This window comes from Erpetoichthys calabaricus, chromosome 5 (genome assembly GCF_900747795.2).
Source record: "Erpetoichthys calabaricus chromosome 5, fErpCal1.3, whole genome shotgun sequence".
Taxonomy (NCBI): Eukaryota; Metazoa; Chordata; class Cladistia; order Polypteriformes; family Polypteridae; genus Erpetoichthys; species Erpetoichthys calabaricus.
The window spans coordinates 54856570-54928658 of NC_041398.2; the positions used below are offsets into that span (position 1 = coordinate 54856570).

At 37.9% G+C, this 72089-nt stretch overlaps 16 non-coding genes across 16 annotated transcripts; all 16 read right to left on the bottom strand.

Annotated features, from left to right (window-relative positions):
- Positions 1–19919: 19919 nt before the first annotated feature.
- On the bottom strand, positions 19920–20001 carry trnas-aga (transfer RNA serine (anticodon AGA)). Its single transcript has one exon. It is a non-coding gene; the product is annotated as a tRNA-Ser (tRNA).
- A 964-nt stretch (positions 20002–20965) lies between these two features.
- Positions 20966–21047, bottom strand: trnas-uga (transfer RNA serine (anticodon UGA)). The gene has a single exon. It is a non-coding gene; the product is annotated as a tRNA-Ser (tRNA).
- Positions 21048–22344: 1297 nt separating this feature from the next.
- Positions 22345–22418, bottom strand: trnat-ugu (transfer RNA threonine (anticodon UGU)). The gene has a single exon. It is a non-coding gene; the product is annotated as a tRNA-Thr (tRNA).
- Positions 22419–22690: 272 nt separating this feature from the next.
- On the bottom strand, positions 22691–22772 carry trnas-gcu (transfer RNA serine (anticodon GCU)). The gene has a single exon. It is a non-coding gene; the product is annotated as a tRNA-Ser (tRNA).
- A 369-nt stretch (positions 22773–23141) lies between these two features.
- trnat-agu (transfer RNA threonine (anticodon AGU)) lies at positions 23142–23215 on the bottom strand. The gene has a single exon. It is a non-coding gene; the product is annotated as a tRNA-Thr (tRNA).
- A 661-nt stretch (positions 23216–23876) lies between these two features.
- Positions 23877–23958, bottom strand: trnas-gcu (transfer RNA serine (anticodon GCU)). Its single transcript has one exon. It is a non-coding gene; the product is annotated as a tRNA-Ser (tRNA).
- A 371-nt stretch (positions 23959–24329) lies between these two features.
- On the bottom strand, positions 24330–24403 carry trnat-agu (transfer RNA threonine (anticodon AGU)). The gene has a single exon. It is a non-coding gene; the product is annotated as a tRNA-Thr (tRNA).
- Positions 24404–36924: 12521 nt separating this feature from the next.
- Positions 36925–36998, bottom strand: trnai-aau (transfer RNA isoleucine (anticodon AAU)). Its single transcript has one exon. It is a non-coding gene; the product is annotated as a tRNA-Ile (tRNA).
- A 1527-nt stretch (positions 36999–38525) lies between these two features.
- trnak-cuu (transfer RNA lysine (anticodon CUU)) lies at positions 38526–38598 on the bottom strand. Its single transcript has one exon. It is a non-coding gene; the product is annotated as a tRNA-Lys (tRNA).
- Positions 38599–39505: 907 nt separating this feature from the next.
- Positions 39506–39579, bottom strand: trnai-aau (transfer RNA isoleucine (anticodon AAU)). The gene has a single exon. It is a non-coding gene; the product is annotated as a tRNA-Ile (tRNA).
- Positions 39580–41149: 1570 nt separating this feature from the next.
- Positions 41150–41222, bottom strand: trnak-cuu (transfer RNA lysine (anticodon CUU)). The gene has a single exon. It is a non-coding gene; the product is annotated as a tRNA-Lys (tRNA).
- Positions 41223–42117: 895 nt separating this feature from the next.
- Positions 42118–42191, bottom strand: trnai-aau (transfer RNA isoleucine (anticodon AAU)). Its single transcript has one exon. It is a non-coding gene; the product is annotated as a tRNA-Ile (tRNA).
- A 688-nt stretch (positions 42192–42879) lies between these two features.
- On the bottom strand, positions 42880–42952 carry trnak-cuu (transfer RNA lysine (anticodon CUU)). The gene has a single exon. It is a non-coding gene; the product is annotated as a tRNA-Lys (tRNA).
- Positions 42953–53949: 10997 nt separating this feature from the next.
- On the bottom strand, positions 53950–54023 carry trnat-ugu (transfer RNA threonine (anticodon UGU)). Its single transcript has one exon. It is a non-coding gene; the product is annotated as a tRNA-Thr (tRNA).
- Positions 54024–56449: 2426 nt separating this feature from the next.
- Positions 56450–56531, bottom strand: trnas-gcu (transfer RNA serine (anticodon GCU)). The gene has a single exon. It is a non-coding gene; the product is annotated as a tRNA-Ser (tRNA).
- Positions 56532–56902: 371 nt separating this feature from the next.
- On the bottom strand, positions 56903–56976 carry trnat-agu (transfer RNA threonine (anticodon AGU)). The gene has a single exon. It is a non-coding gene; the product is annotated as a tRNA-Thr (tRNA).
- Between the last annotated feature and the right edge of the window lie 15113 nt (positions 56977–72089).

A 72089-nucleotide genomic window follows, 5' to 3' on the forward strand; every position in this document is an offset into this window, starting at 1 on the left:
TTTTGATTTTCTTTGCCGTGTGTTAAACAAAACACTTTTGGACGTAATATGATTATTAAGTCATTTTCATTTGATCATTTTTAAATTCTCAATTTGATCCATGCTATTCATTTCAGATAGCATTCTGGTGACATTAGAGTCATGACAGAGCCATTATTAATTACTATTATTTATATATATCTATATGAAAAATAATTCTTTGTTTCTACTATTTTTTGTTTCTTTCCCAGTTAGCTATTACCACAATATCAAACACAATTTTTAATTATTAATGGCAATTTGGTTACTAAGATACTCTATGCAGTAGTTGCATTCTGAGCACATTCATAATGTTCTTCTTCCTCTTTCGGCTTCTCCCGTTAGGGGTTGCCACAGCAGAGCATCTCCTTCCATAACTCTGAGCACATTCATAATGTCATGCCTATATTCTGTCTGCTTACCATTCCAACCAAATATCTTTGCATATCTTAAATTAAACAGTCTCTTACTTAAAATCTGTTAAGCATGACAGACATCTCTTAAAATTTCTTAAGTATGTAGCCCATCATGCACTTCATCAGCTTTACATGTGCCCCTGCTAGCAAAAGGTGATCAGGTCAGAACAGACATCGGCTTGGCACACAACTCAGGACAGGCCATGCAGTGCCTTTAAAATAGGAACTCCCAGTGATATTACTGTCATCCATACTGACATCTGATCACCCTCAGTTTCGCAGTTTAGACAATCTACAATTGCCCTGTTCATATGCCGACCAAATACATTAGTGCCCCTCTTTTTTAAAATTGTACAAGCCCCAAACATGCCCCCATCCTTTACCAAGATCTGAGCCACAATTTAATCTTTCTAAACATTTTGAAATACCTGCCCTAGGTGTGTGCTTTAGCAATGTATATTACAGCAAATTTTAGGAATGTTGTTTGTATAGAAGTGGTCAATCACAATTAGATCCACCTCAGCTCTGTATATACAGATTTATTCGCATACCCAGGAAAGTACATACAATATATGAGAATAAATAGCAATGTCTGACATGTCATAACTCCACAAGCATAAAATCAATCTATATAATTTGTCCAGGGATGCCTGATGGGATGATGTTGAAAAAGAATTTGTATTACATTTTTATGAAAATTCTGAACATGTATTGAAAAAGTTAATACATGTACAAGTTACACTTTCTCTTTGAAAATTGGAGGTGGATGTGGTGGTAGAGGCCTAAAAGAAGTGCAGGAAAAGTAAATATTTTCTATAAAAGTCTTAAAAAACAGCTTCTGCTACCACAGAACTAACTTACATGATTTTGTTTAAGTTTGAAAATGTCATTGTCCAGTTGCATTCATTCCCACGTGTCGGTCATGAGATAGAACATAGGGATTTTTCACATGGTCAGAACATTTCACAAATTTTGGTCCACTTGTGACACTTAAGAGAGCAAACAATATTTATGAAGGTATATTGGAAAGTTTCATAGCATTTTTTCCCTTCCAAACTATTTGTCTAATTGCATTAAATCTTACTGTATGCACTTAAGATATCTGGAGTGTTGCTCACGCAGATACTTATGCTCTATACCAGTAGAACCAATTCTTGGCATCAATGGAAACTAATCCAGGTCTCAATACGCACCCCTGAAATCCTGCTGCTCCCTGGTAGTTTGAAGTATACAAGCTCTACTGCAATGAAACTTCTCCAGCTGTACTGCCTGTACTGTATATATTTAAAAGTGTGATAGTCAATTGAGCAGCCATAACTAACTTCAACTTCCTTTTCACTTAGCATCTCCTTTGATTTCTGCCAAATTGTGATCTGTATAAAATTTCTCCTGGTCCAAATAGAGTTGTCTTTCAAACTAGTGATTCACTGAAAAATCTGTTGACTCCTCTTAATTCCCATACTTTGCTTTTATTAAAATGTCTTGCTTAAAATGTTTATATTTTATTATAATTGACTGGAGATTTATGTTACTGCATCTGCACATGAAGAAATGTGATGTTTTCACTGACTCACCTGTCATAAAACAAAGGCAAAATAAAAAAAATAAATAAAAAACAGCAAGAATTCAATCAAAAACCACCACCAACATATAATTAGGAGGCAGAAATGTGCTGCTGATTCACCTAGACTATTAGCATGACATGAAAATAAAAACAGACTGCATGTGGTGTAATTCTATAGCAGTTCCTTCTACTGGACTGATTACAATTTGGGGGTCCTAATTCCAGAGCCCAAGGAGAAGCTGATGAGCTCATCTAATCACAACATGTATATTTTACTTTTGACAGAGACTGCAGTAATGTGTAGATCGTCAGTCAGGCAAAAACAGAAACAGCGAAGAAAACAAATGACAAAAACGCTCACATAAAACTAGCATGAAACAATTAAAAGTGCTTCGAATGAGCTCAGGGTGTCTATGGATGTACTTTTTAAAAAAAAAAATTTTTTATTGATTTTATTGAAATCACACAACATTCCATACAAATAGATCAATTTTACAAGAATAGGATTGAAAACACATCAGTCCCCACCCCTGAGAAAGGGAGCATGGGCAGCAGAATAAAACTTAAACCTAGTAAAAAATAAGCAAATAAATAAATGAATAAGTGAATATAGATAAATGGAGAAGAAAAAGAATAAAATAAGAGAATAGGGAGAGAATCTGCTTCCTCAGTGCTATAAAAGCTTATTCTAAAATGTTATTGATTAGATCCTGCCAGGTTTGAAAAAATTTCTGCACAAGTCATCTAAGTGAGAATTTTATTTTTTCCAATTTCAAATCATATATAACATCAGTTACCCATTGACTTAAAAGGGGAGAGTTAAGATTCTTCCAGTTGAGCAAGATAAGCCTATGTGCCAATAGTGTAGTAAAGGCAATTACAGTTTGCTTGTCCTTCTCCACTTTAAGCCCATCTGGGAGTCCACCAAACACAGCTGTTAGTGGATTAGGAGGGATTGTGACATCAAGGCTGTCTGAAAAGCATTTAAAAATCTTGGTCCAGAATGATGTTAATTTGGTGCAGGCCCAAAACATGTGACCCATTGAGGCTGGATCTTGATTGCAGCGTTTGCAGGTTGGATCTTGACCTGAAAACATTTTGGACAATTTTAAATGAGACAGATGTGCTTGATATACAATTTTTAGTTGAATAATTGTATACTTTGCACATATGGAGCTCGAGTGAATTCTCTGCACTCTTTTTAATCCCTGGGAAGAACGTCATTCATCCTTTTTAGTTGAACAGAATGACTACTTTGCTTGCTCATTTAACAATATCATCATGTTTGCGGGCATTCATATTTCAAGCAATAGGGCAGGTACCAACATACACAACACTGATCAAACTATGCCACAGTTTTCTGGAGTTCAGAATAAAAACAAGGGTTATGACCATTGACTCCCAAGGTTCCTACAGTTGGTAATTTTCAACTTTAAGAATTCTGTCTGGGCCAGTGGTTCTTGTGAATCCACACTGTCAAAACATGTCAGCCTTCAGTGTCTGCAGATAAAATGTGTCTTTCTGTATTACAGTACTGACTGTAGGACTCAGCGTAACTGACTATGCCAGTTTATTGCATGGGCGTTAGAATTACTGTATGTTGGTCAGGTATTGCAAAAACCTGGTCCATGTTCTGTTTATTTTATTTTTTCTGTGTGTATATTTCTGCTGATAATGGCCTACTAGTTATAAAGTTTTAATTTACTGTAATTATTCACACATCTTTATGTGTGTATTTTTGTGTTAATTTTCTTTTTTATATGTGCAGAATCTATTTTTGAATGTTTTTTTTTACATTTCAAATCATTGATGTGCGGTGAGGTTCATGGCTGGTGAGGCACTGACTCCTTCAGACTCAGATTTACAAAAATATTAACCCAAAAGAGTAGCTTATTCACTATTCACTAATTGGCAGCATGCATATTAACTACTGGTTATGTTTCAAATCTCATCAGCACTCTTTACACACACATAGGTAAGGTACGTATTTGGCTAAGAAAGAACATTACAATTATAGCAGTGATAGAGAGCAGAGAGAGCGCATTTCCTCTGCACCCTCCATGTGTTCTAAATTTGCCATTGCAATTCTATAATTCATACTCATTCAATACAAATGAAAGTATAAAGTAGTGTACAAAAAAAAAGGATTTCAATTTTGACCTTGATTGAAATATTTAGTTGTTTTTAAGTTCTGATGCTTTAATCAATTTTAATAGACTGTTCAACAAAATGATAATAAGAAAAACAAAAGAATATTTTATTTAAGGTCAAAATTTAGTTTGATCCCATTTTTTATAAAACTGAAAACCTTTTATGGTCTTGGCTGTATTTGTAAATGAAGTCCATGTGCCTATCCTTCTCCACGAAAATCTCTGTCAATTTCTTGTAAAAGTCGTACTTATTTTCCTTTAGTTTTAAAAATCTTAATCTTCCATTTTGGCAGTCAGTCAATAAACGGGCCACTGTAGTGCACTTGACTTTCTGATATCACCAACTTATTGGCGCCCAGAGCCACAGTGTAGAAGAACAGCAGCAACAAGTACCTGTTTTGCTCACATCCGCCCCCTTCAGTGCGGCATGGCACTGTCTGCCTCACCTTATGCCTTTTTACTGCAGTTTCATGTTCCGATCAGCAAAACTAAATATGTCACACACATTCATTAAAGATATTAGCCAGACTGTGAAAAGTTAGAGTGTATAATAAACGTGTCTGCAAACATTATGTTGGTGACATACAGAGAGACAGCAACAGGCACGCGCCAATCGCATGCATCAACCCAATATGTGACGGAGGGCGCAGTCCGAGGTGAGGCTCATCTCGTCTCTGCTGCACCTCACATTTCTCCCCTGTATTTTAACAGGAAATGCGCCAGTTCAGCGATTTTGACTATAAGAATTATCAAAGTTATTGGAATTATACAGAAAACAAATTTATAGCACAGACCAGTGGACACATTTATTTTTTGTTATCATTATTAGTTTTTTTCCTTTTCATGATGACAGGTGAGGCTCTGCCTCCCCTGACCGCACATCCCTGTTTCAAATAGAAGTTGATATACATTACCCTCTTGATTTTTTAGTTTTAATCTCATGATTGTCACTCTCACACCTTTGACGTCACATTGCATAATATATATGCAGTATAGGACACTTATTGCAATCTAAAGTTACCCCTCAGTGGATGCAATCCTTTGCTTCTTTAGTGTCAGTTAACTCCATTTCTAAATAGGCCCCAAAGTCAAGTTTTGATTTCCTGGTTTAGAACTTTATTCCATTTTGACTAAGACTCTACTTTTGCCCTCTTGTTTTGGTTGCTTATTCTCATTAGATCTCTTACCTTTTGACCCATTCTTTTCCCTTCTGACCATATCTTTTATATTTTAACTTGATGTATATGTCAGAAATTAACTGTGCAAATAAAACCTAACGATATAAGAAATATGACAAAGGGAAGGAGACCATCAGTTCATCAACCTCTTTTGTTTAACTAATAGCTAAGCTGTCCCAATTTCTCATTCACATACTTCTTAAAGGTTGTCAAGGTTTTTGATTTAACTACGTGTTTTGGAAGTTTATTCTAGTTTCTCACAGCTCTTTGTGTAACAAAGTGCTTTGTGGCTTCAGGGCTAAATCAGTTTCCCCTTATTTTCCACTGGTGCCCTTGAGCACGTGATTCACCATTTGATTGAAAGAATTCTGTTGGATCTACCTAATCAATGACGTTAAGAATTATCATATGACCTGGACATTTATTGAAAACCATAGTTAACAACAAAGTACATGCATAAAGATAAATTAATATTACACCTACTAACTTTAAACATTTTGTTTGTATGTCTTGTAGATGCTTCATAGTTTTCTTAATTAAAGAGTCTGCTGCAATATTTTTTATAAAGAAATAAAGAGAAATCCTATTGTTTATATTATTATTTTTCTTTTTTTTTGTGTTGAAGTGCACAGTTGTAATGTCTTAAAGCATCAAAGTTTGTATGTTTGAATGCTGTGACAAACATGCATTATTAGGAGAAATGATCCAGATGTTTCTATGCATGTGTATGACACCAATGAGGCACAGTCATGAGGTTTTAGCAGCTATCTTATTAAAGGGCAAGCTGCACTGTCTGCCATTTATGAAAATAAATTAACGCAAAAATACAAACTAAGCAAAACAACACCACTGTAACCTTTGTGGTCATACCTATTACAAGCATTGTCTCCCTGCCTACTAGGCAGAGTGGTTCGCGTATGTGCCCACTTGTCAAATGCCACAGAAGAATTCTAAGACTTAGTCAGCGTTGGGTCCTGCTTTTGCGTATGAGCTGGAGAAGTGAAGAATGCTCCTTGCATCTTTATGTATATATTTTTGTGTTCAAGTCCAGGGTGTGATGAATATGGAGATCACAACCGAGCGCATGAAATCTTGACATTCTGCAGTGGGTGAAGAAGAGGGTAAGTTTATCAAAACTTGTTTAGGGTATAAAAGTCTGTATAAAATCTGGTTGCGTATGGAAAAATAAAGGTAAAAATTTATAAACATTTTCATTTTTTTGTTTTATATGGCTTTTAAATATGTCATTAACAAAGCTATTTATGTAAAAAATATTTGAGGTCCCACTAATGAAGCCCCCAGTTTCTGGGTATTAAATGATAACAAAAAAATGTAAACATGCTGTTTCACTTTTATACTACTTTTAAAACTGTTCAAGTACAATTTAGAAAAATGAAATGGGAAAAAATATATTAATTATGTGTGCTAGTTTAAAAACAGAATCTTTAGAAATTAGTAATAACATAAGACATTTTTCTACACAATAAGAGACCATTGAGTTTACCAAGTACATAATACAGTTTTTTAAGAGCTTTACTGTGAGATTCTCTGCATGCCTCACTGGTTTGTGCCTGACTCCAATCATCTTCTTTGGTGAGGAAGCACTTCCATAATTTATTCCATGAATGGACTTTCATTTAATTTCCACAGATGTCCTTGGGTATGTAGCACTTTGCACTTGTGTACAGTATATTAAACTGCATTCAACCAAAAATATAATTTATTGAAAGCATCTTTGCTTTTCTCATACTGTTATTTACACTATGTATTTATAGTTTGACTGCTTTGGCACATTATATATATTTAGGAAAATCCTTTTTTTATTGGGATCAAATAATATTGCATAATAACACAAGGATGATTTCTGTCGTCTGTCTTTATGCAGTGCAAATGAACCACAAAGGAATGCATCTCGGAGAGAAAGGCAACATGATGAACCTGGAAGAGGGCCTCAGATATTTAGTGGTGAAGTTCTGAAACAGAAATTGACCACTACCTTCTCTGCAGCAACAACAGAACAATGACAGCCAAACTATACAGCACAGAATGTAGCAGACTAAAGAAAATGCTTGGTTTGTACACAAAGGCACTAGACATGCTGGTACATCTCTGAATCAGACAGTGTCAATTAATATAACAACAACATTTATTTATATAGCACATTTTCATACAAAAAGTAGCTCAAAGTGCTTTACATAATGAAGAGAAGAAAAATAAAAGACAAAATAAGAAATTAAAATAAGACAACATTAATTAACATAGAAAGGAGTAAGGTCCGATGGCCAGGGTGGACAGAAAAAACAAAAAAAAAACTCCAGAAGGCTGGAGAAAAAAATAAAATCTGTAGGGGTTCCAGGCCACGAGACCGCCCAGTCCCCTTTGGGCATTCTACCTAACATAAATGAAATAGTCCTCTTTGTAGTTCGGGCTTTTCACGGAGTCACTTGATGCTGATGGTCATACAGACTTCTGGCTTTTAATCCATCCATCATTGTTGGAACATCATGGTGCTTTGGGTAGATGGTGGTGGGTACGCCACCACCAACAGGACACCGGAAAAGGAAACAGAAGAGAGAGTAGGGGTTAGTACAGATTTTGAATGAATAGTTATTATAATGAATTAGATATACAGAGTATCAGGATTAAATTACAGTGAAGTTATGAGAAGGCCATGTTAAAATAATGTGTTTTCAGTAGTTTTTTAAAGTGCTCCACTGTATTAGCCTGGCGAATTCCTACTGGCAGGCTATTCCAGATTTTAGGTGCATAACAGCAGAAGGCCGCCTCACCACTTCTTTTAAGTTTTGCTCTTGGAATTCTAAGGAGACACTCAGTTGAGGATCTGAGGTTACGATTTGGAATATAAGGTGTCAGACATTCCGATATATAAGCCGGGGCGAGATTATTTAAAGCTTTATAAACCATAAGCAGAATTTTAAAGTCAATTCTGAATGACACAGGTAACCAGTGTAGTGACATCAAAACTGGAGAAATGTGTTCGGATTTTCTTTTCCTGGTAAGGATTCTAGCAGCTGCATTCTGCACTAGTTGCAAACGATTGATGTCTTTTTTGGGTAGTCCTGAGAGGAGTGCGTTACAGTAATCTAGCCGACTGAAAACAAACGCATGAACTAATTTCTCTGCATCTTTCGATGATATAAGAGGTCTAACTTTTGCTATGTTTCTTAGGTGAAAAAATGCTGTCCTAGTGATCTGATTAATATGCGATTTAAAATTCAGATTACAATCAACGGTTACCCCTAAGCTTTTTACCTCCGATTTGACTTTTAATCCTAATGCATCCAGTTTATTTCTAATAGCCTCATTGTATCCATTATTGCCAATCACTAAGATTTCAGTTTTTTCTTTATTTAATTTGAGAAAGTTACTATTCATCCATTCTGAGATACAAGTTAGACATTGTGTTAGCGAATCAAAAGATTTGGGGTCATCAGGTGCTATTGATAAATACAGCTGTGTGTCATCAGCATAGCTGTGGTAGCTCACGTTGTGCCCTGAGATAATCTGACCTAATATAGAATAATAATAGGCTTGGTAACCAGAGGTACAGTCTGAATTTACCCTGTAGCACCAAAAGTAAAAGTATTAACTGGATTTAGAACAGCACCAGCGTACATTCACACCCGATCTGACGCTGTTCGTTTCCAAATAATATTGCATTAGTGCGATGATGTTTTCTGATTGGTACTATTCAGGTCATAAAATGATTTCTTCAAAATGTCACATATATTGTCTCTTTCTTTCAGGTGTGTAATAGAAACCTCAGCACAGAGAGGAAGGACTGTCCTTGAGTGTGTGAGAACTGTTAACATTTGAATTTGATGATTTCATATAGCACTGAACTGACCTGATAAAAGGTCATAAAACGAATAATTCCAAATATCATATATACCTACGTCTCTGTTGTTTTTTTTTTGACATCATAAACAATAAGGTGCATACTAATTCTGTGTAAGCAGGAAAACTGAATAAAACTGAATAAAAAGATACGAAGAAGGCAGATTCACCAGCGTTTGTGTGTCAGCTTTTATCACTCCAGATCAGAGAATGTCCAGTTCCATTGCCTCAAAACACCACTCACATCTACAGTCATTGCCAGTTTCACATAAAAACTAACAGCGCCAGATTCCTAGGGCGGTAGTATGTATCATGATCGTGACTGAGAGAATAAAAGTGAAAAAAAAACGGTAACTTTTACAAGTACTATAAATGTACACGGTCTGTTATAGACGCAAACCAAATGTATGTGTGTACTGTATAATATTAACAATAAGAGCAGCTCACTACTGAAAACTGCAAATATTGGAGGCAGTCGGGATCGAACCGGGGACTCTTGACTACAAGTCAGCAGATCTTACTGCTATGCCACAGAAGCTGCTGTATCAGCCTTGAGCCTTTTGTGAAAGTGTTTATTTGATCCTTGGCCTACAGGCTTCACACATTCTATAGTTTATGCCTACATTTTGTAACATTTATTACTAAAATATGAAAAAGTTTCTGTTTTAACAATGTGTTTACAAAGATTACAGTAGAAATGGAACACACATGAAATGCATGTGTTCCAAATAACGATCTATTATGTCCACTCTAAAATTCCAGCAGTTCACTCCCAGATAATCAAACAAGGCATGATCTGGGAGAAGTTTGTGCATGTTCTGCGGCGGTGGGGGATGGAATAGCCGGCTGCTTGCTGTTTGTCTTAATCGGCACATTTACAGGACAAAAGATGCTGAAGGAGAAGTGCGAACGGATTTAAGGTGGGCCGGATTTACAAGTTTTCTCATAGGCTCTGGTACTTCTAGTGTTAAGCTTACAATTTAAATGGCATAGATTCAAAGGTCTAGAAGAAAATAATCAAAACATAGATATCCAAACCACTTAAATAAGGGGTAAAATGCTTGCATTTTATTGCACTTTAACAGTGATCTTCATCACACCTCCATTGATATACTTTAGAAACAATAGAAGTTTACAAAATCACCTTCCAGCTTAACCCCTATGCTGAAAGGTATGATATAATCTGAACAGACAATAACAACTGAAACCACTGTCACACACGTGCAATTGGGAGGCAGCTAGAGGGCCTAAATAATAGTAGTACCACGCCAGACCAGGGGGTGGCTTGCTGCACTAACTTTCTCTCTCTTTCCTCTGCAGACTATTTACGGGAAATCCTACTAGGTGCCAGCGCCATGGATGACATCACTTCCGGTACCGGTGCCATGGATGACATCACTTCCTGTCATGGCCTTTAAAGCCGCCATCATATCAAACTAAAATCAGTTCTGTTTTGGATTTCAACCTGGACACAACTCACCAAACAAAATACACATTTGCAGCCAGGGCATATTATATGGGTGGAAGCCCCAAACCTTTGATGTCTCTTGGCTATCTTTCTTACACCACCAAAAAGTTATTCTCATTAACATTAAAAAGTGAAATGTACATTTGAGTACTCTGGTAGAAAACAGGTGACTTGAGACAGTCTTGACAACTTTGATGATTATGTTATCAAAGTGGATGTCATTTTGATTTTTACAACAAACTAGATGACAGGTTACATTTGAAATGAATGGTCATCTCTCATTTGTAAGTATTCTTTTTTTGCTTTTGTACAACAGGCCAAGTGAATGTTTTATTTTTAAATAGAGAAAACTTTGCAGACTTCTAGTACAAGTGCTTAAAATCCTTGAATTCATCAGATTTCTTTTAGCTTGGCAATGAAATATGCCTCAAGGGCACAGGCGAAAACAAAAGATAACTTCTAAGTGCAAGACAGACAAAATGGAAACAATTTTAAGTTAGAAGAGGTGACAGTCTGGAACAAACTATCAAGTCGTGCTGTAAGTAGACCTGCAAGAGTGTTATAAGAAATGGCCTAATAAAATACTTCACAAACCAGCTGATGGCTCTCCTGTTTGTTAATTTTCTTATACTTTTTTGCTATATGTTTCATAGCTAACAAAAATGTTTTAAAATAATTAAACTGGTAAATTTAAACGTTTTTCATACTTTCATCCCTCATTTTGAAATATTTTTTAAATGAAAACAGTGTCAAGCTGCCCTTGCCTGTTAGTTACTATTCAGTTAGCCACAGTTGAAAAAACTGTTAATGAGCTTTTACTTCATCATCATTTTTATTCTGTTTTTCTTGACAAAGACTACAGAAGCAACACAGTCTTCCCTATCGCCCTTGTTCTAGCTGCTGGTACTCACAGTTTCATTCTTTCGTTATGGTGACCATAGGTAAGGATGGAGATTTGACTTTGCATTCAATGACATAGCCCTCACTTCCTCACCCTCACTCTGGTGTATTGTTTGCTGCTAACCTGATTCATTCAACAATCTCACAATCATCTCGACCTCACTCATGAGTAAGATACTTCAAATTAGTCATTTGAGGCAGCTTCTCGATGCTTACTGCAGTGGAGCAATTGTTTTCCAGGAGAGAACCATGACCTCAGAATTGGATGTGCTAATTCTCATCTTAACCACATCCCACTCAGCCACAAAGAACTGCAGAGTACACTGGAGAGCACAGTTTTAGGAGGTCAAGAAGACAAAATCGTCTAAAAACCGCAAGGATGTAATCCTCCAAACCTTGTGAGTACCTTCGTATCTAGAATGTAAAAAAATCATGAAGAGAAGAGAAAGAAGATACACATTGAATGGTCTTGACTTAACACTAACAAATTAAATAGAACTCTCACTCCACAGTTACATGGAATGAATGGTACGTAGTAGTTCCAGAATCTCATAACCTTGCAGCACTTTCTATAAGATACCATTGGGTATACAATCATAAATGTTTTCTAGTCTACAAAGAACATGAAGAGAGGATTGAAAAACTGCCATTACCTCTCAAGCATTTGTTTTACTATTCCATGGATGAGTGAAAATCCCTTTTGGTCCTCTTGAATTTGAGGTTCACCTATCAGAAAATGTTTCTATTTCAGTATCATAGTAAAGGCTGCTTTCAATGAAGAAGAGATTTAGTCAAAATACTCCCATAATGTGCAGTGCTTTGAGCATATTCAGTCTGATCCCATTCACTCCTGCAACCTTGCTGTTTCACAGCATTTTAATCACTACGGCAACCTCAGCCACAAAAATGAACACCACCTCAGTCAATGCTCACTGCTTTAAGGAACGTGTATGCACTGAGTTTAAATATTGTTGAAGTGCTTTCTAGATATACGGGCTTGGAGGGATATCTAGGCTATCAGGCTATGGGATGAGAGATGTGGAGATCTTAAGATTCATGCTACAGTTTCATATCTTTGGTCCTAGTGAAACACCTAAGGTGACATCTCCCACACCTGAACCTATCGGCCCAGAAAGATATAAGAATTTAAACCCAACCAATATTAAAAGTGTCTAGAATATTGATTAAAGCACAAGAATAAAAAACAAAGTTGAAAAGATGAAATGTAAAATATAAGAAATCAAAATATGATATTCTTACAGAAGTTTAGTAGCAATGTCACAGATTCATACCTTCCTCTCCATCTTCAAGATGATCTAATTTTATTAGAAATCTCATTCTGTTTATGAAAACATATTTTGTGCCCTAGTGCACAGATCCTCCAATTTATTGAATAATTTTCATCCTACCCTGGACAACTTCTGAGGTGATGCAATACTATTTCTTCTTACAACCTTACAACCTTGATGAGGGCTTTGTTTTTCATTAATGAGCTTGTTTCAATTAAGTCAGATGTTTCTCATTGTTTCAGTGTAAGGTGACGGTTCTTCAGCAGTGATTTTTTTTCTTAGCCTTCTTACTAATGTTTACAAGGGGTAGCAATAATAGTGGAGGGCAGTATATATATTGTCACACACGTGTGATTGGGAGACAGCTAAAGGGCCTGAATGGTAGTAATTCCATGCCAGACCAGGTGGCGGTGAGGTGCACTGACTTTCTTTCTCAATCCCTTGCGGACCATCCATGGGAAATCCCGCAGGGTTCTGGCACCACTGATGAAGTCACTTCCAGTTCCGGCACCACTGATGACATCACGTCCGGTTCTGGGGCCAATGACGATGTCACTTCTGGTCTCAGGATATAAAGCCGCCATATTTAGCAACCAGAGTCAGCCAATGTTTTGGACTCATATTTGTGAACATCTTGCAATTATTTAAACCCTTTTTGCAGCCAAGGCACAATATATGGGTGGCTGCCCCAAACCTTTTCATGACTATATATAGAGAAAAGCCAAGCAAAATGACACCTTTTATTGGCTAACTAAAAAGATTGCAATATGCAAGCTTTTGAGGCAACTCAGGCCCCCTCTTCAGGCAAGAGTTGCCTCGAAAGCTTGCATATTGTAATTTTTTTAATTAGCCAATAAAAGTTGTCATTTTGCTTGGCTTTTCTCTACACTTCGCGGTTTAGAAAAAGTTTCATCCCAAGAACTCTAAACGCACTCAATCAGTCCATCAAGTGCTCCTTGTAGAACTGTTTGTACTTATAAGTACAATTACCTCACTGTAAACTTGCACTACAGTTATAATATTGCACAACCTGCGCTTGTTTATAAAGCGCGTATTTACATATGATGATATCATTTTTAAGATGAAATGCAGCAAAATATGTTGATTATATTATACAGATAAAACTTTAACTTCATTTAAATAATCTGTATTGTTAATAATTAAACATGTGAGGACACGGTGCCGCAGCGCTAGCTAGTTCAGGGATTGTTCCTGCATTGCGTTGTATTCTTGCTGGTGCTGACGCGACACTGGAAGGATAGACGGATAAGATAATTAAACATGTACTACGAACATATTTCAATGTTCCTTAAAAGTTTTGAAGAATTGGCGTTCTAAGCTTACAAATGGCTTCACGTCTATTACAGAGCTGATTGTGTGGCGATTGGGTATCTAGAGAAAGAAAAGTAAGGACAGGAATTGGAGGTTAGTATGTTTGAAAGAGACAGTACTTCTGTAATAAATTATTTCATTGAAGGTTGCGCATGGTGCAGCAAGCCTCTTGCGTGAGACATGAACAAGCACTGCGCCACCGTGTTGCCATGTTTAATAACATGCTTTCATTCCTATCATCATGAAAAAGATATCACGCATACATCTCAGTATTTTAATTATTCAGAGAGTTGTAATATCACGAATGTAATGGATTATGTGTCCTGTCGGAGAAAGAGAAAGCCAGTTTAAGAAGCAGGTAGTGATTCACACACATAGAGCACATAGAAGATCAAATACAGAACAAAGCGTTTAACGTGCTACTTTAGTTACAATGGGATTTGAGAAACTAGTAAATTAAACGATTTTAAGATGAAGTTTATGCTGTTCTACTTTAATGGCAAAATAAACTATGTGATTAAAGTGGAAATTTCGAGATTAAAGTTGACATTTCGTGCTTTTTTCCCACTGTGTGCCTATTTTTTTTGTCTCTACTCTAATAAGCTTTCATATGACACTCAGACTTTGATATGTGACTTCTTTTTTATTTCGGGCACTGTGTGACTTTGTGAACTTGAGCTTTCGAGTTTCTCCGACACTCTGTCACTCGATCAACTTCCTTTTGTTGATTATACCACTGTTTAAACCAACAAATAGTACATTTTTCCTTTGCCTCCACTTGGTATTCGCTGAAATTCTTATATTTTCCCTCGTGCTTTTCCCATTGTCTTTTCACAGAAGGCTATTTATATTGATTAGCATATTCAAAGAGGTGTAATTCTGGGAGGAGTTGGGGCGGGACAGAAGGCGCGTGCACGTGCGTTACTTTTCACAATGATTGGGATTTATGTAGCGGAAGAACGTGGAAGTTTGTGTACGTACAGATTCCTGCATCTGGATTTTTCTGTGCATACGCACATTCCCGCTTTTGTGCTTATGCCATGTTATAGTATGAGTTCTACGCACAGCGTTATACATGAGGCCTCTGGAGAGTGATCCACAGAGGCACATACAAGAACTTAAAAAGATGCAATAAAAATTGAAAATGATCTTAGAAAAGGTTTCATGGTTTGATGTCATTAACAGTATGTACTGTACATTTCATGTTTCATAATGGGAAACACATTTTAAGAGCTATACAAAGAGCATCCAAATACAGCTTTTCTACATTGTAAGGGAGGATTGGGGGAGCTTATATTCTGTTGTTTAACTTCATCTGTTTTAATGTACATCTTAAGCCTGTCTATCTTTTTTTTATAAACCTGTCGAAACATTAATTGCTGCATTCTGTCACACTGACAATCCTTTTCCACTCTCTCCATCATAGTTTAGGGTGACTGAATAACCATCCAATTTGTAAAGAGGAAACTTCCCACAATATTAAGTTATAAACAGAAAATAGAATCTGGCTTTAATCATCCGATTGATGTAGGCTGTACAGTGCATTGATTATTGTTATATCAAAATGTAATTTATGAATTCATGAATTCATTTGATAACTTATTGCAATATATCATCCAACCTGTAATACGCCTCATGACCAGTGAAGATAAGAACTGTATTGGATGCCTGAAATGAATCCATTGTAGAAAATAAAGTATCACTGTGTGTGCATTCATGAAGGCAGCATGCTCCACTATTAAAAATGAAATAAACTTAAAAGGTTAATGGAGCTTAGCTATGTTTATACTGTATCAACAATTTTCCTTTGCAAGTCACTTCAGGTAAACAAAAAACGATCAGCTTTAGGTTTGATTCTGGTTGAAAGGAATTGAGTGATGTTTTATTTTTTTCTTTATGATGAAAAGAAAAAAGGAAGCTTGATAAAAAAGAAACGAAAAGATCGCTAACTGCAATCCTTTGCAGTGAAAAATTTAAATATATACTGAGTTTTTAATATTTAATAATTCCAAACAACCATACATTGACAAATCATGACACCTGTTATTGGCTAACTAAAAAGATTACAATATGCAAGCTTTCAAGGCAACTCTGTTTCAGGCAAGATCTTCTCACTACATCCATAATGGCTAACATGGTACAACACCCTAGTACTACAAACAACCATACAGAAAAGCTAAAGGAAAATGCTCCACAGAGACAGAGTTCAAACTATAGCATATGCTGTAAATACATTTCTGCAAATGTAGACATTCAAATTTTTTGACTTTCAAAGTGTCACAATATTATAATTTGAATATAAAAGATTAGACGTCTTCCAGACAGTGTGAACTAACACTACTGAAAAGTATAAGAAACTCTTTGTCTGGTTGTCAGATTTAAACAGATGAAAATACAAACAACACTTGTGTACTGTCTCGATCAGTGGTTTCTTTACATAGTAAATCTCAAATGCCATGTAAAATTACCTACAAACATAAGCAGCACAAATTTTAGGAATTACTTTAATAATAAAAAGTAATACTCCAGATTTTAAAGATACTGTGGAAACTTGGTATTGAACAGTTACCTCAGTCTTCACTTGTTTATATCAGTTTAGTAACTTCATCTTCAAACCCAGCCACAGGTGATGTACAAACCAGTGTGTTTCTTCATGCTGGTCCCAAGCCCAGATAAATGGGGAGGGTTATGTCAGGAAGGGCATCCGATGTAAAATTTTGCCAAATTAATATGTGGACAACAATACAAATTTCCATATCGGATCGGTCGAACCCCGGGTTAACAACGACTGCCACCAGCACTGTTAGCCAACAGGGTGCTGGCAGAAATTGGGCTACTGTTTGCCAAAGAAGAAGAAGGAGAAGAAGAGGGGGGAGACGTATCCGGAGACAGGAGGAGAGGAGGAAAGTAAAGAGAGTGGAACTGAGGGTAGGAACTTTGAATGTTGGCAGTATGACTGGTAAGAGAGTTAGCAGATATGATGGAGAGAAGGAAGGTTGATATATTGTGCGTGCAAGAGACTAAATGGAAGGGGAGTAAGGCCAGGTGGATTAGAGGTGGATTCAAATTGTTCTATCATGGTATGGATGGGAGGAGAAATGGGGTAAGAGATATTCCGAAGGAACAGTATGTCAAGAGTGTTTTGGAGGTGAAAAGAGTGTCAGGCAGAGTAAAGATTATGAAGCTGGAAACTGAAGGTGTGATGATGAATTCTGTTAGTGCATATGCACCGCAAGTTGGGTGTGCAATGGGTGAAAAAGAAGATTTTTGGAGCGAGTTGGATGAAGTGATGAACAGTGTACCCAAGGGACAGAAAGTGGTGATTGGAGCGGATTTCAACGGGCATGTTGGTGAAGGGTACAGAGGAGATGAGGAGGTGATGGGAAGGTATGGTGTCAAGGAGAGGAATGAAGAAGGTCAGATGACAGTGGATTTTGCCAAAAGGATGGACATGGCTGTGGTGAATATGTATTTTAAGAAGAGGGAGGAACATAGGGTTACGTAAAAGTGTGAAGGAAGATGCACACAGGTAGATTACATTTTATGTAGAAGAGTTGATCTGAAGGAGATTGAAGACTGCAAAGTGGTGGCAGGGGAAAGTGTAGTTAAGCAGCATAGGATGGTGGTCTGTAGGATGACGTTGGAGATCAGGAAGAGGAAGAGAGTGAGGGAAGAGCCAAGGATCAAATGGTGGAAGTTGAAAAAGGAAGACTGCAAGGTTGAGTTTAGAGAGGAGTTGAGACAGGCACTGGGTACACTGTAAAAAATAAATCTTGCATGTGTGAAAAATAATAATAAAATATAGCTAACTATACGCAAAATAATCATTACTTTAATTAATAAAAATGAGTTTTACCCTTTTTATTGATTATTTAGTTCTAATTCAATAAAAAAATTATGAATAATGTTAACTTATTATTTTTCTGAAAATGTAAACATTTTTTATATCTTATTCTAAGTAAAAAAACTATACTGTGAATTAAACACATTTAAGTTAAGTTAAATTTAATGATACTGCACTTCCTCTCACATCGAAATGTAATGACACGGCACTTCCTCTCACATCGGTTTCTTGGTCTTTACAACAACGCATTCAGCTGTAACGCTTATCCATAACAAGAGTTATTTTACTACGAATGTGTAAGTATAAAGCATATTAATTCCGTAATGAATAACTAGTATTTCATTTCGTATAGTTACAGATGTAAGCATTTGTTATTTTCACGAAACCTTTCCCTTCATGTGGGAAACATGGCGGGCAAGGTAGCGTCTTTCTAACAACCTACCTCGTTGGTTTGCTTTAAAAAGCAGGCACATTTCTCGGATAGTTACATATGTTCATATTTTTTTTTTATCGTTTAAAATTTTATTTTACACAGAAAAAGAAAATGACACTTTGAGATAAGTTTGAGAACGCTATGGCGTTTGTCCTAAACTACGACCTGTAAACAACATAAAAAGACGTTTGCCTAACCGTCACGGTATTATTTGACTTCTTATTTAATTAGTGTTCTACACAGGTAATGTATTTACTGGTTAATTTTTAATACTGTGATTTATTTAGCGATGTTTGATTTCCTACGTCCTATTTTATTTCAGGATTTTCGCTATCGCATACTGAGAAGTAGTGGAAAAGGCGGCCATTGATTTAAGCGGATATGTTGGCGTAAATGCAGGACATGTTTGAAGAGCGCCATCTGTGTCAGGATTTCACTCTCTACGTTTCCTTCCCGTTTAGCACTCATTCCTGGGACATTATTTGATTGAGATATACTTTTTGAAGAAAGTTTAAATAAAGAAAAGAAAATTTTCATTGACATTTGAATGTCAGTAATTCAGTAAAAATTATCCTCAGACATTTGATTTAATTTTCCTTTGAAAATACAACTCCGTTGTTGTGACTATCTGTGTATGTTCAAATAAATAAAGATATATGGAATTTTAGCATGTATTTGTTATACAGTCGTTACTGTCCAGCGTTGCATTATTACTCTTTTTTTTTTAGTACTGTAATTCAAATGAAAATCGGAGTAAAATAAACCATTTTTGCCACTACTTATATTTAATCAAACTCATTTCTTTTAGGTAAATTTGAGTAAATTAATAAATTAAGTTTACTCAGTAGTGCAGTATATTAAATCTACTCAGAAATATTGCTTGTAATTTGTTGCCTTATTTTTTTTAAGTACTTTTAACGTGTTATTTTTTACAGTGTAAATAAGCCAAGCAATGGAAAGGAAACAACAGAAAGAACAAAACATGCTCGTTTTAATCGTGAAGGAGCGAGAGTAACTCCCCAGATTCTACTGCGATAAGTAACAGGAAGCTGTCTCTGTTATCGTAGTAAAAATGCTGAATGTCACAGCCTGCTGTGTGGAGGCTGCTTATAATTTATTTTCGTATGTTTAAAAGTACACCACTCTAAATTGATTGTCCGCATGTCCTTTAATGCATGTAAAATCTGCCGTTGAAGTTCCAAGGGAATCCGTCTTAATTGTGAGTTCTTTGTTTCATAAAACCTCATCTTTACTTTTACATTCGCGTAGTTGTTTTTTCTTTTACACAAGTTCTCTCACACTTAGCGAGTGATTGAGCATTTTCTCATTCAACAAATTAATCAATTTAATCAATTGGTCCATTATTCAGAGACAAATAAAGGGAATCTTTGCCTACATAAAGATAACAATGGCTAATCTGACTGCTAAATTTTGCCTTTGCAGACACTCTTAATAAGGAGAAACACACACGTAGTCGGCAGGATTCGATCCTGTGCGGGGAGACCCCAATGGATTTCTAGTCCATCGCCTTAACCACTCGGCCACAACTACTGCACTCAGGTGCCAGTGACATAGCTTTAGGGGGTGCATTTCTGTTTTTTTTGTTTTTTTTTTTAATTTTCTCTTTCTTTAACTTCTGAAAATTCCTCGTAACTCCTGAGTCTATGGAGTGAAACTACAGTGGGCCCATCATGCTCTCATTTGTTACTTATTTCTTCATTTAAGTTTTCTTTTTTGGCTGAATTCTAAGTTGAGACACAAAATTTAACCCGAGAAGAAAGAGAAATAAGTAAGAAAACACAGGTGATACGATTTTTTAAAGAAAATTACGACGGGTGACGTGTAGTGTTAGAAGAGCAAAGCCGATTGTTTGTCAGCTCTTCTTTACTTCTCCTATTCTTTATCCTTTGCCTCCTCCGAAGAACGCAGACACGCATGATTTACTGATACCCGTTCTTATTAGATTCGTTTCACATTACAGTACATGTGAATTCTGTCATTTTCCACCCAGAATCATTATTAAATTTAAACCTTCAGACCCTGGCAGTGCCTTTCACCCATGGCACAGCAACGAAAAGAAATAAATGAGCTTTGTGTTACAACGGCCTTACTGTCTTCTTGTCCAAATTCAGACCGATTTTGATGCTTAATCTTTGAACACGACTGTTTTTGAAATCATTATTATCAATATCAGTATAGTTATGGTGGTCACTGCTGTGGGGGTTTACAACGTATGACGTTTGTACGGCAGCTGATCATTTTCTAGACTGCAATTAAATGCTTTCCTGCAGTCTGTGCTGAAAGGACACTTAAATTTGCACAAACGCGTTCATTATTTGTGCCGTGAATAGAAACTGGTAAGCTGTCAACAGAACGTGTTCTTTTGCTTCCCATCGATTGCAGTATCTACCACTGTTTTGTTATTTGAACCATGAGCTCCTGACAAGCTTTCCAAATTGTGTTTGCCAGTGTCAAGTGAAGGCTTAATACCTCGAATTTGCTAAAGTTTAAACCACGTAGTCGGCAGGAATTGAACCTGCACGGGGAAACCCCAATGGATTTCAAGTCCATCACCTTAACCACTCGGCCACAACTACTGAGGAGACTTACCCGCTAACGCGTCTGAATTCCTTCAATTGTCGAATCGCCTTTTTTCTGTTTGTCAATATGTGCTCTGAAGACATTTGGACTGGAGCAGGAGCGGTAATATTTCGGTCTTTTCCCGATCATCCTTATGGAGGCAGAGGATTTGAAGCGGTTCGATTATCTGTGAGATTAGAACAGTTAACAGCTTGTCTTGGTTGCAAAGTCAACATGTGTTAGCTACACAGCCAGACCCTGAGAAAGAAATCGAAGATAAAAAGAGCCAGTTAACATGAAACAAATGTCCATCTTTTTGTAATTAAGACACATTTGAAAGGAGAACGCACTTTCAGCAAGAGCAGCTCCACGATCAGTCGCTTCTGGAAAGAGAGAAGTTTGCCTTACGTTGTTTGAATCCAATGTTCAAAGGAAGCGCTCGATGAAGAGACAACGTTCACATAATCCGTGATGAGGACGATCAAGATGTCATCTGAAAAACACAACACACTCACGTACCTGAGAAAAGCAGTCTTCATCTTCAAAGGCACCTTAAAGTCATTTCTTCATCGAGGTTGTCCATTTTCCTTTTTCGACTGCCCTTAAAGACTTAAAAAATATACATAATAACCTACTAGTTCAGGGGTAGGCAACGTCGGTCCTGGTGAGCCGCAGGTTTTCATTCCAACCCAATTGCTTAATTAGAAACCAATCATTGCCAATCTCAGACCTTATTTAATTTTATGGCTTGTTAGTCTGTGTAATGTAAGGCTCTTATATCGCAGATTTTTTTCCTTTCCAAAGATATCATCCAAATGATATGAAGCCTAAAACAGATCATTTTCAGTCTGTCACATTTTTCTATTAAGTGTTTTATTAAATCAAACAGTGCATGATGAACACACACAGATGTAATTGGAAAAAAGCTAGCTGGAGAACTGCTGGCTGCTTTGTCTTTTACATCTTATTGCTAATAATGAGCAATTAAAACACTGAATGCAGCAGTTTAAGATTGAAATAAGCAATTAAGGTTGGAGAACCTTAACAAGCGAGACCACTAAAATGAAGCATCAAAATGTCACTTAAGCAATATGTGCTTCATCAGCAATATTTGAGTTCTCGTTAAGGAACTGGGTTGGAACAAAAACCTGCACATACTGCGGCTCACCAGGACCGACGTTGCCTACCCCTGTACTAGTTTATCCGGGCAGATATGCGGTAAGGTTTGAAAGCAGTCTAATTTAAAGTTCACTTTATCACCAATTGAGCTGTGCGTGTACTGTTGAAGAGAAACAGAAGGATACAGAGTGAAGTAGGCACCGCTGAGATTTGAACTCAGGATCTCCTGTTTACAAGACAGGCGCTTTAACCAGCTAAGCCACGGCGCCCCACATGTGATACTTACTGGCCAACTTTCCATTTCACTCTGTAAAACAGAAGGCTTAGGGCAGAATACTTCGATTCTGAACTATGGACAAAGATACTGCAGGTGAGCATCAGTTGTTGCTCGGATTGAGAAATTCCCATAAGAGGCAATCGTTGCTTTTAGATGGAGTTGGGATCATTTGCGGAAAGCAGCGTCAGAATAGTTTCTTCTTGAAACTGAGCTGCTAGCACTGATAGGTGCAGAAACTATAATACACTGTAAGATTTAAATTTACGACAAGGGTGGGATTTGAACCCACGTGTGCAAAGCACAATGGATTAGCAGTCCATCGCCTTAACCACTCGGCCACCTTGTCCCACGAAAATGGCATCTTTCCTTCTGTCCATTCCTGCTATATTCAAATTAACAGATCTGGTAAGGCTTAATGCCAAGATCTATGTTTAAGTACGCACACTTCATCTGCACTTATATCGTGATCAATTGTTCTCTCTCATTGCTGCCTTGCTACAGACAATCTGTTACACGTCAGGCAGGTAGGCAAGCAGGCAGGCTTTCGCTTTCCTCTCTTTCGTTCACTGGCCAAAGCATAAAGAACTAAAGCTGAGATCTCTGCTCCACCACCGTCTTCCGCACTGAAACGGACAAAACTAACTTGTTCCTCGCGACGTTCTCAGGCACATCCGAGAGCCAAGATGAAAACCCAATCAAAGGAGTATGACAGAGCAGGCACCGCTGAGACTCGAACTCAGGATCTCCTGTTTACTAGACAGGTGCTTTAACCAGCTAAGCCACAGAACCTGAAACTACAGAGAGTTTTTAGCAATGTGACCCTGTATTCAGAATCAGCGGGTTGGAAAATGGATGGATGGATGGATGAATGGATGGACCTCGTATCCCTAAGAGCCAGTTAACATGCAACAAATGTCCACCTCTTTGTAATAAAAAAAATTTTAAAGGAGAACGCACTTTCAGCAAGAGCAGCTCCACATATGCTTTTGGAAAGACGGAAGTTTGCCTTATGTTGTTTGAATCCAATGTTCAAAGGACGCGATCGACGAAGAGACAACGTTCACATAATCCGTGATGAGGACGATCAGGATGTCATCTGAAAAACACAACAGAATCACGTAACTGAGAAAAGCAGTCATCATCTTCAAAGGCACGTTAAAGTCATTTCTTCATGGGGGTTATCCATTTTCTTTAGTCGACTGCCCTTAAAGACTTATAAATAAATAAATAAATAAACATGTAAAATCTATTAATTTATCCAGGCAGGTATGCGGCAAGGTTTGAACGCAGTCTAATTTCAAGTTCACTTTAACATCGATTCAGCTGTGCGTGTACTGTAGAAAAGAAACCGAAGGACGCAGAGTGAAGAAGGCGCCACTGAGATTTGAACTCAGGATCTCCTGTTTACAAGACTGCAGAAACGATAATAGACTCTTAAGGTTTAAAGTTACGACAAGGGAGGGATTCGAACCCACGCGTGCAGAGCACAATGGATTAGCAGTCCATCGCCTTAACCACTCAGCCACCTTGTCACATGAAAAATGCATTTTTCCTTCTGTCCATTCCTGCTATATTCAAATTAACAGATCTGGTAAGAGTTAATGTCAAGATCTATGTTTAAGAACGCACACTTCATCTGCACTTATGTCGTGATCTATTGTTCTCTCTCATTGCTGCCTTGCTACAGACAATCTGTTACACGTCACGCAGGTAGGCAAGCCGTCGGGCTTTTGCTTTCCTCTCTTTCGTTCACTGGCCAAAGCATAGAGAACTAAAGCTGAGATCTTTGCTCCACCACCGTCTTCCGCACTGAAACGGACAAAGCTAACTTGTTCCTCGCAACGTTCTCAGGCACATCCGAGAGCCAAGATGAATACCCAATTAAAGGAGTATGACAACGATCAGGCACTGCTGAGACTCGAACTCAGGATCTCCTGTTTACTAGACAGGTGCTTTAACCAGCTAAGCCACAGCACCTGAAACTACAGAGAGCTTTTAGCAATGTGACCCTGTGTTCGGATTCAGCGGGTTGGAGAATGGATGGATGGATGGACCTCGTATCCCTAAGAGCCAGTTAACATGCAACAAATGTCCACCTCTTTGTAATAAAAAAAAATTTAAAGGAGAACGCACTTTCAGCAAGAGCAGCTCCACGATCAGATGCTTTTGGAAAGACGGAAGTTTGCCTTATGTTGTTTGAATCCAATGTTCAAACACTGTAAAAAATTATTTGTTGGTGTAACTTAAAAAAATTATGTCAAGTGGTAACAATCAATTGAATCAATTTTTCTTAACGAATATTTTTGTATAATATTAACCCATTTTTTTGTGTCAGGTCAACTTATCAATGTTTAACCAAAGAAAGAATTTAATTTGAAGAAATGTAATTTCTCCCACTCAAAAAGTGGTATTTCCTTTGAATAAAAAACTGAAAATTTTAACTTTATGTTAATTAAATGTTTTTTTAAGTTAACTTATAATTTAAGTTTCATTCAACATGTTTTTTTAATTGAGCACATTTCATTAGAATGCCTCAAGAACTACCCAGCAATTGAATTAGTTGTGTTGTTTCACAAACATAAATGAAATACAGAAGACATAATAGCAAAACAGTTTTAGATTTATTGCTGAATATTTGCAACACAAAAATCATCATAATTTTTGGGTCATTTTCATAACATGTTCTGTATTAAAAATTTACAGAGCAAACATTACACACACACACAAAAAACATATGTTTTTACTAATTATATTTAAAACATCTATATGAAAAATTACATATACATATATTAAATAAATACATTATATTTTATATATTACATAGTATTCTACATATATGCAAGCTTTTCACAAAAATGTTTTTATAAATTACATATAAAATATCTATATGAAATTATATATACATATATTAAATACATCTTATATTTTATACTTATATATATAAGTAAAAGTCTTATATTATATAACATTATATAGTATACATAAAATGTGTGTGTGTATGTATACTTTACATAAATGTATTATTATATAAGTATAAGTACTCAACCTAACACAGACTAAGTAACAATAATTAAATACACAATTTCACATTTTGAACATATATCCACACACACATACACCTACATACATACATACATACATACATACTGTACATACAACCAATTGAACAATTTACCAAAGATTCAAGTAATGCAATACAAATTCAGTTTAGTTAATTCTGTAATTTTTTTTGAATAATAAACTTTCAAATGCTTTATTAGACTTAGTACAATGAATGCCCTCTTTCAAAACACTAATTAGAAGAACTAAAACACCACTACAACCTTGGTTAGGGAGATCAATACAAAATATCACAGGAGTTTAAAGACAAATTCAAAAAGCAACAAATGATATTCTACAAATAAACTGCTTTGTGGTGTAATCTTAAAACTTGGACATAAATATATTTATCGCCAAATTAATCTGAGCTGAGAAGCTTACTGCTTAGGTTCTGCACTCTGGGAGATTTCTTATTTCCCTCCAGTTCCATAAACACTTTTTGGAAAACTTCAAAAGTGAGTTTTAACTCTTTAGGGTATCTAAGATTTATTGCATACATTAGACCAAACAGTATTGGACAAGCTGCTGCAACAGACTGTAGTCCATTTAGCACCTCTACACCTTCAATAACAATGGCAACTTCTTTAGGTGTGTGAAAGGGTCCTTCACCCTCTTTACGGATGACAAATATGGCCATTTTGAGTGTCTTCATTTCTCTTTCAGCATCATCTCCTAATGTATCCTACAATTAAAAGATAAAGATGCACAAATACTCATCCATTATGATATAGTGAACTTTGACATAGATAAATAAACCCCATGAACCATTAAAGTATTGAATAATAATGTCTTATCAGTGTCATATAACAAATACGATCAAAATGGCAAACTATAAAGCAGTATATCTTGCACAAGTGACTATACAGACTATTACATCAGAATCATGAAATTTGGACTGGAGAGGGATTGTAGTAATCCGCAGGAACTCAGCATTAATCTTAGAGGAAAAGGATTAAAGTTAAAGAAATTAACTAACTTCAAAAATTCTAATATTTTTAAGATAAAACACTTTCAGGGAAAAAAGTTACATACCTCATTCACTTTGAAAAGTGCAGGCCATCGCTTCATAAAATCCTCCACCCTTGGCTGCTCCTTCACTACTTCGTGTCTTCTATAGGCAAATGTCTTTGCCATGAGTTCTCAAATGACTCTTTCATTGTTTCTTTTCTTTGCCTCTCTCATAAGCATTTCTCTATCCGCTTCAAGGCTTTCTGGTGTCTCACCCTGAGGTAAATCAGGTAAGTAGTTTGCCTCTGCCCTCTTTGCCTTTTTCACGTTTTTTGCTGGGTAGACACTGTCACCTTCCCTTGCCTTGTTTTTTACAGAATTTACAGCAAGCTCTGGACAACTATAAAGCTTCATTTGTGTCCGATAATTTCCCATTTTATATTTTAGCCTTTGTTTCCACCCAGAGCATCCATTATACGACCCAGGCTCTTGTAGGCAGGGGTGCTTCTTTATCAGGGCCTCGGACACCTCACAGAAGTTGGCGTCTTGTGGGTATGCTTTAAATCGAAATATCTCTTCTGCAAGCTTCTGCAGTATGTCACTTTTCATCTTTGAGCTTACTGTCAGTATCATTTTCTTTTTCCTATATTCTGCATTACCCTTTTCAAGTTGAAGTTCAGTTTCGTATGAAAATTGTGGAATTTGGAAAACTTTTGGCCATGCCTGTGTTCTGGTTGAAAGTGAAGAGATTACTGTGTCATCTGTGTCACCTGACATTACAGAGCTGCAGTCATCAAGTACTGGCAAAGGCGATTGAGAAAGCTCAGCAGTTTGCTCTGATTTCTCAATGTAGACCACTTTTATGGTGCTCAAAGCTTCAAGTTCTGAGGTTAAAGTTAAATTAAGAAATTCATTGAAGTCATTGTCCTTGTACTGTAATCTAATATCTTCTTTCAATTGAAAAGCAAACTGTACTTCATTGATGAGAGCATCTACTGAGTCAGGTATTCCATTTGGCAGGATCATTTTCCTGGCATCATCTATACCAAATATCACTCGAAGACGTGAACATCTCTTTCCAGACATGGTACAATATCTGAAAACACAAGGAAAGAGCAAAACATTTATTTTACACAGTTATAAAAGAACAAAAATAAAATCACAACACAAACAAAGTTAAATAATCACATACTAACTTACTTACTAACTAACATATATATACACACATATATAAATATTATTACCCTACTTTAAATAACTACAGATGTAAACTACATTTCTTTAATAATTAATAGTAAAAATGTTATATTGGCTATTAACAATGTTGTATGCATTTTACATGCTATTGATATATAATATTAACATTCTCTTATCCTACAAGATGTTCACTGACTGACCTATGGTGCTAATTTACCCTTCAGAAGTTACTAAGCAAGATTACAAAGGCATATGTAAAGAATATTAAGGCTTACTGTATATAAAAGATGACAAAAAACATTACATTTTCAAATAAATAAAATGTATTAAAACAATAATATTAAAACTGATTTAAAAATATTAAGCTTAAACTCTACATAAAAATACGTAAGAGTCCATTATACAAAAAATTAAACTGACGAACCTGTGTTTACAGCAGTCAAGACAAGTTGTTTATGCTCATTCAGCACTTCTATGGTGTAAACCAAAAAATGTATTATGGGGTATTTATATAACACATTACTCTAAACTCAAAATGACTGTATTCAGGAAATGGTTTCCTTTTAGCTAAATATCTCATTAAGGTTACTGTACTTTAATGTTCTGAACTTTTAACTATTTAACATTTACCATGTACATTTCCTCGTATTTTTAAACATTAAAAATGTATTCTACCTACACATGAATGTATCTTTTTACAGTGACTAGCCGCATGCCTTGCACTATATAATCATACAATGGGTATACATCCGTGAGTTCTTGGATCTCAACAAGTTCCAAATCTTCGGTGGCTGAAGCCATCACATTGAAGGCTCTGTAGTGCTCCATGTACCATGCACTTAGTTTTCTGACAATAAATGATAACTGCTCTTTAATAACAAGCAAATGAACAGTTTCACAAAACTCTGGAAGTCCTCCTAGGGAACCATGTGCAAGAATCATTCCAGTCTTATAGTTAATTCCATCATATGTTGCATTTTTGGTCAAGTATACAATCTCAATATTTGGATACTTCCTTATCAGAACTTGTGAAATATCCTCTTTCAAAACATTAATGGGAATTGGTGAAACACTTGAAACCTCTAGATGTGGCTTGGGAAAATGATTCATGTGCAAGTGATAAGCCATTTGGAACTGATGCCGCTCTGATAATGACAGAAGTACGTTTTTATAGCGCGTGTGTCTGATAACTCTCTTGAAGAAGCTATGTTTTGCTTCAAAACGCATAGTCCATAATGCCACAAGAGGACCAAATTGCCGAATAAGATAGGGATAATGCTCCAAGAAATGGTGCTTTGGTAAAAGACACAAGTCAGGAAATACCTCTCTAAATCTGACCATGTGCTCTGATATTTTTGAATCAAGACAGGCAATGGACTCTTCTGTATGAATGGGGGTAACAACAAGGTCTACAATGTCCTTTAAATCTGTTATTATTTCCCAAACTGGTTCATCAGAAGGAACCCTGTCTCCAACCAACAGAGGTAAAAATCTCAACAAACACCAATTCTCATGGGCATTACCTCCAACAGTTCTTCTGGCTGCATACGTAAGTGGCACAGTATGTGGACGATTTGTTCTGTCTGTCCCCATGAAGGGAAAGTTTTGTATTTATTGGTTTAGAATATCAAGTGTGAAATATTTCTTTGAGATAAATGTGGCAAGGCAGAGTGCGAGTTCTACTGGCACAATTCCTTCGAAAATGTCATGGACAATATCTGGTGGGAAACCAGTGACCACACTGAAAGAAAAAAGCCTTTCTGAGAGTATACAATCTTTTTTTACTCCATAGTAGCTAGGCAAAGCAAAGGTGTCCTTTGTGCATCTCATCACTTCTCGGGCAGAATGCACCAGTTCTCACTTCTTTTGTCTGAAATTGAGTTCTTTCCCCTTAACAAAATCTGCAAACTTATTTCCCTGAGAAATTTTCCACAAAACCAGCAATTCCATGGGCAGCCAAATTATCAGCAATAACAAAGTGCAATATGCCTTTAACAGTTTTCCCTAACTTTGAAATGAAGATACCATGTTGTTCTAAATTCACACGGTCATTTACAAAGGGTTCCAACACTTTTCCATAGCCATAATGTTTTACATCCTCACTTTTTATCAAGGCTGCCAAATAAACTGATGACAAGGAGGAGTGACAGCCTGGGGGAAGATTGCCTAAAACCCAATATACCCCAGTTATTTTGTGTTTTTTCTTTGAAGTTCCAAGAGGATTGCAAATTTCAAATTCATCCACATAAAGAATTAGTGAGATAACTGTGTCCTCATGCAAAAAAGATTTTTTTTTATAGGAGCTTCCATCAAAGAATGATTTATATTGAGGGTTTCCAGTACCAGTTTGTGGCTAGCCTTCATGTAAACCAAGAACCCTATCAAGTATAGGCTGGGCTGCTAGTATTTCCTGCAAGGACTTCAGTATAGAAATGAACTGAAATGTATGATTTGGTTCCAATTCATATTCTATTGGCTCAACTACACTGAAGTGTCTTTTATAATATTTCTTGCGTTTCCAAGAAGTTGAAAGCAAGCCACCATCTCCTACTGCCACCCGAAAGGGATTTGATTTGCACAGTACAGTGGCTAACTCCTGTATAACAGATTGATCCAAATGGCAGTTGTGTTTCTTTAAAACATTGAATATAAGGTTCTGTGTAACTGGTACGGACACACTGCCAATTATAAAACAAAGCTCATCAAGAAGTTCAGTAACAGCACAATTGGGTACAAGAAAGATATTCTCTAACTTTAAAAGTACTGAAGCTATTATTAGCTCGATATCTGCCAAAGAGTTATCTGAAGCCATTTGCTCACAACTTCTATTTGAATGATTGCTACACGTTACATTATCATCAACCATAGTCGGTGCCTCAAAAGAGTTGTCAACAGACAAGGTGTTTCTGTCAATGATTCCAGGTCTAAAATCATTTACTGACACTGGGCTATGCTTCCTATATTTATGGCTCTTGAACTTGTCATAAATATTTGTTACGTAAGTGCAGTCCTTAAACATACAACTAACAGTCTCGTGATTTTTCAGGTGTTGTCCTATGTGCTGAAAGTAGTCTCTCTCTGTGCAGAGATGATTATAATTGCTTATGTGGCACGTGTAGGTTGCAAAATTCCCTTCTTGGGATGCTTCCTGAGTTATGTGACATCTAGATAAATGGCTGTGCAACGCATTGCATGTTTTAAAACTACATGGACAATTCAGATATGTACAGGGGTACAAATGGCCTCTTCCATAATGTCTGTGTTTCAGTTTGTAATGTCCTAAAAGTGCAGATCTTCTATCCACAGCAATGCCACAGTCCTTACATTTCCACACTTCCATATTTATTGGTTTGCTGAGAAAGAGAAAGAGAGATACAGGAAAAAAATATACCTCACTGCTTGAACTCTGTCCACCTCTCATATTTCATATCATTATTTAAAATAGTAATGAATTTGTTTAATTTTGTTCAGTTTTTATGTTATGCAGCTTCACGGATTGAAAGTGCTGGGTTCTAATCTCAGCATGGTCACTGTCCATGTGGAATTTGCATGTTCTCTCCCCCATACCAGATTGGGTTTTTTGCTAATATTACCAAACACATGCAGGGAAAGTAAACCATCCACTGTGTGAGTGTGCATGAACAAGCCAAATGAGCAGCTATGTACTGACTTGTTGCTGACATATTCTGCCTTCTCATGACCTTGAAATAAATTAAGCAGGTTAGAGACTTTTATATTATTTTAGTTGAGGTGTTCTTTTGCCCTTGAGATCAGCAAAACCCAAATATGGCACAACTCTTGGGGCCAAACTGAGTCTAGATACAAACTGGTAGGTTTAGAACAGCATATCAAAGTATTACACAGAAAGTATGTTTAAACACTTTTTAAATTTAGTAAGGAATTTCAAACTTGCCACTGAAAACTGCAAACAATGGCACCAAACAGGCAAATTCAAATCTGGAGACCCTGTAGTCAAGAGAAAAATGAAAGTATACTTAATCAGTCATCTACACTTTGACAGATAACCACCATAAAATCAAAAAAGCAGAATAAGCTTGTTAACTGTATTAAAGAATTCCTCCTTTCACTTTCTAAAATAGACAACTGAGTCACGTCAGCTATTACTGAACATTTACAACTATAGTCTACTCAACATAAATGAGTTTGTAATGTTATTGTTACTATACTCTAATACCAACACCAATACGTCTGTGACTGCGACAACCAAGTCAGGACTTTTCTTTTTAATTTTTTTGCTTTAAAGTCATTCTGGTGTGTGTTGAGTCCAAAGTGTCTGTGTATATGTATTTAGTTATGTTCCCACCTTTTTACTTATCTACCGGTTTATATATTTATTTATTTAAAGAGCTTTAGTAAAAAGCCAAATTTCCCCCAGGGACAAATAAAGTTCTGCCTATCTATATTCATCATGACCTGATGAACTTCTAATTTTATTTTTTATTACTGGACACATGCCATTTCTTTTAATGCTTTTTGTATAATTAATTTATATGACACAGATAATTTTCTCAAAACAAAAACAATTTTTTGATTACATTTAAATGTAATCAACCTAGAATGGTCAAGGCAATAATATATGCCCATGCTTTGTCTAAAGACTTATGATATTATTGTATTTAATAATATTGGTACTATATCTGGATAATACTTAAAACCTGGGTTTGCAATTACTACATACGGTCATTTTTCAATTTCAGCCTCTGAAAAATTAAGAGGGCAACCCCATTAACCCCAAACAACTCGTCGATACAGAATATGCATATCAGCGTGATAGATATTCAAACGGGGATACCCCAACCCCCTACGAAAGCGCATTAGGGCCACGGTGAAGAAAAACAAATACGGACACATTGAAGAAAAAAAATATATGTCGAGAATAAAGTCGACATGTTGGCTTTATTCTTGACATGTACTTTTTTTTTCTTTTCTTCACCGTGGCCCTAATACGATTCTGTAGTAACCCCACCACACTTAACACTAGAATTACCAGAGTCTACGAAAAAACTCATAGATCCGGCCCACCTTAAAACCGTTCTCACCTCTCTTTTGTCTTCTAAATGTGCCGATTAAAAGGAGCAGCGAGCAGCCGGCTATTCCATCCCCCACCGTCGCAAAACGTTCACTAAGTTTTCCCAGCTCATGGCTTGTTTGATTACCTGGGAGTGACTGTACTGCTGGAGTTTTAGAATAGAAACAATAGATCACTATTTGGAATACATGCATTTCACGCGTGTTCCGTTTCTACAGTAATCTGTGTAAACACATTGCTAAAACAGAAACTTTTTCATATTTTAGTAATAAATGTTACAAAATGTAGGCATAAACTATAGAATGTGTAAAGCCCGAGTTCCTAAGATCAAATAAACACTTCCACAAAAGCTTCACACACCATGTAACAGCTTCCGTGGCGTAGCGCGCTAAGATTTGCCTCTCAGACCAAGTAGCTTTTCTCTGCCTCACAAACATGAGTTCAATTCCCTGCTGGGGATAAAGTGTTACTTCTTTTTTTTTCTTTTTAACCTCAAACGGACATAAATTTGTAAATTGGTATGCACTGTCAGTTAATGAGATCGTTATATTTTCATGTGGGATGCTCCTTTTAAAATATTTTTTTAACAATTAACATGAACAACTGTCCTTATAACTTATTTTTTTCAAGATCCATAACACACAGACAGACAGAGCACTGCGTAATACAGAGACAGACAGGCAGAGATATACAAACAAACAGGGAAGGCACATGTACTGAAAGAAAAAAAAATCAATATGCGCGTTGTTTCTGCAGCACTGAATGAGCTCACCTGGTCTAACATCACCCCTCCCCCGATCTGACTCTCTAAGTAACAGCGCAAGTACAGACGCAAACCAAGTGTAATCAAGAGTACTGGTTCGATCCCCACTCACTCCTATATTTGCCGTTTTCAGTAGTAAGCTGCTCTTTTTGTTAATATTATACAGTACACACATGCACTTGATTTGTGTCTGTACTTGCGCTGTTACTTAGAGAGTCAGATCGGGGGAGGGGTGATGTTAGAGCGGGTGAGCTTATTCAGTGCTGCAGAAACAACGCACATGTTGATTTTTTTTTTCTTTCAGTACATGTGCCTTCCCTGTTTGTTTGTATATCTCTGCCTGTCTGTCTCTGTATTACGCAGTGCTCTGTCTGTCTGTGTGTTATGGATCTTGAAAAAAATAAGTTATAAGGACGGTTTGCTGACTTGGAGCACCACTGCCTTACTGTGCCACAGAGACGCGAGTTCGATTCCCAGCTTTGAAGAAAGTGTTTTTTTTTTCCTCAAACGGACATTGAATTTATAAATTGGTATGCACTGTAAATCATTAACTTTAAAATGTTATTTCTGTTGATTAATTCATGCTTTTTTACTTAGAGTCAGAACTGGAGCTTTTTCAGCTTATTCAGTTTCTGATCTGACTCAAACAGCGCCAGTATAACTTCACACCCAACCTGACGCTGTTCGTTTTCAAATAATATTGCATTACTTCGACAATGTTTTCTGATTGGTACTATTCGCGTCATAAAATGATTTCTTCAAAACGTCACATATATTTGTCTCTTTCTTTTTTTAAAATGTGCGTTGTAGCACTCAGCAACTGGCCACCTGCATGTTCTTGCGCACACTAAATCAAACAGCGCTATATGCAATCATCAGATTCAAATGTTAACAGTTATATAGCACAGAATGGAAATCAGCAGTTCTTAGCATTCCACCTACTGTAACTTGCTTTCTTTTTTCTTCGGTTATAGTCTTGAATAAAAGTGCACTTGTTTTGTTATACTTTTACATCAACATATGTTCCTGTGTTTGAGCTACATGGGCATGCTCAAAAAATACACGTATAATGCCACGAAAAGTGCATGCAGACACTTCAGTTCGCAAGCATTGGTACGACAATGCAGTCACAAGTACACTGCAGAGCTTTAGCGCGTCTTTATGTGAAAACAGCATCAGATGGGGAGTGTCTGATGATTGCATATAGCGCTGAAGTTACTGCTCTTTACTATGCTTTCCTCTGCATGTCCTGGAGTACAAAAGAAACAGCATACAGCAACACGTGGGGACTGGCAATACTGGGGGAAAAAAACATGAGGTCGTATGTATCGTGATACACTGCAGAACTATAGCACGTCTTTATGTAAAAACAGCAGTGTCAGGTGGGGGGCGGTAGGGCTGGATCCTGAACGCGACTGAGACAATGAAAAGTGAATTTTAAAAAAATAAAGCTAACCTTTACAAATATCATAAATTACACCGGCTGTTACAGACTGAAATCAAATGTATCATTTTATTCTAAAATAGTGAAAATAAGAACACTTCTCAAATGGGAGTTGTGCAGGATCGAACTCATGAGCTTCTGAATCCCAGTCAGCAACTGACACTGTTACGCCACGGAAGCAGTGATAATTAAGACATGTCAATGTCTCACACTAAGACCGGTTTTTTTGGCGGTGGCTTTTTTTTGTACCTTTTGTGAAAGTGTTTCTTTGATATTTGGACTTCAGGCTTCATACATTATATAGTTTATGCCAACATTTTGTCATTTGCTACTAGAATATTGTAAACCGTTTCTGTTTTAACAATGTGTTTACACAGATTACTGTAGAAATGCAACACATATGAACTGCGTGCGTTCCAAATAACAATCTTATTATTTCTACTCTAAAACTCCACTTCACTCCCAGATAATCAATTAAGACATTAGCTGGGAAAAGCTTGTTTACGTTCTAAGTCGTTGGGGGGATGGAATAGCCGGCTGCTGGCAGCTTGTCTTTATCAGTACATTTAGATGACAAAAGATGCTGGTGGAGAGGTGAGAAAGGTTTTAAGAAGCGATTTAAGGTGGGCCGGATCTACGAGTTTTTTCGTAGGCTCTGGTAATTCTAGTGTTAAAGAAAAAATTGTTTGTAATCACGAGTGTGGAAAAAAAGCCGACACAACAGCACCGGTTAACACTGTATACAGCTAGTCCTATACACCTTAAATGATAGGGCATTATCGATTCAGTCTAAATAATAAACTGCATTTTGCACGTTATGGCACTTAACTTCAATAACGATGATGATTAATTACGTTAAAGCTTCATAAAAACCCATTAGAATGTGTTTCTTAACTTAAACGTTGTACTCTCAGAAACGAGGGTATGCAACAAACTAAAAGTAATTTATATTTTGTTCATGTCAGTCCAAAAAATGATGCCATTACAATAATTAATTAACAAATAAAACGTCACAATACGTTATCATTTACAAGCGAGGTATTTTGCAAACATTACAAGAATATTTCACATTAATGGCATCGTAGACATAATCTTCTGTAGTTACACCTTAACTTATATCACGGCTCTCCTTTGACAGTGAATATCAAATACTCACATTTGTAGGGAAAAACAAACAAACAAAAAAAATGTACCTGATTTTTGAACATTATATCATTCCAAATAATCGTGCAATGTTCCACAAACTCTTTCTACGCTCGTCTTGAAATCAGAACTCGAATGGCGCCAACCGCAGCAAACTGCACACTCGTTCTTGAACTCTCACGATATGAGACTATTGCATCAGACATTCTATCGTGTACTGCGCAGGCGTCAGAAAATTTACAAAGCGATTTCTTTGCGTTAGATTAAATGGAACAAATTATATTAAACGACAGCAAGATTTTTCAATTTGAAGTAATGCAAAACAATTACGTTAGGTGAACAAACTTATTAATTTAGTTCATTACAAACAATAAAATCACATTAAGTCAAAAAGAGCATGTTTTCTCTTTTTACAGTGTATGTTTATTTCGTTCTCTCTCTCTCTCTCTCTGTTTGTGAAACTTGGAGATGTACAGTTTGCTTAGAATAAAAGGGAAAATACTTAAAGCAATGCTATCAAGATTAAAAGAGATTGCAAAGAGAGAATATCCCTGTCTTGCACAGTGGACTTTGCTGCACTGCTCACATACTGAGGGCTGCACTTGATTGATCAGGACGCAGTGTGTCGTTAGTATACTCTCGGTTAATGATGGACAGATTTTCATTTCCATTAAAGTTACCGAGGCAAAATTAAATAGAAACTATTTTGGATGGTAAATGAATTGTTTGTCTCTAATTTTCAAACAGATTTAATTTGAATGAAAAAGCATGGAGGGTGAACAAAAAACTCTGTGGGATAAGTATGCGATGGAAACAAACCTTAAGCAAAAGACCAGAGTTGATCAGATCATTTCTGGCCCGTACGGGGATCACACCCGCGACCTTGGCGTTATTAGCACCACGCTCTAACCAACTGAGCTAACCAGCCAAACTGTCACATTCAAACTCTTGATAACTAATCTATCTATCTATCTATCTATCTATCTATCTATCTATCTATCTATCTATCTATCTATCTATCTATCTATCTATCTATCTATCTATCTATCTATCTATCTATCTATCTATCTAACATTTCCGAGTACGTCATGCGCTCTTCCTTGTCCGTCAATCCGAGAAAACCTGTGCAATTTATAGACGAAGCGTTAAGAAAAGGAAAAGCACTTCATTCTAAGCAATCAAGTCTTCAATTATTGTTTGATAATTTCTCTCCTTCATTACTCGTCATTTCACAGTGAAGAGATTGAAAGGCTGGTTCATTTTTTTTTTTTTTTGGCAAAACGTACATGCTTCCACACAGATAATGGCTGAGCGTGACGTTCAAGACTGGAGCAAATCTAAAGTCTCGATTTTCAAACATTTCTGCACGTTGAGAAGTGGTTGCCTGCGCTCTGTGCAATGCTTTTCTGACACCTGGAATATCAGACAAAAGAGAAGGTTAGAATGAGCCCGATGTGGACATTTTGTTTCTCGCTAGATTCTTGCAGCGTGTAGGACTACAGTGATCCCTCGCTATATCGCGCTTCGCCTTTCGCGGCTTCACTCCATCGCGGATTTTATATGTAAGCATATTTAAATATATATCGCGGATTTTTCGCTGCTTCGCGGGTTTCTGCGGACAATGGGTCTTTTAATTTCTGGTACATGCTTCCTCAGTTGGTTTGCCCAGTTGATTTCATACAAGGGACGCTATTGGCAGATGGCTGAGAAGCTACCCAACTTACTTTCTCTCTCTATCTCTCTCTCTTGCGCTGACGTAGGGAGGTGTGAGCAGGGGGGCTGTTCGCACACCTAGACGATAGGGACTTTGCTACCTTCTGTGTGCAGCTGCTTCCTGAAGGACATGCTGCACGGTGCTTCGCATACTTAAAAGCTCAAAGGGCACGTATTGATTTTTGACTTTGTTTTTCTGTGGCTCTCTCTCTCTCTCTGCTCCTGACGGAGGGGGTGTGAGCTGCCGCCTTCAACAGCTTTGTACCGGCGGTGCTTTGCATACTTAAAAGCCAAAAAGCCCTATTGATTTTTTTTTGACTGCTTGCTTTGTTCTCTCTCTCCTGACGCGCACTCCTTTGAAAAGGAAGATATGTTTACATTCTTTTAATTGTGAGACAGAACTGTCATCTCTGTCTTGTCATGGAGCACAGTTTAAACTTTTGAAAAAGAGACAAATGTTTGTTTGCAGTGTTTGAATAACGTTCCTGTCTCTCTACAACCTCCTGTGTTTCTGCGCAAATCTGTGACCCAAGCATGACAATATAAAAATAACCATATAAACATATGGTTTCTACTTCGCGGATTTTCTTATTTCGCGGGTGGCTCTGGAAAGCAACCCCCACGATGGAGGAGGGATTACTGTATTTAAGTTTGGAAACAGCTTTGACGAGATGGAACGCTAGGCTCATTTTGCGATTTTTCAGATCAACAAGTCATTTCCTTCAAAGGAAAAGGACTCAACCGCCCAACATGGGGCTCAAACACACGACTCTGAGATTAAGAGTCTCATGCTCTATCGACTGAGCTAGCCGGGCAAGGATGAAGGAGCCACAAGTGTCTCTGTTCAAATTATATGAACGTTAGTTAATCTGGCTCCGATCCTTAGTGCTGTGGATTAGTCACTAACATTGCATTTTTAACAGAAACATTTGCTCATTTGCAACGGACGTTAAGCATCCTAATGTTCATGAGACCTTGTAGCGATCCCTCGATAATCTGTGTTATTGACAACTTCACGCAGTAATGTGGAGGGGACGGATGAGGCAATCTCGTCCTATTTGTAACCCGTTGAGTGTCAGATTACCCTCCAGTTAGAGCTGAGAGGTATGAAAATAAAGCTGCTCGTGGAGAAACTTCCATGTTAACTGCCCACGAGAGCACTGTGACCTTGAACTTCTTGCACCGCATAGGATCTTTCTTAAGACTGAATGATATATATTTCGTAATCTTCCTTTCCAGGAATGTTAAAAGGGGCAATGGAGTTTACATTTATTGATATGTTTATTTCCTTCTCTCTCTCTCTCTCTCTCTTTCTCTCTGTTTCTGAAACTTGGAGATGTACAGTTTGCTTAGAATAAAAGGGAAAATACTTAAAGCAATGCTATCAAGATTAAAAGAGATTGCAAAGAGAGAATATCCCTGTCTTGCACAGTGGACTTTGCTGCACTGCTCACAGACTGAGGGCTGCACTTGACTGATCTGGACGCAGTGTGTCGTTAGTATACTCTCGGTTAATGTTGGAGATATTTTCATTTCAATTAAAGTTACCGAGGCAAAATTAAATAGAAACTATGTTGGATGGTAAATCAATTGTTTGTCTCTAATTTTCAAATAGATTTATTTTGAATGAAAAAGCATGGAGGGTGAACAAAAAACTCTGTGGGATAAGTATGCGATGGAAACAAACCTTAAGCAAAAGGCCAGAGTTGATGAGATCGTTGCTGGTCCGTATGGGGATAGAACCCACGACCTTGGCGTCATTAGCACCACGCTCTAACCAACTGAGCTAACCAGCCAAACTGTCAAACTCAAACTCTTGTTAAATAATCTGTGCTTTCACTACATATCTTTACGTTTGCGATCTATCTATCTATCTATCTATCTATCTATCTATCTATCTATCTATCTATCTATCTATCTATCTATCTATCTATCTATCTATCTATCTATCTATCTATCTATCTATCTATCGATCTATCAAACATTTCCGAGTATGTCATGCGCTCTTCCTTGTCCGTCAATCCGAGAATACCTTCTGTGCAATTTATAGATGAAGCGTGAAGAAAAGGAAAAGCACTTCATTTTAAGCAATCAAGTCTTCAATTATTGTTTGATAATTTCTCTCCTTCATTACTCGTCATTTCACAGTGAAGAGATTGAAAGGCTGGTTCATTTTTTTTTTTTTGGCAAAACGTACATGCTTCCACACAGATAATGGCTGAGCGTGACGTTCAAGGCTGGAGCAAATCTAAAGTCTCGATTTTCAAACATTTCTGCACGTTGAGAAGTGGTCGCCTGCACTCTGTGCAATGCTTTTCTGACACCTGGAATATCAGACAAAAGAGAAGGTCAGAATGAGCCCGATGTGGACATTTTGTTTCTCGCTAGATTCTTGCAGCGTGTAGGACTACAGTGATCCCTCGCTATATCGCGCTTCGCCTTTCGCGGCTTCAATCCATTGCGGATTTTATATGTAAGCATATTTAAATATATATCACGGATTTTTCGCTGCTTCACGGGTTTCTGCGGACAATGGGTCTTTTAATTTCTGGTACATGCTTCCTCAGTTGGTTTGCCCAGTTGATTTCATACAAGGGACGCTATTGGCAGATGGCTGAGAAGCTACCCAACTTACTTTCTCTCTCTATCTCTCTCTCTTGCGCTGACGTAGGGAGGTGTGAGCAGGGGGGCTGTTCGCACACCTAGACGATAGGGACTTTGCTACCTTCTGTGTGCAGCTGCTTCCTGAAGGACATGCTGCACGGTGCTTCGCATACTTAAAAGCTCAAAGGGCACGTATTGATTTTTGACTTTGTTTTTCTGTGGCTCTCTCTCTCTCTCTGCTCCTGACGGAGGGGGTGTGAGCTGCCGCCTTCAACAGCTTTGTACCGGCGGTGCTTTGCATACTTAAAAGCCAAAAAGCCCTATTGATTTTTTTTTGACTGCTTGCTTTGTTCTCTCTCTCCTGACGCGCACTCCTTTGAAAAGGAAGATATGTTTACATTCTTTTAATTGTGAGACAGAACTGTCATCTCTGTCTTGTCATGGAGCACAGTTTAAACTTTTGAAAAAGAGACAAATGTTTGTTTGCAGTGTTTGAATAACGTTCCTGTCTCTCTACAACCTCCTGTGTTTCTGCGCAAATCTGTGACCCAAGCATGACAATATAAAAATAACCATATAAACATATGGTTTCTACTTCGCGGATTTTCTTATTTCGCGGGTGGCTCTGGAACGCAACCCCCACGATGGAGGAGGGATTACTGTATTTAAGTTTGGAAACAGCTTTGACGAGATGGAACGCTAGGCTCATCTTGTGATTTTTCAGATCAACAAGTCATTTCCTTCAAAGGAAAAGGACTCAACCGCCCAACATGGGGCTCAAACACACGACCCTGAGATTAAGAGTCTCATGCTCTACCGACTGAGCTAGCCGGGCAAGGATGAAGGAGCCACAAGTGTCTCTGTTCAAATTATATGAACGTTAGTTAATCTGGCTCCGATCCTTAGTGCTGTGGATTAGTCACTAACATTGCATTTTTAACAGAAACATTTGCTCGTTTGCAACGGACGTTAAGCATCCTAATGTTCATGAGACCTTGTAGCGATCCCTCGATAATCTGTGTTATTGACAACTTCACGCAGTAATGTGGAGGGGACGGATGAGGCAAGCTCGTCCTATTTGTAACCCGTTGAGTGTCAGATTACCCTCCAGTTAGAGCTGAGAGGTATGAAAATAAAGCTGCTCGTGGAGAAACTTCCATGTTAACTGCCCACGAGAGCACTGTGACCTTGAACTTCTTGCACCGCATAGGATCTTTCCTAAGACTGAATGATATATATTTCGTCCTCTTCCCTTCCAGGAATGTTAAATGGGGCAATGGAGTTTACATTTATTGATATGTTTATTTCCTTCTCTCTCTCTCTCTCTGTTTCTGAAACTTGGAGATGTACAGTTTGCTTAGAATGAAAGGGAAAATACTTAAAGCAATGCTATCAAGATTAAAAGAGATTGCAAAGAGAGAATATCCCTGTCTTGCACAGTGGACTTTGCTGCACTGCTCACAGACTGAGGGCTGCACTTGATTGATCAGGACGCAGTGTGTCATTAGTATACTCTCGGTTAATGATGGAGAGATTTTCATTTCAATTAAAGTTACTGAGGCAAAATTAAATAGAAACTATGTTGGATGGTAAATCAATTGTTTGTCTCTAATTTTCAAATAGATTTAATTTGAATGAAAAAGCATGGAGGGTGAACAAAAAACTCTGTGGGATAAGTATGCGATGGAAACAAACCTTAAGCAAAAGACCAGAGTTGATGAGATCGTTACTGGCCCGTACGGGGATCGAACCCGCGATCTTGGCATTATTAGCACCACGCTCTAACCAACTGAGCTAACCGGCCAAACTGTCACAATCAAACTCTTGTTAAATAATCTGTGCTTTCACTGCATATCTTTAAGTTTGTGATCTATCTATCTATCTATCTATCTATCTATCTATCTATCTATCTATCTATCTATCTATCTATCTATCTATCTATCTATCTATCTATCTATCTATCAAACATTTCCGAGTATGTCATGCACTCTTCCTTGTCCGTCAATCCGAGAATACCTTCTGTGCAATTTATAGACGAAGCGTGAAGAAAAGGAAAAGCACTTCATTTTAAGCAATCAAGTCTTCAATTATTGTTTGATAATTTCTCTCCATTACTCGTCATTTCACAGTGAAGAGATTGAAAGGCTGGTTCATTTTTTTTTTTTTTTTGGCGAAACGTACATGCTTCCACACAGATAATGGCTGAGCGTGACGTTCAAGACTGGAGCAAATCTAAAGTCTCGATTTTCAAACATTTCTGCACGTTGAGAAGTGGTCGCCTGCGCTCTGTGCAATGCTTTTCTGACACCTGGAATATCAGACAAAAGAGAAGGTCAGAATCAGCCCGATGTGGACATTTTGTTTCTCGCTAGATTCTTGCAGTGTGTACGACTATTTAAATTTGGAAACAGCTTTGACGAGATGGTACGTTAGACTCATCTTGCGATTTTTCAGATCGACAAGTCATTTCCTTCAAAGGAAAAGTACTCAACCGCCCAATGGGGGGCTCGAACCCACGACCCTGAGATTAAGAGTCTCATGCTCTACCGACTGAGCTAGCCGGGCAAGGGAGCAAGAAGCTTCCAGTGTCTCTGTCCAAATTATATGTACGTTAGTTAATCTGGCTCCGATCTTTACTGCTGCGGATTAGTCACTAACATTGCATTTTTAACAGAAACATTTGCTCGTTTGCAACGGACGTTAAGAATCCTAATGTTCATGAGACCTTGTAGCGATCCCTCGATAATCTGTGTTATTGTCAACTTCACGCAGTAATGTGGAGGGGATGGATGAGGCAATCTCATCCTATTTGTAGCCCGTTGAATGTCAGATTATCCTCCAGTTAGAGCTGAGAGGTATGAAAATAAAGCTGCTTGTGGAGAAACTTCCATGTTAACTGCCCACGAGAGTACTGTGACCTAGAACTTCTTGCACCGCATGGGATCTTTCCTAAGACTGAATGATATATATTTCGTAATCTTCCCTTCCAGGAATGTTAAATGGGGCAATGGAGTTTACATTTATTGATATGTTTAATTCCTTTTCTCTCTCTCTCTCTCTCTCTCTCACTCTCTCTGTTTCTGAAACTTTTACTATCCAACATAGAAACTATGTTGGATTGTAAATTAACTGTTTGTCTCTCATTTTCAAATAGTTTTAATATGAATGAAAATTTAGGTTTAAATTTAATAATGATTCTGGGAGGAAAATGACAGAATTCACATGTAATGTGAAACGAATCTAATAAGAACGGGTATCAGTAAATCATGCGTGTCTGCGTTCTTCGCAGGAGGCAAAGGATAAAGAATAGGAGAAGTAAAGAAGAGCGAACAAACAATCAGCTGCGCTCTTCTAAAACTACACGTCGCCCATAGTTATTTTCCTTAAAATCCGTATCAGGTGGTCTGGCTGTGTAGCTAACACATGTCGACTTTGCAACCAAGAGAAGCTGTTAACTGTTCTAATCTCACAGATAATCGAACCGCTTCAAATCCTCTGCCTCCTTAAGGATGATTGGGAAAAGACCGAAATATTACCGCTCCTGCTCCAGTCCAAATGTCTTCAGAGCACATATTGACAAACAGAAAAAGGGCGATTTGACAATTGAAGGAATTCAGACGCATTAGGTGGTATGTATCTTCAGTAGTCGTGGCCGAGTGGTTAAGGCGTTGGACTCGAAATCCATTGGGGTTTTCCAGCGCGTGTTCGACTCCTGCTGGCTATGTGGTTTAAACTTTACCAAATTCAAGGTATTAAGCCTTCACATGAAACTGGCAAACACAATTTGCAAAGCTTGTCAGGAGCTCACGGTTTAAATAACAAAACAGTGGTAGATACTGCAATCGATGGGAAGCAAAAGAACACGTTCTGTTGACAGCTTACCAGTTTCTATTCACGGCACAAATAATGAACGCATTTGTGCAAATTTAAGTGTCCTTTCTGCAGAGACTGCAGGAAAGCATTTAATTGCAGTCTAGAAAATGATCAGCTGCCATACAAACGTCATACGTTGTAAACCCCCAAAGCAGTGACCACCATAACCATACTGATATTGATAATAATGATTTCAAAAACAGTCGTGTTCAAAGATTAAGCATCAAAATCGGTCTGAATTTGGACAGGAAGACAGTAAGGCCGTTGTAACACAAAGCTCATTTATTTCTTTTCGTTTCTGTGCCATGGGTGAAAGGCACTGCCAGGGTCTGAAGGTTTAAATTTAATAATGATTCTGGGTGGAAAATGACAGAATTTACTTGTACTGTAATGTGAAACGAATCTAATAAGAATGGGTATCAGTAAATCATGCGTGTCTGCGTTCTTCGGAGGAGGCAAAGGATAAAGAATAGGAGAAGTAAAGAAGAGCTGACAAACAATCGGCTCTGCACTTCTAACACTACACGTCGCCCGTCGTTATTTTCCTTAAAATCAATATCACCTGTGTTTTCTTACTTATTTCTCCTTCTTTTCTGTGAAATTTTGTGTCTCAACTTAGAATTCAGCCAAAAAAGAAAACTTAAATGAAGAAATAAGTAACAAATTTAAGCATGATGGGCCCACTGTAGTTTCACTCCATAGACTCAGGAATTACGAGGAATTTTCAAAAGTTAATGAAAGAGAAAATTAAAAAAAGAAAAAAACATAAAAATACCCCCTAAAGCTATGTCAGTAGCACCTGTGAACAGTAGACATGGCTGATTGGTTAAGGCGATGGACTAGAAATCCTTTAGTATCTCCCCGCTCAGGTTCAAATCCTGCCATCTATGTGTGTGTTTCTCCTTGTTAAGAGTGTCTGCAAAGGCAAAATTTAGCAGTCAGATTAGCCATTGTTAGCTTTATGTAGGCAAAGATTCCCTTTAATTGTCTCTGAATAATGGACCCATTATGGCGCATGCATATATTCCTTGACTTTCTTAACTGTGGTATATTGCGCAGACAAGAGTCTGCTGTTAGTTGCAATGAAAGGACTTTTCTGCGATTAGAAAAAACAAAAAAATTATTCAATCATTTTACAAAGTTGGACCAGGCTTTGAACAGTTCATTCTATTTTTTGTGTCCGACGTGTACCAGAGCGGGTGGTAAAACAGCATTTATGCTGTCTGAAAGGCTGCCTTGTATTGATTAAATGTTGAATGAGAAAATACTCCAATCACTCGCTAATCGTGAGAGAACTTGTGTAAAAGAAAAAACAACTACGCGAATGTAAAAGGAAAGATGAGGTTTTAGGAAACAAAGAACTCACAATTAAGACGGATTCCCTTGGAACTTCAACGGCATATTTTACGTGCATTAAAGGAAATGCGAGCAATAAATATAGATTGTTTGTACTTTTAAACATAAGAAAATAAATTATAAGCAGCCTCAACACAGCAAGCTGAGACATTCAGCATTTTTACTACGATAACAGAGACAGCTTCCTGTTACTTATCGCAGTACAATCTGGGGAGTTACTCTCGCTCCTTCACGATTAACACGAGCATGTTTTGTTCTTTCTGTTGCTTCCTTTCCATTGCTTGGCTTATTTAGTTATCTTCGAATTCTTTCTCGGGGTCTGGCTGTGTAGCTAACACATGTCAACTTTGCAACCAAGACAAGCTGTTAACTGTTCTAATCTCACAGATAATCGAACCGCTTCAAATCCTCTGCCTCCTTAAGGATGATCGGGAAAAGACCGAAATATTACCGCTCCTGCTCCAGTCCAAATGTCTTCAGAGCACATATTGACAAACAGAAAAAGTGCGATTCGACAATTGAAGTAATTTTGATGCGTTTACCGATATGTGGCCGAGTGCTTAAGGAGATGGACTCGAAATCCATCGGGGTTTCTCTGCGCAGGTTCGAATCCTGCCGACTACGTGGTTTAAACTTTAGCAAATTCGAGGTATTAAGCCTTCACTTGACACTGGCAAACACAATTTGCTAAGCTTGCCAGGAGCTCAAAGTTTAAATAACAAAACAGTGGAAGATACTGCAATCGATGGGAAGCAAAAGGACACGTTCCGTTGACAGCTTACCAGTTTCTATTCACGGCACAAATAATGAACACGTTTCTGCAAATTTAAGTGTCCTTTCCGCACAGATTGCAGGAAAGCGTTTGATTGCAGTCTAGAAAATGATCAGCTGCCGTACAAACTCCATACGTTGTAAACTCCCAAAGCAGTGACCACCATAACTATACTGATATTGATAATAATGATTTAAAAAACAGTCTTGTTCAAAGATTAAGCATTAAAATCGGTCTGAATTTGGACAGGAAGACAGTAAGGCCGTGGTAACACAAAGCTCATTTATTTCTTTTCGTTGCTGTGCCATGGGTGAAAGGCACTGCCAGGAGTAGTTATACAGATAGCTATTGTCACACGGATGATTGATGACTGTATGCCCCGCCCCAAATATGATTAATGACTTTAAGCCCTGCCCCAAATATGGAAATATGATTTTTGAAAATATGAAAATATAAAAATATGAAAATATAAAAATATGAAAATATAATTTATGTAAATATAAAAATATGAAAATTTATGAAACTATAAAAATATCTTTTATGTCAATATATTTTATAAACACTTATCTTTCCTGCATAGCCATAACTAAAACGATATAAGATATTCACTCTCCCGCTCTAAGTTATAAACTCCCCCCTCTAAGTTATAAACTCACGACACGCGTCTTTATTTTATAAGCACTTATCTTTCCTGCATAGCCATAACTGAAACGATATAAGATATTCACTCCCCCGCTCTAAGTTATAAACTAATAGTAAGAAAATAAATATACAATTATCTAGCCGACCCTTTCTAAAAACTATATAAGTTGCACTAGAATCAAAAATAAGAAAATACATAGCCACTCCTCATGCCTGCGCGCCTCTTTTTAAATTTCACCGGTTCAAAACAATTAAGCTAAAAGACTTGTTTTCAATTACAATTATAGCGGTGAGTGTTTGAATGAGGCTTATTCCCGCTACAAGGGTCTCCCCGCCCCTTAGAGGAGGAACATCAACAACTCTGAACCTATGAGCTTTCTCCCAAACGTCCCGCGTGTTTCACTCCGCCCTTCCAAGGCGGTACGGAGCCCAATGTGCCGCATAAAGTGTTCTGCTTTGCGGCTATTACCACATTAACTTTACCAGCATTCTAAGTTTCTCTGCAATCTTTTTTAAAAGGTAGGCGTTTTCGCTTTTTTCTTCCGCAATGGCTGTCATGACAAAAAATACTTTTGTGATTGATGGTAAGTGTAGATTATCGAAATATATGCCATTAACGACCGTCTCTTCAAACTGTTGAAATGATATTCTTTTATAAATCTGCTTTCAAATCAGATAGTTCCAGCGACGACGAGCAATCTCCAAGCAGCCTCTCACCCGGAGGTAGGTTTTCTGCTTTTTAAATGAAAAAACTGTACCTAGTCGTAACGCACCGAGTTTATAAATGAATTATTGTTTTTATTTCAGAAGGCTGTAGTTTCTGGCCGGTTGGCTGTTCAAAAAGTGAGTCAGATATTCTTTCGGATGTACTTTTAAATCGAAATGTTGCTTATAAGACCGCGCCGAATTAATACTTTTAATGTCTTTAAGTATGTACAAACTTATTACTTTTTAATGGTAATGTACGTTTCATGTTAATTATAGTAGTTATACAGACTACCCTTTTATAAATCGAAATGGTGCTTATAAGACCGCACCGATTTAATACTTTTAATGTCTTTAAGTATGTACAAACTTATTACTTTTTAATGGTAATGTACATTTCATGCTAATTACTTTTAATGGAAATGCACAAACTTATAAGAACATTCTGGCTGATTACTTTTTAATGTAATTGTCTTTAAGTACGTACAAACCTAGTCTTTTATATTTTAGAACTAGCAAAATACCCGCGCTTCGCAGCGGAGAAGTAGTGTGTTAAAGAGGTTATGAAAAAAAAAGGAAACATTTTAAAAATAACGTAACATGATTGTCAATGTAATTGTGTTGTCATTGTTATGAGTGTTGCTGTGTTTTATATATATAAAATACACACACACACATATAAACATATATATACATATACATATACACATATATATACATATCTACATATATATATATATATATATATGAATGGAAGAGAAGGTCTGTGATACGGTTTGCATATTTGCAGTTGGAGATCCACAAAGGGAGAAAAAACGAATCACGTATCATAAAATAGTTTTATTCCTGAGCTTTCAACCCCTATCAGGGGTCTTCATCAGAGGATAATGCTTAGACTTACAAGAATCAAAGGCAATATATAGCAGCACATTCTTGGGGGGTGGGTGGAGGTGACTAAGTCCGTATGATCAAAAAAGGGGGGGGGGGTTTATCGTTAAATTAAAGTGCATATGTCCTTCTTAAGTTGGCATATGCTGGGTTTATGTCCAAGTGTCTGTTGATGGCATTTTCATCTGATAGCCAAGACTCGGCCAACTCTCTGGCGCTTTTTGTACTGGCCTTACATTTTACTTTCACGTTGTCCCAGTTGAATGTGTGTCCTGTCGATTTAGTATGTGCATATATCAAAGATAGTGCGTCCTTTCTTCTGACAGCGTTGCGATGTTCCTGTACACGTGTTGAAATTCTTTTTGACGTTTGTCCTATGTATACAGCTGAGCAAGAATTGCATGGAATACTATAAACTGCGTTTCGTGTTTCGGCTGTCGATTTCTTGTTTTTAGCATTAAACAGGACCATGCGCAGATTGTTGGTGGGTTTATGTGCTATTTTGATGCCCCACTTGGTCAGGGTGCGTGCCGTGCCTTCTGACACATTATGGTGGTATGGGAGTGAATGCCAGGTGGAGTGAGGGTTCTGATGTACGTCGCTTGTATGCTGATTCCTTTGGCGCCTGCTGTGTAGACTCCGATTAATGAATGATTTTGAGTATCCGTTCGAGGTGAAAAGTTGAAACAGATAGCATCTCTCATTAATTTTTGTTTCCTTGGTATTACAATGCGTGTGGACTCGTTTAAATAGGGTTTTCACGCAGCTCCGTTTATGAGATACCGGGTGATTGCTGGCGAAGTGTAGAATCTTGTCTGCGTGGCATTGTTTGCGGTAAACACTTGTGGTCAGGGTGGCGTCACTATTTCTTTTGATGTAAATGTCCAGGAAATTGATGTGTCGATTATTTTCTTTTTCCATTGTGAACTGGATTGCAGGGAATATTGTGTTAATATGATTGAAGAATTCATTCAGCTGGCTCTTTTTTAATATGACGAATGTGTCGTCTACATAGCGTATCCAAATTTTGGGTGTAATCTGGGATAAAGCTATGTTTTCAAATCGTTGCATTACCAGTTCAGCTAGGAGTCCCGATAACGGTGATCCCATCGGCATGCCTTCTTTCTGTGTGTAATACTTGCCGTTGAAATGAAAGTGCGTTTTTTGGCAAAGAGATATTAGGTGCATTAAGTCTTTGAAATCCAATGATGCTAACTGCCCGGAATTTTATGGACTCCCAAAAATACACAAAACGCCACTAAAATACAGACCAGTGGTTAGCCTAATAGGCGGACCATCATACAACTTGTCAAAAAGACTTTTCCAACTACTTAAACATTTAACGGACGACTCGGATTATTCTGTCAACAGCGCGGAGTCGGCATTACAGCGCTTGAATGACGTATCCATCGCCGAGGACGAGATCATGGTCTCGTTTGATGTTATATCGCTATACACCATGATCCCGACCCAACTGGCCACAGAAACATTATTAATGAAACTGGATAGTGACCCCACCATAGAGACAAGAACCAAACTGTCCATCAAAGACTTAATGCACCTAATATCTCTTTGCCAAAAAACGCACTTTCATTTCAACGGCAAGTATTACACACAGAAAGAAGGCATGCCGATGGGATCACCGTTATCGGGACTCCTAGCTGAACTGGTAATGCAACGATTTGAAAACATAGCTTTATCCCAGATTACACCCAAAATTTGGATACGCTATGTAGACGACACATTCGTCATATTAAGAAAGAGCCAGCTGAATGAATTCTTCAATCATATTAACACAATATTCCCTGCAATCCAGTTCACAATGGAAAAAGAAAATAATCGACACATCAATTTCCTGGACATTTACATCAAAAGAAATAGTGATGCCACCCTGACCACAAGTGTTTACCGCAAACAATGCCACGCAGACAAGATTCTACACTTCGCCAGCAATCACCCGGTATCTCATAAACGGAGCTGCGTGAAAACCCTATTTAAACGAGTCCACACGCATTGTAATACCAAGGAAACAAAAATTAATGAGAGACGCTATCTGTTTCAACTTTTCACCTTGAACGGATACTCAAAATCATTCATTAATCGGAGTCTACACAGCAGGCGCCAAAGGAATCAGCATACAAGCGACGTACATCAGAACCCTCACTCCACCTGGCATTCACTCCCATACCACCATAATGTGTCAGAAGGCACGGCACGCACCCTGACCAAGTGGGGCATCAAAATAGCACATAAACCCACCAACAATCTGCGCATGGTCCTGTTTAATGCTAAAAACAAGAAATCGACAGCCGAAACACGAAACGCAGTTTATAGTATTCCATGCAATTCTTGCTCAGCTGTATACATAGGACAAATGTCAAAAAGAATTTCAACACGTGTACAGGAACATCGCAACGCTGTCAGAAGAAAGGACGCACTATCTTTGATATATGCACATACTAAATCGACAGGACACACATTCAACTGGGACAACGTGAAAGTAAAATGTAAGGCCAGTACAAAAAGCGCCAGAGAGTTGGCCGAGTCTTGGCTATCAGATGAAAATGCCATCAACAGACACTTGGACATAAACCCAGCATATGCCAACTTAAGAAGGACATATGCACTTTAATTTAACGATAAACCCCCCCCCCCCCTTTTTTGATCATACGGACTTAGTCATCCTCCACCCACCCCCACCACCCCCACCCCCAGAATGTGCTGCTATATATTGCCTTTTATTCTTGTAAGTCTAAGCATTATCCTCTGATGAAGACCCCTGATAGGGGTTGAAAGCTCAGGAATAAAACTATTTTATGATACGTGATTCGTTTTTTCTCCCTTTGTGGATCTCCAACTGCAAATATATATATATATATATATATATATACATATACACATCCACATATCAACATATATATATACACATATATACACACACACACGCTTTATGGGTGATGATTGTTTTACTCTTTTTATGTTTATTTTATTTTATTGTAGAATCAACTCCTATCTGCGCACAGCAGGGCAGCCGTGGGCGGATGCGTATGGTGTATTCACTCCATGTTATCGTGCATTGCGCTGTCAGTGGTATTTTGATAAAAGAATTTGAACAACATATAAGAAGCGTATAAATTATTAAACAGTAAAACATTAACATTTACGAAGTAAAGTTACATTAAGTACTACTGCAGTGCCTTCGGGTATACCTCATTTTTTGTTTGCCCATTACATGCTTAAATGTATACATTTTTTGGTGTACCTACCCGAGAACACGCGACATATAACCGAGCGTGGGAGAAGCATGGATTTTAAACACGCGTTGAGTTCATGTGCTGGTCTCCCTCGTGGAATAACTGGTAATGTTTCAGTAAAATCTACAGCGAGTAAAACGACATTACCTCCTATTTTTTTTTTTTACGATCTCTGAGATCTTGCTTTTTTCGGTTCAAGGCTTCATAAGCTCTTTTATGTTGTATGGTGTACTTATCCCAAACCATCATCTTTGAATGTCGCAAGACTTTCGCCTTGTATGTAGATCGGGGTAATTACATTCATTGCATTCCTAGTCTGAATCACAATCTGATTGTATGGGTGGTTACCTGGCACTGTAGGGTTGCCACCCGTCCTTTAAAATACGGAATCGTGGCGCGTTTGAGAATGAAATTGCGCGTCCCGTTTTGAATCAATACTGGACGGGATTTATCCCGTATTTTTTTTATCATTTTTTTTTTAAAGCAGCGTCTCATGCAAATCATCCCACACGCATTTTATGAAGATGCCTCCTTTCCTACTTTTGATTGGGTAATACTTGATGTCATCGTTAGTTTGATTGGTGTTTTTAACTGTCCAGTGAGGAGGGCGTGTCTTTTAAGTACAGTCTGCAAAGTGTTGGCACTGAGATGTGGCGTCAGCGCCATAGTTGAACGCAGACACGCATGATTTACTGATACCCGTTCTTATTAGATTCGTTTCACATTACAGTACATGTGAATTCTGTCATTTTCCACCCAGAATCATTATTAAATTTAAACCTTCAGACCCTGGCAGTGCCTTTCACCCGTGGCACAGCAACGAAAAGAAATAAATGAGCTTTGTGTTACAACGGCCTTACTGTCTTCTTGTCCAAATTCAGACCAATTTTGATGCTTAATCTTTGAACACGACTGTTTTTGAAATCATTATTATCAATATCAGTATAGTTATGGTGGTCACTGCTGTGGGGGTTTACAACGTATGACGTTTGTACGGCAGCTGATCATTTTCTAGACTGCAATTAAATGCTTTCCTGCAGTCTGTGCTGAAAGGACACTTAAATTTGCACAAACACGTTCATTATTTGTGCCGTGAATAGAAACTGGTAAGCTGTCAACAGAACGTGTTCTTTTGCTTCCCATCGATTGCAGTATCTACCACTGTTTTGTTATTTGAACCGTGAGCTCCTGACAAGCTTTGCAAATTGTGTTTGCCAGTGTCAAGTGAAGGCTTATTACCTCGAATTTGCTAAAGTTTAAACCACATAGTCGGCAGGAGTCGAACCTGCGCGGGGAAACCTAAGTCCATCGCCTTAACCACTCGGCCACGACTACTGAGAAGACTTACCCGCTAACGCGTCTGAATTCCTTCAATTGTCGAATCGCCTTTTTTCTGTTTGTCAATATGTGCCCTGAAGACATTTGGACTGGAGCAGGAGCGGTAATATTTCGGTCTTTTCCCGATCATCCTTATGGAGGCAGAGGATTTGAAGCGGTTCGATTATCTGTGAGATTAGAACAGTTAACAGCTTGTCTTGGTTGCAAAGTCGACATGTGTTAGCTACACAGCCAGACCCTGAGAAAGAATTCGAAGATAAAAAGAGCCAGTTAACATGAAACAAATGTCCATCTTTTTGTAATTAAGACACATTTGAAAGGAGAACGCACTTTCAGCAAGAGCAGGTCCACGATCAGTCGCTTCTGGAAAGAGGGAAGTTTGCCTTACGTTGTTTGAATCCAATGTTCAAAGGAAGCACTCGATGAAGAGACAATGTTCACATAATCCGTGATGAGGACGATCAAGATGTCATCTGAAAAACACAACACACTCACGTACCTGAGAAAAGCAGTTTTCATCTTCAAAGGCACCTTAAAGTCATTTCTTCAACGAGGTTGCCCATTTTCCTTTTTCGACTGCCCTTAAAGACTTAAAAAATATACGTAACAACCTATTAGTTTTTCCGGGCAGATATGCGGTAAGGTTTGAAAGCAGTCTAATTTAAAGTTCACTTTACCACCGATTGAGCTGTGCGTGTACTGTTGAAGAGAAACCGAAGGACACAGAGTGAAGAAGGCACCGCTGAGATTTGAACTCAGGATCTCCTGTTTACAAGACAGGCGCTTTAACCAGCTAAGCCACAGCACCCCACATGAGATACTTACTGGCCAACTTTCCATTTCACTCTGTAAAACAGAAGGCTTAGGGCAGAATACTTCGATTCTGAACTATGGACAAAGATACTGCAGGTGAGCATCAGGGGCCTCATGTATAACGCCGGGCGTAGAACTCACACTATAACATGGCGTAAGCACAAAAGCGGGATTGTGCGTACGCACAGAAAAATCCAGATGTAGGAATCTGTGCGCACGCATACTTTCACGTTCTTCTACTACATAAATCCCGATTTGCGTGAAAAGTAACGCACGTGCACGCGCCTTCTGTCCCGCCCCAACTCCTCCCAGAATTACGCCTCTTTGAATATGCAAATCAATATAAATAGCCTTCTGTGAAAAGACAATGGGAAAAGCACAGGAGAAAATATAAGAATTTCAGCGAATACCAAGTGGAGGCAAAGGAAAAACGTACTATTTGTTGGTTTAAACAGTGGTATAATCAACAAAAGGAAGCTGATCGAGTGACAGAGTGTCGGAGAAACTCGAAGGCTCAACTTCACAAAGTCGTGCAGTGCCCGAAATAAAAAAGAAATGACATATCAAAGTCGCCGTGAAAAAGCGAGTCATAGCCCACCGTCTGAGTGTCATATGAAAGCTTATTAGGGTACAGACAAAAAAAAGGCAAACAGTGGGGAAAAAGCACGAAATGTCAACTTTAATCTCGAAATTTCCACTTTAATCACATAGTTTATTTTGCCATTAAAGTAGAACATCATAAACTTCATCTTAAAATTGTTTAATTTACTAGTCTCTCAAATCCCATTGTAACTAAAGTGGCATGTTAAATGCTTTGTTCTGTATTTGATCTTCTATGTGCTCTATGTGTATGAATCACTACCTGCTTTTTAAATGGGCTTTCTCATTCTCCGACAGGACACATAATCCATTACATTTGTGATATTGCAGCTCTCTGAATAATTAAAAAACTGAGATGTATACGTGATATCTTTTTCATGATGATAGGAATGAAAGCATGTTATTAAACATGGGAACACGGTGGCGCAGTGCTTGTTCATGTCACATGCAAGAGGCTTGCTGCGCCATGCGCAACCGTCAATGAAATAATTTATCACAGCAGTACTGTCTCTTTCAAACGTACTAACCTCCAATTCCTGTCCTTACTTTTCTTTCTCCAAAAACTCAATCGCCACACAATAAGCTATGTAATAGACGTGAAGCCATCTGTAAGCTTAGAACTTCGATTCTTCAAAACTTTTAAGGAACATTGAAATATCTTAGTAGTACGTGTTTAATTATTATATCCGTCTATCTTTCCAGTGTCGCGTCAGCACCAGCAAGAATACAGCGCAAGGCAGGAACAATTACTGAACTAGCTAGCGCTGCGGCACCGTGTCCTCACATGTTTAATTATTAACAATACAGATTATTTAAATGAAGTTAAAGTTTTATCTGTATAATATAATCAACATGTTTTGCTGCATTTCGTCTTAGAAATGAATACCGTCATCACATGTAAATACGCGCTTTATAAAGTGGCGCAGGTTGTGCAATATTATAACTGTAGTGCAAGTTTACAGTGGGGTAATTGTACTTATAAGTACAAACAGTTCTACAAGGAGCACTTGATGGACTGATTTAGTGCGTTTAGAGTTCTTGGGATGAAACTGTTTCTAAACCGCGAAGTCCGTACAGGGACTAAAGCGTTTGCTGTGGCTCAGGCAGCATCTGCTTCATGCTGTGTACCGATAATTCTCTTTCCAATCAGCTGCTGCTGTGATTTCCCACTCAGATACAGTGATATAAATACTCCGAGTGGTGCAGTGAGAGTAATGTGGAAAAAGATGATCTGCTGTGGCAACCCTTAACGGGATCAGCTGAAAGAAGATGCAGTGAGAGTTACAACGCTAAAGCAGTTATGGTATTTGGAATACTATGGCTATTCCCTGGACCATTATATTGCTACAGGTTAATTACAATCAGATGCATTATACTAATAAACAATATGCAGTTAATTTCAGTGCATTTATAAAGCCGCGCCAGGAATGTGGATTTAAGAAAGAAAGGGTGATCACACAGGAACAGTAGCACTGCTTTGACACTGGCTGCCACCAGTCTGCAAAACCGGGCGGATAAATTGCGTACGCCAAGGAATGAGTTACCGTGGAAATGTGCGTGGCTTTACGCCAAGTTTAGGTTTTATACATCGCGATTTGAGCGTGGAAAGGTTCGTACGCAACATTTCTATGCGTACGCACCGTTTATACATGAGGCCCCAGGTGTTGCTCGGATTGAGAAACTCCCATAAGAGGCAATCGTTGCGTTTAGATGGAGGTGGGATCATTTGCGGAAAGCAGCATCGGAATATTTTCTTCTTGAAACTGAGCTGCTAGCACTGATAGGTGCAGAAACTATAATACACTGTAAGATTTAAATTTACGACAAGGGTGGGATTCGAACCCACGCGTGCAAAGCACAATGGATTAGCAGTCCATCGCCTTAACCACTCGGCCACCTTGTCACATGAGAAAATCATTTTTCCTTCTGTCCATTCCTGCTAAATTCAGATTAACAGCTGTGATAAAGCTTCATGCCACGATCTATGTTTAAGCACGGACTTTCAACTAGACTTATATCATGATCAATTGTTCTCTTTCATTGCTGCCTTGCTACAGAGCAATCCGTTACACGTCATGAAGACAGGCAAGCAGGCAGGCATTCGCTTTCCTCTCTTTCTTTCACTGGCCAAAGAATAGAGAATTAAAGCTGAGAGACGCGATCCACCTCCGTCTTCCGCACTGAAACGGACAAAGCTAACTTGTTCCTTGCAAGGTTTCCAGGCACATCCGAGAGCCAAGATGAAAATCCACTCAAAGGAACATCACAAAGGGCAGGCACCGCTGAGACTCGAACTCAGGATCTCCTGTTTACTAGACAGGCGCTTTAACCAGCTAAGCCACGGCACCTAAAACTGCAAAGAGATTTTAGCAATGTGACCTCGTACCCCTAAGAGCCAGTTAACATGAAACAAATGTCCACCTTTTTGTAATTAAGACACATTTGAAAGGAGAACGCACTTTCAGCAAGAGCAGCTCCACGATCAGTCGCTTCTGGAAAGAGGGAAGTTTGCCTTACGTTGTTTGAATCCACACTGTAAAAAATAAATCTTGCATGTGTGAAAAATAATAATAAAATATAGCTAACTATACGCAAAATAATCATTACTTTAATTAATAAAAATGAGTTTTACCCTTTTTATTGATTATTTAGTTCTAATTCAATAAAAAAAATTATGAATAATGTTAACTTATTTTTCTGAAAATGTAAACATTTTTTATATCTTATTCTAAGTAAAAAAACTATACTGTGAATTAAACACATTTAAGTTAAGTTAAATTTAATGATACTGCACTTCCTCTCACATCGAAATGTAATGACACGGCACTTCCTCTCACATCGGTTTCTTGGTCTTTACAACAACGCATTCAGCTGTAACGCTTATCCATAACAAGAGTTATTTTACTACGAATGTGTAAGTATAAAGCATATTGATTCTGTAATGAATAACTAGTATTTCATTTCGTATAGTTACAGATGTAAGCATTTGTTATTTTCACGAAACCTTTCCCTTCATGTGGGAAACATGGCGGGCAAGGTAGCGTCTTTCTAACAACCTACCTCGTTGGTTTGCTTTATAAAGCAGGCACATTTCTCGGATAGTTACATATGTTCATATTTTATTTTTATCGTTTAAAATTTTATTTTACACAGAAAAAGAAAATGACACTTTGAGATAAGTTTGAGAACGCTATGGCGTTTGTCCTAAACTACGACCTGTAAACAACATAAAAAGACGTTTGCTTAACCGTCACGGTATTATTTGACTTCTTATTTAATTAGTGTTCTACACAAGTAATGTATTTACTGGTTAATTTTTAATACTGTGATTTATTTAGCGATGTTTGATTTCCTACATCCTATTTTATTTCAGGATTTTCGCTATCGCATACTGAGAAGTAGTGGAAAAGGCGGCCATTGATTTAAGCAGATATGTTGGCGTAAATGCAGGACATGTTTGAAGAGCGCCATCTGCGTCAGGATTTCACTCTCTACGTTTCCTTCCCGTTTAGCACTCATTCCTAGGACATTATTTGATTGAGAAATACTTTTTTAGAAAGTTTAAATAAAGAAAAGAAAATTTTCATTGACATTTGAATGTCAGTAATTCAGTAAAAATTATCCTCAGACATTTGATTTAATTTTCCTTTGAAAATACAACTCCGTTGTTGTGACTATCTGTGTATGTTCAAATAAATAAAGATATATGGAATTTTAGCATGTATTTGTTATACAGTCATTACTGTCCAGCGTTGCATTATTACTCTTTTTTTTTAGTACTGTAATTCAAATGAAAATCGGAGTAAAATAAACCATTTTTGCCACTACTTATATTTAATTAAACTCATTTCTTTTAGGTAAATTTGAGTAAATTAATAAATTAAGTTTACTCAGTAGTGCAGTATATTAAATCTACTCAGAAATATTGCTTGTAATTTGTTGCCTTATTTTTTTTAAGTACTTTTAACGCGTTATTTTTTACAGTGTAGCAGTGATGAGTTACCAGAGAGCTGGGAAAATACAGCAGATGTAGTAAGGGTGACAGCAAGAAGGGTGCTTGGCATGACATCTGGAAAGAGGAAGGAGGAAAAGGAAACCTGGTGGTGGAATGAGGAAATACAGGAGAGTATACAGAGGAAGAGGATGGCAAAGAAGAAGTGGGATAGTCAGAGAGAATGCAGAAAGTAGATAAGAGTACAAGGAGATAAGGCACAAGGTGAAGAGAGAGGTGGCGAAGGCTAAAGAAAAGGCGTATGATGAGTTGTATGAGAGGTTGGACAGTAAGGAGGGAGAAAAGAACCTGTACCAAATGGCTAGACAGAGGGACTGAGCTGGGAAAGATGTGCAGCAGGTTAGGGTAATAAAAGATAAAGATGGAAACTTCTCACAAGCGAGGAGAGTGTGTTGAGCAGATGGAAACAGTACTTTGAGAGGCTGATGAATGAAGAGAACGTGAGAGAGAAGTGGTTGGATGATGTGGAGATAGTGAATCAGTAAGTGCAACGGATTAGCAAGGAGGAAGTAAGGACAGCTGTGAAGAGGATGAAAAATGGAAAGGCCATTGGTCCAGAGGACATACCTATGGAAGCATTGAGGTGTTTAGGAGAGATGGCAGTGGAGTTTTTAACCAGATTGTTTAATGGAATCTTGGAAAGTGAGAAGATGCCTGAGGAGTGGAGAAGAAGTGTACTGGTGCCGATAGTTAAGAATAAGGGGGATGTGCAGGACTGTTGTAACTACAGGGGAATAAAATTGATGAGCCACAGCATGAAGTTATGGGAAAGAGTAGTGGAAGCTAGGTTAAGAAGTGAGGTGATGATTAGTGAGCAGCAGTATGGATTCTTGCCAAGAAAAAGCACCACAGATGCAATGTTTGCTCTGAGGATGTTTGCTCTGAGGAAGTTTAGAGAAGGCCAGAAGGAGTTGCATTGCGTCTTTGTGGACCTGGAGAAAGCATATGACAGGATGCCTCGAGAGGAGCCGTGGTATTGTATGAGGAAGTCGGGAGTGGCAGAGAAGTACGTAAGAGTTGTACAGGCTATATACGAGGGAAGAGTGACAGTGGTGAGGTCTGCGGTAGGAGCGACGGATGCATTCAATGTGGAGGTGGGATTATATCAGGGATCAGCTCTGAGCCCTTTCTTATTTGAAGTGGTGATGGACAGGTTGACAGACAAGATTAGATAGGAGTTGCCGTGGACTACAATGTTTGCTGATGACATTGTGTTCTGTAGCGACAGAAGGGAGCAGGTTGAGGAGACCCTGGAGAGGTGGAGATATGCTCTAGAGAGGAGATGAATGAATGTCAGTAGGAACAAGACAGAATACATGTGTGTAAATGAGAGGGAGGTCAGTGGAATGGTGAGGATGCAGGGAGTAGAGTTGGCGAAGGTGGATGAGTTTAAATACTTGGGATCAACAGTACAGAGTAATGGGGATTGTGGAAGAGAGGTGAAAAGAGAGTGCAGTCAGGGTGGAATGGGTGGAGAAGAGTGTCAGGAGTGATTTGTGACAGACGGGTATCAGCAAGAGTGAAAGGGAAGGTCTACAGGACGGTAGTGAGACCAGCTATGTTATATGGGTTGGAGATGGTGGCACTGACCAGAAAGCAGGAGACAGAGCTGGAGGTAGCAGAGTTAAAGATGCTAAGATTTGCACTGGGTGTGACGAGGATGGATAGGATTAGAAATGAGTACATTAGAGGGTCAGATCAGATTGGATAGTTGAGAGACAAAGTCAGAGAGGCGAGATTGCATTGATTTGGACATGTGCAGAGGAGAGATGCTGGGTATATTGGTAGAAGGATGCTAAGGATAGAGCTGCCAGGGAAGAGGAAAAGAGGAAGGCCTGAGTGAAGGTTTATGGATGTGGTGAAAGAGGACTTGCAGGTGATGGGTGTAACAGAACAAGATGCAGAGGACAGAAAGATATGGAAAAAGATGATCCACTGTGGCAACCTCTAACGGGAGCAGCCGAAAGAAGAAGAAGAAGAAGTAACTTCATCTTCAAAAAGAATGATAAATCATAACAGATATTTATAAAAATAAAACTTACAACCTTGGGAACATTAAAAAAGAGAAAAAGCTTAATCATTATTGCAAACACTCATAACACTATCAATAAGTCATTATTGGGTGACACAGTTCCTAATACAATGAAAATGTTTGTCATGTTTTGTGTTGTTTTCTATCCACCCTTGCCTCACCTAAGTACCAGTTTTAGGCAACTAGCATACAAAGTGTTCTCCAATTAGCAGTTAATGGAGATATTACCATACATTTACTTAACATGTGGTGAAGCAAGATAGCAGGGATGAAATAGAAATAACCTTCAAGTCAGGTATGAATCTTTGTTCTTACAAACCTACATTAGATGATCATAAGTATCAGATTGAAATTTTGCCCCCATGAATAGTATTTAAGTATTGTATAAAGTTCCCATCCATCCATCCATTTTCCAACCCGCTGAATCCGAACACAGGGTCACGGGGGTCTGCTGGAGCCAATCCCAGCCAACACAGGGCACAAGGCAGGAACCAATCCCAGGCAGGGTGCCAACCCACCACAGGACACACACAAACACACCCACACACCAAGCACACACTAGGGCCAATTTAGAATCACCAATCCACCTAACCTGCATGTCTTTGGACTGTGGGAGGAAACCGGAGCGCCTGGAGGAAATCTACGCAGACACGGGGAGAACAAGCAAACTCCACGCAGGGAGGACCCAGGAAGCGAACCCAGGTCCCCAGATCTCCCAACTGCGAGGCAGCAGCGCTACCCACTGCGCCAACGTGCCGCCCAAGTTCCCATCCGTAAAACACATTTACTTTAAATCAGGGTATAAAAAGACAATGCTTTTTAAGTATAATAATGCTCCTTTTATAAGAGCCACCCTGGATTTAACATGGTTTTGTTAGAAGGGAGAGCACTGCTGCTCAGGCCATAAATCCTATATTTCTGTGTGTAATCTATTGGTTCACGTGTGAACACTATTGGTTTATGAATATTTACTATCAGTTTGCGTGCATACTTTATTGGTTTGCGTACGTACAATACTGGTTTCATTCATATGAACTATATTGGTTCATGTCCGTATATTATCGGTTTGTGCATGAACTATATCCGTTTGTACGTGCATACCATTGGTTTGCATATGAACTATATTGATTGCGTGTGTATATCACTGGTTCCAGTACGTTTGTTATTGGTTTGTGAGTGAACTGCATTGGTTTACGCTTATATGTTATCGGTTTGCGTATGAACTATATTGGCTTGCGCTCTGTGTTGGTCTAACAATGGATTTGCGTATGCACTATATTGGTTTCATGCACGTCTTATACTGGTTTCATGTAGGTAACCTGTCAATTTTGCACTTCAACTATATTGGTTGTATGTGTGTACTATGTCGGTTTCACGTATGAAACATATTGGTTATGCATACGCACTCTATTGCAACTCTGTGTATGAACTATATTGGTTCTGCGTGTGAACTATATCGGTTGTTCACGTGATCTTCAGCGGAAATGGGCGGGGCAAGAAACAGGAACTCAAGAGCCGGTAGAGTCATGGAATGTAAAGAGAAGTGGCTAGGAGACGCATCTGCGTTTAAACGGCACTATATATTTTTTTCCACACAATACGTTTGCGAAAGGACTTGGCGGTAATTATTACTATTTAACAGAATCTACCCTTGAGTCTGTAATGAACACGAGGCTGAAGTTAGGTATGTACTCTGCCGTCTTCTTATTCGGTCCCATCTACATGCTTGCTTGCAACCCGCAGCTGTACTTGTTCACACAGCATTTGCAAAACAGTTACTTATTCTAAAGGCAAACTATTCAACATTTACGATTGATGTCTTTATGCAACATAACATTTAGTTACTACTAGTTAGATTTATTATGCCCGGCGACCTCGCACCGCACCACACAGACAGGTGAAGTGACTTGCTCAGGGTCACACAGTGTCAGTCTCAGGACTTGAACCCATGAACAAAGGGTTGAAAGTGCAAAGCCCTAACCACAATGCTTGCACATCTGTAACGTATATATTAATTGACTAAACATGTCAATTCTTTGAAAAGCTAAACATTTAACATTTAGGACCTGCATGGGTCAGTTACATCATATTGAGCCACCTTACCTTTCACACTTTTGTGACGAGGCAGATGCGTTTTTTAAGATACAGCGGAGTTTTGCTCTGCCAAGTGCGAGTATCAGGGTGAAACTGACAAAGTATTCCCACTTCAATATCAGATAAATGGGATTTACTGTGATATTTAATGGGCACTGTAAAGTGTTAAATCACGTTGGACCACCTTAATTTTTATAGTTTTGTGACATTGGCATATATAAACTTGTCCAGGACAGATTCCTTTGTTAAATTAGAGTTTAACATTTTTGACCCGTGCAGGACCAAAATGTGGAATATTTATTTTTTCAAATAATGGATCAGTTTGTAATGATGCCGATTAATGTACACGCTGTAGAATGTTTTGCCCTGCTGTTATAATAGAATATGAAGCTGGTTTGCAAAAGCTGTGTGAATAAGTAGCTGACTGCAAGCTTATACTGGGATGAGCTAGGAGTGAATAAAATGCCAGCCGATTGCGTACCTAACTTCAGTCCTGTGATCATTTCAGAATTAAGGAAAAATACTGGTAAAAATAATTAGACAGATACTTTATTAATCCCCAAGGGGAAATTCACATACTCCAGCAGCAGCATACTGATAAAAAGAATATTAATTAAAGAGCAATAAAAAGCCTAATTACCACCAAGCCCTTTCACAAACATACAGTGACATGCAAAAATATTCAATCCCTTTAAAAGTCATCCTAATTTTCTGCTTGACAAAAGATTTGTCTACATATTTATTTATTTGGTATTTTTAATGTGAACTCTTATACTGTAACAAAACGTTATCAAACTCCAAATAACTTAATATAAGAAAAACTCCAAAGTGATTGTTTGCCTAAGTATTCAAGCCCAACACATTCATACTTTGTCAAGAACCTTTTTGCTGCAGTAACAGTCTTCATTCTTTTGGGGTATGTAAATATAAATATGCCCCAGTTCTGCACATTGCTCAGGCGTGATTCTTCCCTATTCTTTTTGGCATAATTTCTAGGTACCCTCTATGTTGGTGGGATGGTATCTCTGAACAGCAGTTTTCAAACAGTGCCCCAGATTCTCAATAGGGTTAAGATTAGGGTTTTGACTTGGCCCTTCTAAAACATTCACTTGTCTGTTGATGAGCCATCCCAGTGTCACTTTGGTCTAATGCTTAGGGTCATTGTCATCTTGAAAGATGAATCTTCTCCCAAGCTTTAAATTCATAGCAGACTGGAACGAGTTCTCCTGCAATATTGTGTGGTATTTGTGCCTATCTATTGTCCCTTCAACTCTGACAAGATTCTCAGTCGCAGCACATGAAAAACATCCCCATAGCAAGATGCTGCCACCACCATATTCCACTGTAGGTCTGGTGTTTCTTGTAGCATGGGCAGTGTTTGTTTTATGCCACACATTCTGTACCTCTTTGAAGTCTGAGAAAAAAAGTTATATTTTGGTTTCATCTGACCATAAAACTTTCTCCCCACATCTTAACTGGGAAAACGCCATATGTACTTTTATGTGGACCATCTTAAGGAATGGCTTCTTTCTTGCCATCCTCCTGTAGAGGCCTGTTTAATGGTGAGCTCTTGAAATTGTGGATCCCTTCACCTTCACTCCAGTTTCAGCCAAAAAGCATTGCAAACATCTGAGAGTGACAGTTGGATTTCTAGTCTCCTCTCTGACCAACTGATGTTCAGTTTTGAGGGACGGCCTGTTCTAGTAAGAGTCTGGGTGCTGTGATGAACCTTCCATTTTCTGATGATGGATCCAGCAGTGTGCAATGGGACATTCAAACTCTTGATATTTTTATAGTTATTTCCTGCTACCTTGTGCATTTCAATAACTTTGTTTCTCACATCAGCAGAATGCTCCTCTCTCTTCATTTTTTCAGTGACTGCCCACCAAAGACTACGGCCCCTATGAAGGGGGCTTTTTATATCCAGAGAGAAAGTAGCACCTCATTATGTTTAATTATGACTGTCAAATGACTGCCACCTTTGTAATTAATTTGTCATTGGTGTAAACCTGGAGCTTCCAAAGTACAGAGGTTTAAACATTTATGTAAACACTAACTTAGGAGATTTTCTTTTTCAATTAAATGTCTACATAAAATGGTTTATTTTGACTTTGGAAATATTTTTGTTACAGCATAAGAAAAATATACTGAATACAAATATTTTGTCTTGCATAAAATTATGACAACTTTCAAGGGGATTGGATACTTTTGCACATCACTGTATGTTTGTGAAAGGGTTTGGAGGTATTTTTTTTAAGTTAGGAGCTCATTCAGCTGCCTTTTTATTCACTTCTAGCTACATCCAGTATAAGCTTGCAGTCAGCTACTTATTCACAAACCAGCTTCTTCTTCTATATTAACAGCAAGGCAAAATATTCTACAGTGCGTACATTAATCCGCAAACTGATCCATTATTTGAAAAAATAAACATTCCAGATTTTCAACCAAAACTTGAACGGGTTGAAAAAGTTAAACTCAACTTTAACAATGGAATCTGTCCTGGACAAGTTTATTATTATGCCAATTAATATACACGTTGTAGATGTGCAATCATTGTGGCGTAGTGTTTAAGACTGCACTTTTAAACTGTGAGTTTGTGGGTTCAAGTCCTGATAATGACACTATGTGACTATAAACAAGTCACTTCACCTGTCTGTGTGGCGTGGGGGGTACTGGGCGAATGTAACCAGTGATATCTAAATGTCGTATGTTGGATAAAGGCGTTAGTAAATGTAGAATATGTTTCCTTCAGAATAAATAACTGGTTTCAAAAGTTGTGTGAAAAAGTACTGTGGCTGGGTGTGAGCAAACATGATCCTGGAAGCGAATAAGAAGACGGGTGAATACGCACCTAACTTCAGCCTTGTGTTCATTACAGACTCAAGGGTAGATTCTGTTAAATAGTAATAATTACCACCAAGTCCTTTCACAAACGAATTGTGTGGAAAAAATATATAGTGCCATTTAAACGCAGATGCGTCTCCTAGCCACTTCTCTTTACACTCCATGACTCTACTGGCCCTTGAGTTCCTGTTTCTTGCCCTGCCCATTTCCGCTGAAGATCACGTGAACAACCAATATAGTTCGCACGCAGAACCTATATAGTTCATACACAGAGTTGCAATAGAGTGCGCACGTGTAACCAATATGTTTCTTATGAAAAATCAACATAGTGCACACATACAACCAATAGAGTTGAAGCGTAAAATCGACAGGTTACCCACACGAAACCAGTATAAGATGTGCATAAAAACAATATAGTGCATACGCAAACCGATAACATGCAAGCGTAAACCAATGCAGTTCACACACAAACCAATAACAAAACGTCCTGGAACCAGTGATATACACACGCAAATCAATATAGTTCATATGCAAACCACTGGTATGCACGTACAAACGGATATAGTTCATGCACAAACCGATAATATACGGACATGAACTAATCTAGTTCATATGAATGAAACCAGTATTGTACGCACGCAAACCAATTAACTATGCACGCAAACTGATAGTAAATATTCATAAACCAATAGTGTTCACACGTGAACCAATAGATTACACACAGAAATATATGATTTATGGCCTGTTTGGCCCCTCATATTTAATTACATGTTGCCGTGCCTTCTTCTTCCATCTTGGCAGAGCACTGCCATGCAGGCTAAAAAATTCAATTAATGTACTTTTTCTACCTTTGTTAATTCTTTTCTAATGGGAACTAACAATAACCCTCCAGTTCTGTATTTCAAAAACCTTCCATAATCTGGCTCGTATGATACTTCTTAAATACAATTTTGCACTAGGTTGCACTGCTTTCATTTTCTGAGCATTCTCACTTTTTATAATTTACAGAGGTTGACACAATTTTGATGGTATATTCTCTTCATGTTTTTTTGCGAGGACAAGAGTTTCAGACACTTTCTTATTAAGACTAATAGCATGTACAAAGACATTTCATAATTTCTCCAGATATGTCTTTCTATCATCTTTGAAGACGTCTAGTAAATGTCAGGGCTGTCTTCAATGTTCTCTCTAATTAAATAGCTTGTGCTTGTAAAAAAAAAGTCATATTTCCAGTGACAAAAAGTTTAGTTTATGTAAAGTTGTAAACCCAAATGTTACTTTGATAATATATTCATTAGTATACACATTTTGTCAAAAAACAATGAACTATTTGTTTTTTGATGCAAATAGACTGTAAATAAATATGAGCACTTTTTGCTTCTTATGATATTCAATTTGTAATAAATATGAAAATCACTGTGGTCTGTACCGTGTACAAATCATTTAGTTTTTTTCCTCTCATATAATTTGGCAAAAAACTTATCCAGACTAATGAGTCGTCCATCCATCTAAAAGCTTTTAATTTTCATCAGCACGTCCAAATGACACTCTCCTAAGCGGTTTCTTAATTTGTTTTTGAGTGAATTCATTAAACTGAATTCCCATTCACCACCAACAATGGATGCTACACAAGTTTGCCCAATATCCATCAGCTTTGCAAGGTTGTTCATTTTGAAGTACAAATTACACCACTTCCGAAAAATTTGCATCTAGTTTGCATTTAATTTTGTCATACATAGCAAATGTAATTTTGTTATACTGTGAAAGTTTAAGAGCATTTTCAGCCAAAAGACAGACAGACAGACAGACAGACAGACAGACAGACAGACAGACAGACAGACAGACAGACAGACAGACAGACAGATAGATAGATAGATAGATAGATAGATAGATAGATAGATAGATAGATAGATAGATCTTTATTGTCATTGTCACTTTTACCAAGGAACAACGAAATTGAAGGATGAACAACGAAAGGTTTGGGTATTTGGGGCATGAAGCAGTGTTTTGCAGTGTCACAGGTGAAGTCACATTCGGCCGTTGCTGAACAATCAAAGCCTGACCAATCAATCTCCTGTGGCAAATATTTCATCTCAATAAGTACAAAGCAGGTTTTTCAAGAACTTAAATAACCTATAATGTTTTCCTCCTGCCTTTTGTTAAGGAACCCCTTCAGTTTGTCATATATCACAACATTATCACCAAGATACTTCTTTCTTAAAATGGCTCAGTTTGCCAAGTTTAAAATGATTTGCATGAAGTGGTGTCAGGCCATGTCATTGCAAAAGATTATACAGTGCGTCTACTCCAACTGAAAAAGTGCTATTTGGTAATAAATGTTTGTTAACATCTCAATAAATACATTTTATACTTCAATTTATCTTCATTAAAAATGCCTAATCAACCCAATATAATTTGTAATTATCACTTTAAGTGCTAATAGCCTAGATAACCATAAGCTTTCAATGAAAAGTTTGCATTAACAAACATTTCATTTCTTGAAATTTGAATTTGTTGTGGACTGAGAAAATACAATATATACTGTTCACATTAGATTTTCTGTATTTTACATTTCCAAAATTTTGTATTTTCACAGGTCAAGATTATGGTTTACATAACTGTGCTTTATTATCCAAAAAAATGAAGAACTTTCATATGCTTGGAGCTGCACCATTCAACCACAATAAATTTTATTTACAGTGGATGTTTTGGCCTTATTTTGTAATAGAGATTAATGCATTTTTAGAGAGAGAGATATCTATTCAGCCATTTTAACATACTTTCCCATAAATTCATGACTACCTTGAACTCACAGCAAACAGTAATTCCTTATAATGACTAACAGAACACAGTCTCCTTTGGGCTTGAACATTTTTTCTCTGATTCCCAGGACTTAATACACAGCAGCTTTGCAGCTGGCAGCGAAAGATTTTAGCATCTGAAATTTTGCATGCCATTGATATGTTTGTGAGATGAAGTCAGGTTTCCAAATGCTGTCTCATCTCTTTTTACAAGGACATTTTGAATGAAATACTTTACTTTTCATAACAAAATCAAACAACAGCAAATGATGAAGTAACAGCTTCTACCATTTTGTCAGGCTACTCTACTTTAAATTAACTTGTGCCATCTTTTACATTTAATACCCTTCAACTCTTTCCAGATTGTGAGTTTTTATTTTTATTGTTGTAATACAATGGTCAGACGCTTCCTCAGCATTCCATTTACTTCACTATTGCTTGGGTTATTTTCTCACATACGCTTCATTATTGGAGTTATCGACTTCATTACGATGACAATGACCATGCTTGTCTTCGTTCATCAGGATCTGACCCCCTGGATTATTATCACACTTTATCTATGGGGAAATGTCTTTATTTGTTATGTCTGAACAACCCTCTAAACACAGAAATAACTGAACAAAATCATTATCATCCTTGTAATCATCAGAATCCAAAGAAATATCCATTTCCTCCTCATTTTGTTCTATTGGAAGTTCAGTATAAAGTTGCCTCAATGATTTGATAAAATAAATGACCATCTTTCTGTTGACATTTTTCAAATGGGTACCACAAAGTTTGATTTTTCTTCAGTTGTCTCTTGTTCTAACAGTGAGATTATAATCTTCTTTCTGTCCTGTCAGTTCACAGCTTTTTAACTCCTTGATCCATAATCTTTAACAGTGCAGTAACTTTGGGTGAGAAAAGCGTTACAATGATGTTGCCAAATCGTAATTGTTCTTCTTTTGGGTAGGTTGGAGTGTTGACGTATCAATGAATAAAATCATTTTTTCTTCCAGTTCTTCATCCCTTCAATATCTATCTATCTATCTATTTTCAACTAAGGGAACAAGTGAGTTAATTGAAAAACCACTCTTTAAAAAGATATTAATTCATCCAAGCTGGGTGGGCATTTGAGTTCACGTTTTTAAGAGCAAAGGGCTCAGCATGTTTTCTCTGTGATTAGCAGGGGTAACTTTAAATTCCCGGACACATTACAGTACAAAAGCAACTCCATTCTTTCTTTGCTCAATTTATGTTCTTTAGATGGAGGGTGAGTTTGAAAAATAAGTCTCATCAGCATTAAAAATTTGGAATCGAACTAAATTTTCTTCACTAATAAACTTAAGAAATTTTCTGTTAATTTTTTTGCTGGCAACACAATCACCAGAAAGACTTTCATCAGTAAATTTTGAGCTATTTTCATAATCAGAAACTGTTTTGCCAGTCATAATTCAAGAGCAATCTTTTGTAAACCTTCCCTCTTGTAATGTCCCATGCCTTTTTAATCAGAAACTTTTTAATCAGAAGCAAGGCAGAGATTATCAAAACAAAGATAATTAAAGTGTAATAAAAGTCAATACATAGTTGAATAAATAAAAATCTATCAACCCTAAAAACATGCCAAAAACTATCAGCACATAAATTAAGCCAATAAATATATTTACAATTAAAAGGCTGAACGGTAACTCATTCTTTTTACCATGTACTGTACATCTGGACATCAGGATCTGGCATGCAAATATTGAACTGCCCCCTCTTTCAGTAACCCAGCATTCTCCCGAACCATCACCTCCATGGGTCTCCACAGCTTTCAGGGCATCTTGCTGTTTGTACAGATGCCACCAGATCTCATTCCTCCCGCAACCCACAAACTCCTGTGGCCTCTGTCCTTTAGGACTGCACTGCTGCTCACAGACCTGATTTCTGACACAACCCTGAACTTTCATACATCAGTCTGTTCCACTCTCAGTAAATAGTCATCCTGGCCGATGCCGATCATCCTGTCTTTTCTCTTTCTCTATCATACCTTTCTGGCCAGTGATCATTCTCTCCTTTTGTTTCAAAAACACCCTTCTTCCTCTATGACAAAACATTTCTTACTATACAAACCAACTCTCTTTTATCCCACTCACCTCCCAGTAACTATTATTTAAACCAGCAGGTTAAGCTACCAGGTCATGCATAAATTCAATTTAAATCATTAAATAAATTAAGCTGATAAAACACCCCTCAGACTAATTTTACCATACCCCTTATCAAAATGAAAAAGCACATTCAGTTTTTGTTCCATGTTGCTGTGATGTCATGCTGCTAACACTGCAAAAAAGTGGAGGTCTGCAAAAACCTTTGTCCAGTCTTTGGATAAACATGAGACCATTAAACAAATACTTACGGAATAGCTACTAAATATATGCAGGAATTTTGATTTGCTTTTGGGTGACAATTTTTGGTTTCTGTTTTGGTGTTCTAATGATTTCAATATTCCTTTTTCTCTCAATGTCCTGCATTACTAGCACCTACTCTTTTGGATTTGTGTTTAGAAACTGTTAAATTCCTGCTCCATACTAGAAATTAATTATTAGGTCTTCTGGACTTTTCCTGTTTTTATCTTGACACAACAAGATTATAAGATTTATTGATGGAGCAAGAGCTTCAATAATGTCTCATGACCTTGTGGACAAGTGATGACAGTAATCAAAGTCGTTTTTTATATGTTGGTAATTTCCTAAATTTTAACATTCTATTTTATTTATTTTATTGAGATAGTACATCTCTCAATCAGAAATGGCGCTCCCCAGAGGGCGACATTGCGAAGCTCTCCGAGTCAAGTTTTTCCTCTTCTCCTTCTTACTTTTTTGTGCCAAGTTAAGACACACTCTGTAAACGTTCTCTATGATCAGGCGACCTTATTACAACTGAGAGAGAGCAGCCATATCGGAACTTTTCGACCCGATCGCACTGGAATCCCACCCTGAGCTAGCATGCTATGCTGACTCGATGTTAGGCTGGCCCCCAACAGGAAGCTCTTCTGAGAACAGGCCAAAACGGAGGCGCGGCAGATGAGGAGGAGCTGACCGAAGGCTCCGGCGCTTGGTTAGCAATGGAAGGCTAACCCCCCCGGTCACATTGTTTGCAAACGTTCAGTCTCTGGAAAATAAAATGGACGAGCTCTATGCTCAGATTTCCACGCAGAGGGACATTCAGGATTGCTCCATAATGTGTTTCTGTGAAACCCGATAAGGCAATAACACCAGACAGCTACACGATCTTCAGGGAGGACCGATGCGATGCGGACAGCGGTAAGACTCGCGGAGGAGGAACGGCCGCCCTCGTCAAACAATCGTGGTGCACCAACTGTAACACCATTTTTAAATCCTGTTCTGAAAACGTGGAATATCTGACTTTGAAGTTAAGGCCATTTTAACTGCCCAGAGAACTGCAATACATCATTGTGTCATGTATATCCCCCCCTCCACTAAGGAGGAGGCTGCATTGAAGGAGCTACAAGATATGATCAACGAGCATGAAAACACATATCCTGATGCCGCTGTTATTATTCTTGGAGATTTTAACCACTGCAATCTCCGGAAAAACATGCCTAAACTGCATCAGTTTGTGACCTTCTCCACTAGGGGTACTAAAACACTGGACCACTGCTACAGCAACATCAGAAATGCCTTTTCAGCTGAACCAAAA